The sequence below is a fragment of the Lemur catta genome, chromosome 1 (genome assembly GCF_020740605.2).
Source record: "Lemur catta isolate mLemCat1 chromosome 1, mLemCat1.pri, whole genome shotgun sequence".
In the NCBI taxonomy this organism is placed as follows: Eukaryota; Metazoa; Chordata; class Mammalia; order Primates; family Lemuridae; genus Lemur; species Lemur catta.
The window spans coordinates 90,647,146-90,719,234 of NC_059128.1; the positions used below are offsets into that span (position 1 = coordinate 90,647,146).

A 72,089-nucleotide genomic window follows, 5' to 3' on the forward strand; every position below is an offset into this window, starting at 1 on the left:
ATAACCAGCACGAAGAAGGATCCTCCCCCTAATAATTTAACCATGTTCACAGGGAATGCCTATATGGTAGCTTCCCGAGACTTTGTCCAACATGTCTTAAAGAACCCCAAATCCCAACAACTGATTGAATGGGTAAAAGACACCTATAGTCCCGATGAACACCTCTGGGCCACCCTTCACCGTGCACAGTGGATGCCTGGCTCTGTTCCCTACCACCCCAAGTATGACATCTCAGACATGACTTCCATTGCCAGGCTAGTTAAGTGGGCGGATCATGAGGGAGACGTTAATAAGGGGGCACCATATGGACCTTGCTCTGGAATCCACCAGCGGGCTGTCTGTATTTATGGAGCTGGGGACTTGCACTGGATGCTTCAAACCCATCACCTGTTGGCCAACAAGTTTGACCCAAAGGTAGATGATAATGTTCTTCAGTGCTTAGAAGAGTACTTACGTTATAAGGCCATCTACGGGACTGAACTCTGAGACATACTGTGAGAGAATTGCTACTTGCGGGGCAAGAGACTGTGCAAACATGCCCAGAACTTCCTGGGACATTGTAGGCTGGGAGACCAGAGCTTTGGAATCCATGACACCCCCTAGGTTGAGGGCACTGCTATTGGGGTGTAAGTAGATCTGTTGCTGCTGGTGATGCCGACTTGCGCTCACACTGTGGCCCCAGGAGTTCCTGCACCGCCGTTCTCACAGAGAATGGGAGCCGCTGTTATTTGGAACAGTAAGGGAGGGATGTGTGGCAGAGGACCCTGGGTTTCAGATGAATGCCTAGTGGCAGCTTTTCTGCTCTGTGGGGAGGCTGTTCGTAATAACTCTATGCTTGGTAGTGGATGTGCCCTGTAAGGTCTGTTGCCGCCGGTAGTGATCACAGACCTTCTCCTTACCTGCCAACGTGACTGTCCTCAGCCCTTCTCTGAGGGCGATAGAAGGGGGTGCACTGCCACTGTGGGAAAGAGGCAGAAAAGCTTCCCTGAGTGTATGTGTTCTGAGAAAAGAACCCAGGTCTTTGGCCTCATATTTAACTTATTCTAAGAGCTTTCATGTGAAATAAGTTATAATTTTTCATATAAATAAATGAAAAAGATTAAAATGTGAACTTGTCATTTTTGGGGGGAACAAGTTGCTGAAATTTTCCAAGCATTGAAATTTTCTCGAGAAATATATTCAGGTGAACAGGAAGTACTCTATATTATTAAATAATAATAAATATTAAATAATAATTATATTATATTAAATAATTATATTATTTAAGAATATAAGGTCTTCGTATCAGAAGGGTCAAATTTCTCCTTCATTTGTGTAGTGTATTTTAGGAATCATACAATTAAACCAACACATCTGTTGATTTTTTCCTTCTGTCTGAGTCATATCTGTTTCTTTAACCTTTCTCTGGAAAGGAAAAATCTTATAAATGAATTGAGCAACTATGTTTGTATTGCCTCTCAAGGTTTGAATTTCCTCCTTATTTTTCATTTGTGGACTATTGGTGAGCATTGTTTTAAGAACTATTTTTTTGTTGCACACTCTACTTATTGTAATTTATTTTGAAGGTGGATATAAATTTTATTTATAGGCTAGATATGTTCCAAATACATAAAATCTTTATTTTCAATAGCATAACTTCTATTCCTGCCTAGAGTACAAGTACACTTTCCTGGGTGATCCAGGGTCCTTCGCAGAGAGGTTTCCAAGGCAGAGGCTTCTGCAGTGTCACCCTTGCAGTATTTACAGGGCTCTGGCACTTGGTGGAAGCTGACTAACGGTGGCATGCCAAGTGGCACTGAGAACACTGCTGCTGGCCCCTAAATCATCCTCTCCAAGTCCATGCTTTGTGGGCCTTTCCCCTCCCTTCCTGGCCTGGACCACAGGAGACAGGACGCTTCCCTTTGGTTTTGGGCAGACATGGCCAGGGTCCCCCACAAACCCTGTTTGGGCGAAGGAGATGGGGAAGCAATGCTTGCCATGAACCAGGCCCTTGAACCCCAGGGCCTTAAACCCTTTGAACTGACCGGGAGGGAGGCAATTGTCCTCCCTGGCTCGAACTGGAAGAAAACGAGACACAGAGGTTATATTCCTCTCCGAGCTAGACCACTGATACCTGGCTAATAGAGGCCTGGTATATCTGACTCAATGCCCTGCCTTGTCCCCAGCACTCTTCACTGCTGTTCAGTTAATGCAGTTAATGCCACTTCCTTTTCTTTACCCTGCTTCACTTTCAGTAGGCAGCGTGATCTGAGTGCAGGGAGGAAGCAGGAAGTGCTCCCAGGACCAGGGCTAGAGCCGTGGCTGGAGCAGAGCCCGCGGGCCCCACCCTGTCTGTGGGAGACGTTACCCTCCCTCAACCTCCCTTTCCGTTTCCTAGCTGGTAAAGTGAGGACCTTAGGACCGAGTCTCCCAGGCTGCCATGAGGGATCGATGGGACAGCTCAGGAAAGGGCTGGCCCCTGCCTGGCATGTACGAAATGTCTGGGTGCTGGCCCTACCACTGCCTCTTAGAAGTTCTCTCATCTTGGACAGGTCACTTCATCTCGCTGAGCCTCAGTTTCCTTGTCAGTGAGGTGAGAATCGCATCTTCCCATGACTGAAGTTCCTGGAGCAATCAAATGCTTCTCTGGAGGGACTAGAGCCAGTCACAGGACCCAAAAACAACATTGCAGCTTGTTCCTTCCAGCAAGCGCCACCTACTGACCTCATTGTAATTTTGTTCTCTTGAGTGAGTGCAATTTTTTTAAGAAAGGAAGAAAAGACAATTGATAACCTTGTTTAGAAACATATGACATAATTTATTTGGGAAGTTCAAGTATTTTGATTAAAAATGGAAAGAATGATTAAATACCTTACCTACTTGGCTGCTTTAAGTATCTTAATTGACCCAAAGATCTGGTCTTACTTCTTGTATTTAGTCCGTCATTTATTTATTACAGAGATGAATAAGATGTGCTTCTTGACTCTATGAAACCTGAGTGTACTTCCAGGCAATGAAATACCTTATTCATTGATTCCACACATACTGTTTGTTTATTTATTTATTTAATTAAAAAAATTTTTTTTTCCTTTGAGACAGGGTCTTGCTCTGTCACCCAGGCTAGAGTGCAGTGACATCATCACAGCTCACTGAAACTTCAAACTTCAGGGCTTAAACGATCCTCCTACCTTAGCCTCCCAAGATGCTAGGATTATAGGCATGAGCCACCATGCCCGGCCTTGATTCCACACATGTTAATTATGGAATTGACCAGGCATTTTTCTTGACCCTGGGGATACAGCAGTCAACACAACAGATAAAAGTCCCTACACCCATGTTGTTCACACACTGTGGGAAACAGACTATAAATACATTAGTAATTATTCGAAGAAGGCAAGTGCTAGAGAGAGATCATAGGAAGTGATAGAGACCTTGGGAAGGTGAGGTGGGGAGGGAAGATGCTTTAAATTTTAAATGGGGTGGTCAGGGAAACAATCAATGAAAAGGCGACGTTTGAGAGAAGATCTGAAGGAGACGAGAGAATGATCCATGAGGATTAACGGGGGAAGAGCATTCTAGGCCAAGAGGAAAGACTTGCAAGGCTGTAAAGCAGAAACATAGCTGCCATGTTTCTGGAATGGCAAGGAAGCTAGTGTAAATGGAACAGAGTAAAGGAGGGGAAGAAGCAGTATGAAGAGGGGAATACAGATGAGACTGTGGGACTTTGTACATCGTTACATGGACTTTGTCTTCTCCCGAGTGAAATAGGAGGCCACTGGGGGCTTTCGGGCAGAAGACTGAAATGACCTAACATTTTAACAGGATGACTGGTTGCTGCAGCGACAACAGACTAGTTGGGAGGCCAGTGTGGATGCAGAGAGGCCTGTTGGGAGGCTGTGGCAATAATCCAGGCACTATTAAATACTGGCTTGGACCAGGGTAGTAGTAGTAGAAATGGTGACAGTGGTCAGATTCTGGAAATATTTATGAAGGTTTAGTTTGAGGATTTGCTGATAGGTTGAGTTTGTTTATAAGAAAAACAGAGGAGTCAAGAATGACTCTAAAGGTTTTGTCCCGTTAGAAGGATGGAGTTGTCATTAACCAAGAAGGGAAGCCCACGAAAGTGTTTTTTTAGGGGAAGATCAGGAGTTTGATTCGGAACATAAAAAATTGGAGATGCCTATTAGACAGCCAAGTAGAGCTGTTAAAGAGATGGATGTGTACAGAAGTCTGAATTCAGGAGACAGGTCTGGGTAGGAGACACTTAGCTGGTGTTTATCAGCTATGGATGATGTCAAGTCAGGAAACGGGATGAGAACCTTAAAGAAGTGAAGATAGCATAGAGGCCCCCAAATGAGTCGTGGGGCTCTCCAAAATGCAGAGGGCAGGGAGATCAGGAGGAACCAACAACAGAAAGTCAGAAAGGAGCAGCTAGCGTGGTAGAAGGAAAACGGGCTGAGTGTGGTGGTATTCTGGAAGCCGGCAGCAGACAGTGTTGACGACTGCACCAAAAGCTGCTGAGAATCACCTGTGATGAGGATGAAGAAGTGGCTGTTACATTTAACAATGTGGAGGTGACCTTGATAATATCAGTGTTTGTGGAGTGTGGAGGTGAGAACCTGATTGGAGGTGGTTCAAAGAGAATGTTACATAAAAACTGGATTTAGTGAGTATAGATAAATCTTTTGAGGCATTTTACTTTAAGCCAAGAGATGGAGAAAAAAATAGTACCGTAACTGGTTAAGAGAAGGTTGTCTGAAAAGTTAAAGAAGTGATAACATGTTTGTATTTTTTTTTTCTTTGAGATAGAGTCTTGCTCTGTTGCTGGGGCTAGAGTGCAATGGCGTCATCATAGCTCACTGCAACCTCTAACTCCTGGGCTCAGGCATCTTCCTGCCTCAGTCTCCTGAGTAGGAGGGACTACAGGTGCGCACCACCACACCCAGCTAATTTTTCCTATCTTTTGTAGAGATGGGGCCTTGCTCTTGCTCAGGCTGGTGTTGAACTCCTGGCCTCAAGCGATCCTCCTGTCTTGGCCTCCTAGAGTACTAGGATTACAGGTGTGAGCCACCGCTCCTGGCCTTTTCTTCTCTTTTTTAAGTAACATCTTATCTGAGGTATAATATACATATGGAAAAGTACAAAAATCCCAAATATATAGCTCAACAATTTTACAAAGTGAACACACCTGTGTAACTAGAATCCTGATGAAGAAGTAGAACAGTAGTAGCAACTCAAAGTGATCCTTGTGGTCTCTTCCACGAATTTGCGTGTCATCCTTGTGCAGGGGCCATTCTAATCTTCTCTGTATCATTGCAATTTTAGTATATATGCTGCCGAAGTGAGCACTGGGCTCTCTTCCAATTACTACCCAAGCTGCTTGCAAAGGTAACCATGTCCTAACTTCTAACATCACAGATTATTTTGCCTATTTTTATTTTATTTTATTTTATTTATTTATTTATTTTTGAGACAGAGTCTTGCTCTGTTGCCCAGGCTAGAGTGCCGTGGCGTCAGCCTAGCTCACAGCAACCTCAAACTCCTGGGCTCAAGCGATCCTACTGCCTCAGCCTCCTGAGTAGCTGGGACTACAGGGATGTGCCACCATGGCCGGTTAACTTTTTTTTTCTGTTTTTAGTTGTCTGGCTAATTTCTTTTTATTTTATTTTATTTTTTTTGGGACAGAGTCTTGCTTTGTTGCCCAGGCTAGAGTGAGTGCCGTGGCGTCAGCCTAGCTCACAGCAACCTCAAACTCCTGGGCTCAAGCGATCCTACTGCCTCAGCCTCCCGAGTAGCTGGGACTACAGGCATGTGCCACCATGCCCGGCTAATTTTTTTCTATGTATATTTTTAGTTGGCCAGATAATTTATTTCTATTTTTAGTAGAGACGGGGTCTCGCTCAGGCTGGTCTCGAACTCCTGACCTCGAGCGATCCACCCGCCTCGGCCTCCCAGAGCTAGGATTACAGGCGTGAGCCACCACGCCCGGCCGGCTGTTTCTTTCTTTCTTTTTCTTTTTTTTTTTTTTTTTTTTACCACCACGATGAATTGGCTAAGGAAAGCTGTTTCATTTATGTGTAAAATCTGTGTGGTCACCTTCATTAATGATCTTAGCTAGGTCTTCTGGATAACTTGCTGCAGCTTCTACATCAGCACTTGTTGTTCCACCTTGCACTTTTTTTCCCCCTCAGACCTCTTAGGGATGAAACCTTGCACTTGCACGATCTGGAGACTTCATCTTTCCTTAAACCTCATGAACCAACCTCCGCTAGCTTCATACTGTTTTTCTGCAGCTTCCTCACTTCTCTCAGCCTTCGCAGTATTGAAGAGATAGGGCCTTGCTCTGGATTAAACTTCAGTTTAAGGGAATGTCATGGCTCGTTTGATCTTCCATCCAGAGCCCTCAAATTTTCTCCATATCAGCAATAAGACTGTTCTATTTTTTTTAAATTCATATGTTTACTGGATAGTACTTTTAATTTCCTTCAATAACTTTTCCTTTACATTCACAACTTGGCTAATTGTTTGGTGCAAAAAGCCTAGCTTTCATGTGTTCCCCACTAAGCTTAATCGTTTCTAGCTTTTGATTTAAAGTGAAAGGTGTGCAACTCTTTCACTTGAACACTTAGAGGCCACTGTAGGGTTATTAATTTGCCTAATTTCAATATTGTTGTTTCTCAGGGAATAGGGAGGCCTGAGGAGAGGAAGTAGAGATGGTGGAATGGCTGGTTGGTGGAACAGTCAGAACATACACATTTATGGATTAAATTTGCCCTTTTATATGGGAACGATTCTTGGCACCCAAAACAATTACAATAGTAACATCAAAGATTACAGTCTAGTCATGGTGGCTCATGCCTGTAATCCCAGCACTTTGGGAGGCTGAGGAGGGAATATTGCTTGAGACCAGAAGTTCGAGACTAGCCTGGGCAACACAGCAAGATCCCATCTCTACAAAACATAACAACAACAACAAAAAATTAGCCTGGCATGGTGGCGTGCACCTGTAGTCCCAGCTGCTCAGGAGGCTAAGACAGGATCACTGGGGCCCAGGAGTTGGAGGTTGCAGTGAGCTGTGATAGCACCACTGCACTCCAGCTTAGGTGACAGAGAGAGACCCTGTCTAAAAAAAAAAATCGTCAATCATAGATCACCATAACAGAATGAGAAAGTTTGAAATATTGTGAGAATTACCAAAATGTAACACAGAGACATGAAGGAGCACATGCTGTTGGCAAAATGGTGCCAATAGACTTGCTCAATGCAGAGTTGCCACATATGTTCAGTTTGTAAAAAACACAATATCTGTGAAGCACAGAAAAGCAAAGAGCAATAAAATGAGGTATGCACGCACATTTCAGTCGGGTATGTATCCAGGTATCTAGGAGTGAGATTGCTGGACCATAAGGTGTACTTATGTTTATCTTTAGCGACTAGCTTTACAAAGTGATCTACTAATTTAAACTCCCACTAGCATATGTGAGAGTTCCATTTCTCCACTACCTTGCTACTATCTGTCTTGGTCATTTTAACCATTCTGGTGGGTGTTGGTGGTAGCAGATTGTGGTTTTAATTTGTATTTCCCTGATTGCTAATGATGTCGAGTGGCTTTTCATGTGCTTATCAGCTATTTGGATATCCTAAAAGTTCTCTTTCCATTACCTTTATTTATTTTTTTTCAGTAAAATAAAGAACAAGATGGGCCGGACACAGTGGTTCACGCCTATAATCCTAGCACTCTGGGAGGCCGAGGCGGGAGGATCTCTCCAAGATCAGAAGTTCGAGACCAGCCTGAGCAAGAGCGAGACTCCGTCTCTACTAAAAAAAAAAAAAAAATAGAAAGAAATTAGCTGGACAACTAAAAATATATAGAAAAAATTATCCAGGCATGGTGGCACATGCCTGTAGTCCCAGCTACTTGGGAGGCTGAAGCAGAAGGATTGCTTGAGCACAGGAGTTTGAGGTTGCTGTGAGCTAGGCTGACGCCATGGCACTCTAGCCCGGGCAACAGAGTGAGACTGTCTCAAAAAAGAACAAGATGATTGTATGAGACCAGTGATGGGGGAGGAGATTTTAGAGGTATGGGAAGAGAGGAAGGTGTAAATAGTTGTTTCAAGTTGAAAACTGGAAGAGAAGCCAGACCAAGGCAGTATGATGCTAGGCAGCATTTAGGACCCATTGATAATAGGGAAAGTGAGTTTAAAAAGAGATCAGGCACCCAGAAACATTCAGCTGCATTGTGCAGACAGAGAGTAGTATTTACCCTGGGTTGTGGTTTATTCAAGCAAGCATGAGAGCGAAGCAAGGGAGGTGCGGTTTTGTGCAAGACAGTGATCATGATGATGGACTATGGAATTTAATCCAGGCAAGAGAGGAGGGGAGGGGATGATGCGGTGATGAAAGAAGGGATATAGTGGGATGTTGTGTCCATGATGTGCTGGAATTGCTTTGAAGTGAGGGATTAATTCTATTTCAAGGAGTCTATTAGAAGTTTACAGAAACAGTGACATTGGAACTGGGCCATGAGGCGTTCACCAAACAATGAAGATGATAAAGGGTTTTCCAGGTAGGCAAATGGGATTACCAAATGGGTGAAAACACAAGATATGTTCAGAGAACTTACAGCTCCCTGTTGCTAAGGGGGAGACATCTGGGAATGAAGGCAGGTGAGGATGACCCTGGAAGATGGCCAGACTGCAGAAACCCTTATGTTCTGCTTCTGTCAAGGAGTTTGGACTTCATCTGTAAGCAATGAGGATCTATAGAAGATATTTAAAAAAAAACCCCTTTAATATGAAAATCTTCACACATATACAAAAGTGAAGAGAATGGCATAATAACTCCCCATGGACCCATCATCCAGTTCTAACAATTATCAACTCCTGAACAATCTTTTTTAATCTACACTCTTATTAGCCTACCAACACCAGCTGGGTTATTTTGAAGTAAATGCCCAATGTCATGCTGTTTCATTGTTACCCTGACGTACAGTTATTTCCCTTTGTCAGTTTTCAGAATAATGAATTGTTACCTAGTGACAAATGAATTTGTGTGTGTGTGTGTAGAGGAGGAGTTCATTTTGAACTCATGGTTTAAAAATATAACTTACGTGCTGTGATTCATCGCAATTATTTTAATGATGGCTTAATATGCTCCATCTTTGGTGAGCGTGTTTTTTTCCTATGGCTGCTGTACCAAATTATCACAAACTCTATGGCTTAAAACAACAGAAATTTATTCCTTCATAGTTCTAGTGGCCAGAAGTCCAAAAATAAGTTTCACTGGGCTAAAATCAAGGTGTTGGCAGGGCTCTTCTTCTTCTTTTTTTTTTTTTGAGATAGGGGCTCAATCTGTAGTACACTGGTGTCATCATAGCTCACTGCAACCTCAAACTCCTGGTCTCAAGGGATCCTCTTACTTCAGAGCACCACCACGCCCAGATAATTTTTTAATTTTTTGTAGAGATGGGGTCTATTTTTCTCAGGCTGGTCTTGAACCCCAACTCCTGGCCTCAAGAAATCCTCCCACCTCAGCCTCCCAAAGTGCTAGGATCACAGGCATGAGCCACTGTGCCCAGCCCTCTTCCTTGCTTCTAGCTTCTGGTGGTTGCCAGCATTCCTTGGCTTGTAGCTGCCTCACTCCAATCTCTACCTCCATGGTCATGTTGTGTTCTCCTCTATAAAATTTGCCTCTGGATCCCTCTTATAAAAATATACATGATTACATTTGGGGCCCACACTGATTATCCAATACTCTCCCCATCTCAAGATCCTTAATCATGTTTGCAAAATCTTTGCCATATAAGGAAACATTTACAGATTCCACAGATTAGGATCCGATAGGTTTGGGGGTCATTATTCAGTCTACTACAGCTAGTGAGAGCCCTGTAAAGTTGGCTCCAGTGTCCTTTTGACATGACTCCCTTAATCTTTAATAATTTCCTTATTTTCTGATATAAGAAGGCTTGGTATTATTGTATAATATCTTCCATTACTTACCTCTAATCAGTCATTCTACAAGAAGCCTTTTTTTTTCTTTTTAGTGTGAATGGTATTTATAAACCACAGTTTGGGCATTAGGGTGCTCTTTTTTAATGGTTGGCCATTGTATCAAAGGGCTCAGGAATCAAGGGAGGAAGTGAGTGTGACTTTTTAATATTGTATCTAATAACTCAGTAACAGAAATTTTTGCTTCTGTACCTGCAACACTGAACCCTGCTGGTTTATAGGTTTTAGGTCCCAGGGGAGGATGTTTCCACCAGGAAACCAACACTGTTCCCACCAAACTGGAAATTGAGACTCCCATTTGGGCATTTATGGTTCTTATGCCACTGGCATATTGTATTGACTGGGGTGCGTGATCCCCATTATCAGGGCAAATACAGCTACTGCTAAACAATAACGGGGACAGAGCCTTTTATTGCCTGCATGTTTAGTAGTAAAAGTCAGTGGGAGGCTACAGCAACCCACTGAAGGCAGAATCACTAAACAAGGACTCAGATACTTCAGAAATAAAGTTTAAGGTGCCCTAACCAGTAAAGAACCCCAGTCAACTAAGGTGCTGACTGAGGGCAATGGGAAAATAATATTGGCTCTGAAGGGAGTTAGAGCAGTGGTGGCCATTTGATTTATGGGAGGTTGAGACCAGCCTGAGCAAGAGCAAGACTGTCTCCACTCAAAATAGAAAAAGTTAGCTGGGCGTAGTAGCAGGCCTGTAGTCCCTGCTGCTTGGGAGGCTGAGGCAGGAGGGTCACTTGAGCCCAGGACTTTGAGCTTGCAGTGAGCTATGATGGTGCCACTGCACTCTAGCCCGGTGAGATACTGTCTCAAAAAACAAAACAAAACAAAAAAAACCCTGTGGAAATTTTTACCTTTGTTTTTGTGGGTATAAAGTGTCTTTTACCTCCTATTGCTTTAAAATTTTGTCTTTATCACTGTTTTTCAGCAATTAGATTATGATGTACTGTGGTTATCCTGCTTGGAGTTAAGGTTCTTGCTGTTGGCTTATAGTTTTCATAAAATTTGAAAAAATTTGGCCATTATTTCCTCAATATTTTTTCTGTTCCCCCTTCCTTCTGGAACTACAAATATATAGACACAGCCACTTGATATTATTCCACTTGTCTCTGAAGCTCATTTTTTCCCCCTGGTCATATTCTGTCTGTGCTGTATTTTGGACTAAGTTTCTTGCTATTTTTTCAATTTCACTGATTTTTTTTCTTCTGTGGTATCTAACAGTAATTAAAATTAATTACTGTTAATTATCCAGATAAATTTTCACTTCATATATTGTATTTTTCATCTCTAGAAGTTCTGCTTGGTTATTTTAAAAACTATTTTTCATTTTTCTCATTATGTTTTAAGTACCTGTACAAAAATAGCTGTTTCAACATACTTGTCCGCTAGCTGCATCATCCCTGTCATTTCTGCATCTGTTCATATTCATACTTTTTGTCCCAGTTATGGTCACATTTTTCTGCTTCTTAGCATGCCTAGTAATTTTTTATTAGATGTAGGATAATGTGACTGTTCAGTTGTCAAGGAACTGGATTTTGTTGACTTGTGTTGGGCTTTGTTTTGGCAGTTATTTTTGCAACAGTTTGATCCCCTCGAGTCCTGTCTTTGAACTTTGCTATTGAGGCTCGACCCCACTGAGGGCTATACTTAGTGCCTTGGTGATTACTGTGGACTCTTTTCACTCTGGCTCCCCACCCTATGCGAACTTTGGGAATTGCTCGGTTTACAACTCCCCACTCTCTGCTTGGCCTTGTGGAGTGGCCTTCTGCTTGCTGTAGCCAAGTACTCGGTAGAGACTCTAGAGGAGCACTGTATACATTCCTGAAGTTTTTTTTTTTCCTCCATAGTGTTCTCCTTTCTGGAAATCTGCTCTGCAACTTTCAACCACTCAGCCAGGCAGCCGGGCTCTGTTTGGGTTTCCTTTCCCTGTGCCAACAGTTTGGATATTGCCTCCCTGCAGAGAACTGGGATGCTTACAGGGTTCATCCTTCTCAGGGATTACAGTCCGGTGTTGCCTGTGGTCCAATATCTGAAAACCATTTCTATCACATCTTTGATCTACTTTTCTAGCTATTTATGGAAGGAAGTTAAGTCCCATCCTTTTTACTCTGGCACGACTAGATGTGGACATCTGCAGACAGTATCTTCATATTGGGGAATAGAAAGAGTAGAAGAGGAAGAAATGTGCAGAGCATCTGTCCCTGTCCCTTCACTTGGCCAAAGGATCAGTGCTGCCTATGTGTCTCCGGAAGTAGAACAACCTCACATCTCTGCCTATAGGCAAAAAAAAACCAGTTTAGAAGCCTAATGCTCTTGGAACAGAATTTCAGGAGGTTCACAGGATCAGAGAATAAGAGTGGGGACCACACAAGAGGGAATACTTTGACCATCTTTCTACACAATTAGCTCTTTTGAGCTAATCCCTCCAAATACTTTGCTGCAGGTTGCCGAGTTCCTGTACCTCTTGTAAGGTGAATTTCCCTGCCCTAAACCCCATACAGATTCTGTCTACCTATGTACTAGAAAAATAAGATTCTATTATTACTAGAGCATGCAAAAAATATACGAATTTTCATCAAATTAGAGTATTTTTAGGATGGACTGACAAAACAGAAGCTACCAATTCATTCTGGAGGCTCTCAGAAGGCACCATAAAGAGATGGCAAGTAATTGTCCTGAGCAGCTGAAACTAGTTATGAGAGTGCTGTGTGGGATTCACATGCCACGATATTAAGATAACACGAGCAGAGAAAGCAAGCCTCAAATATAACATTTTAGGCCAAATGTTGCACATTGCAGGCCTCGATTCTTTTAAAAAAAATCTTTCACGAAATTTTTAAACATATATTCTTTTTTTTTCTTAGAACAACTTATGACATGTGGTAAACATATATTCAAATAATGAGATGGGTATATAATGAATCCCATTTACCTATTACTGAGCTGCAACAACTATCAATGCGTAGTCAACTTTATTTTTTCAATATCCACCCCCTACCCCCAATTATTTTTTCAGTACTAGACATCATTTTATTTCAAAATATTTTAATATTAAGCACTGATTTTAATCTAGTGTGTTCTCACTTAGCTGCATCTAGTGTACTTCTAGGTGAGTGGTAGCAGGGACTTATTTAAAGATGCTTATATAATTATTAATAACAACGGGACATAAAGGACAGCTTGTGTTTTCATGTATTATAGGTTTTGTAGCTTTTGGGGTTTTAGACTAAGCTTTCCTCCTGACTAGAATTTTGGTCTTGGAAATGTGAACCCCTATCTGGCTCTCAATTTTCTTGTGCACTGAATGAGGGAGGTTGGATTCACAGGATCATTTCTGAGGTTCCATTCAGCTTTGAAAGTGTCTGTGAACCTCATCGTGTGACCATGAGTTGGCATCTTGGCCAGCAGGTCCTGGAAATGTTCCTATGTATGTTAACAAACTGAACTCCCTGGTCTGCTGATTTCTCAGCGAAATCTCCCTAATCTGGGCTTTCTCACTTCCACAATTACTCCTCTACACCAGACTAATTTTAACTCCTGCCTGGATACTCTTTCATCTTTCCTGCATATTTTAGCTTTTTTTCATGTGTCTCCCATCCTCAAAGACCATTAAAGGCCCCATAAGTATTTCTCTACCCAGCTTTCAAGGCCTCCTATAATCTGCTCTCATTTCATAAAATCAACTATATTTTTCACTTGAATCCAAATTTCATAACTATCGTACAAATAATTGCTTCCCCAGTGGAATCATATATAAATAACCATACGCATAAACATATATGTGTATATAATTTCAAATATATGTATGTATTTAAAAATTTCAAAAAATTAGTAGCAATTTGTGACTCACTCAAAACCTGAAGGTAACACATCAGCATGTTATGACACTATGATTGATACCTATCAAGAGAGATGAAATGAATTCCCCTGCCCCTGCAGTTGGCTGAAGGTAGATCACAATAAACAAGCTAATCAATCACCAGTCTGGCATTAAACCCAAGGGAGAGGCTATTCTTTGTCCACTGGGCGTTAGAACAGTGTGTAGCTGTGCATCTAGAGAGGAATGACTGTACACTACCACAAAAAGCCCAGATTTCTTTCACTCTCAGTCATGACAGTGGATGAATTAATGGATTTTTTCTTCTTCCACATGAATAGTCAAGTAAGCTTACATCACTGGAACCTGTGGTCAACCAAAACTCGAGGTGATATAAGCTTTTGGTGTGACCCTTTTCTGTAATCCCAGTAGTCTTAATAATACTACGGTAAAATTAGAAGACACACACCAAACAGTGCAAGTGTCAGTCATATGATGTGTATGCAAGTAATTAGAATTAACAGGAGGAAATGTCAGGCTTTGACTTCTGCAGCCCTGCCCCGACAAAAGCAGAGGTGCGTATGTATGGTGGCTAAGCTAAATATGAAAACTGGTTTTGACTGATGGAATGTAATAAAAATCCTAGGCATTCCATGCCAGTTATCTGTATGAATACTCTAGTATCTGAGTATTAGAACAGACCCAAGGTTAATCAGCCTTAAATAAAGACCTGTTCTGTCACAGGATGGCCTCCCACTCAATATGCTGAGCAAAGCCCTTAGTACAGATCACTTAGTAGTACATAACTATATTTAAAGGAAAAGTCTGGGTTGAACTACACCTTACAGATCTCTTGCAGTTTTTTCTAGTCTGTGTGCCTGGCATGACAAGAGTTTAATAAGCATTTGTGAATGAATGTTTTCCTTGGATAATACTATTCAAAGGTTGGCTTTAATACAAAATAAAAATCTAATACATTATCTGATTGATCGTCCTACCCTCCTTTGGGAGAATTATGTATTACTACCTCTGTTCTCAAAAGGGTTTATATTACTTGTCTTCTATTGTGTTTTCTTCATGTATTTAATGTGACTCCTGGTCAGGTGCGGTGGCTCATGTCTGTAATCCTAGCACTTTGGGAGTACAAAGTAGGAGGATCACTTGAGGCCAGGAGTCCAAGACCAGCCTGGGCAACATAGCAAGACTCTGTCTCTACAAAAAATTTAAAAATTAGCCAGGCATGGTGGCATGCACCTGTAGTCTCAGCTACTCAGGAGGCTGAGGCTGGAGGATCACTTCAGCCCAGGAGTTGGAAGTTGCAGTGAGCTATGTGCCACTGCACACCAGCCCAAGCAAAAGCACAAGACCCTGTCACATAAAAGAAAAATGAAACTCCTTTGTGAGAGCTCAGAAGAAATCAGTATAGGTCACACTCAGAGATACAACTGGGTTTGACTGCCAGACTAGAAAAAAAATTTTTTTCCCTTGGGGCTTTGGTGTTTTATTAAAACAAAACGATCCTTTCGAATTTGCTATTTTTATTGTTTTCTGTGCATGAGTTATATGCAATGCAATCCACGTTTTTAGAATTAAATTGTCAATATTCATTGTAATAAGATCAGTAAGTAAGATTTTCACGAACCAACCACAGGGTTTTGCTTCATGAGGCCCCAGGCTCAAAACTAGCCTGAGTTAAATACAACTCACGTGCCAGTTAATGGGTTAAGTTTTGAAGGATGGGTAGGGTTTTGATTCTGACGAGAAAGGCATGAAAAATGGAGGAATCAGCATAATGAAACATAAAAGATCTTAGATTTTTTTTTTTTTCTTTCTTAAGCTTAACTGGAGCAGGCTATGTAATGGTTGCTAGTTAAGGTTAGGAAAGGAACATGTAAATAAATTACACAGAATGGGTTGCATGGATGAGAAAGTTTTATGTGAGAGTCAAGGGCTACTATGACATGATGCAGTAACAACTGCAGGTGCATCCAGAGAATGGCATAAACTATTATTCCAATTAGTAGGCCAAGCCAGTTAGCCATGTAAGAAACTCACCTACGGCATGCTACTTCTGTATCTCTTGCAAGCACAATCCATTGACATCATTTATAGGATGTCAAATTCCCAAACAGGTATATGATAACTTCAGCCTTATCCTTCCTTCTGTTAAGATTTCAGTGACTAACAGGAGAAAAGTTTAACACATTTTGAGCCCAGGGCCTAGTGAGGCATATATAACTCGTTCATCTCTTTACCTTGGGAGCCGCGTGGTGGGCAGGCAACTCATGCTGCCATGCTGTAGCATACATGTTATGTGATGGGTGGTCCCCTGGGCAAATTGGTTTATGAAAATCTTACTTGTTGATATTCTTTATTGTTACAGTTAATACTGACAATTCTAAAAATGTGGATTGCATTACATATAACTCACGGAGACAAAAAATAAACTTTTCATTAAGTTAGAAAGGATCATTTCGTTTTTGAAGTTTTTATTCTATTTTCATAATAAAATATCATGGCCTCAAGAAAAAAAATTTTTTTTCTAGTGTGGCAGTATGTTTAAACCGTGACTTGCTCCTTAGGTGATATTGATTTCTGTAATGACCAAGTTCACTATTAACGTACTTGTCTCTCAACCACTATGTTGAACCTCTAAAGGCTTAATTTTGACTAATTGCAAGTAAGAAAATCCTAATTATGTGAACTTTGGTAATCTGTTTCATGTTCTTAATCTGTAAAAAGGGAACAAACTTCTTTCCAGGGCTGCCGTGAGGACTAGCCAAAATAATATCCCTAGCACAACACTTAGTTTCACATGTAATAATGTTGGCTATTATCCTACAAACAAGTCTCATTTCTATGCTGTTTAGACTTCAGCCTTGCTTAAAAATGTTACCTAGTACATACTAACATCATGCTTCTCCTACTACGGAGAATAGGGGACCGTGTGCAACATAAAGAGCTATTTATCATTTTAATAGGTTTATGAAAAGCTATTTTGCTTAAGATTGTCTCCAACTCTTATCAGCAGGGAAAAAAAGGTGACCTTTCATCTCTATGTAGTAGCTTAAGAACACTGAACTAGGAGTGAACTGGGGTTGACCCAGGATGGGGCTGTCAAGAGCCTACTCTTACTAAATGATAAAAACAGCCAGGTCTTATTAAGTACACAAAGATACGGAATCACATGTCAGACATTTAGGACTTTTTATTGAAAGTCTAATAACTCGTCAAATGTAGATATGTGACCTGTCAAATAGGACTATTTTATGTTGTTTGGAATAGTTTTTTTGTTTTTGCTACTGAAACTGTTTAAAGATTGTTTAACTTTTCCTAATCAAGTTGTATTTAGGCTTTTCATACCAATGATTACCCTTGGTTTTGTATTTTTAAAAAGGTATTTTCTTAGTAAAATTCCATCCAGAATTTGGTTTTGCCCCTGCTGATGCTTTCATCAGATCAAGTCACAACTGACAAAAGTAACATGACTTTATTGAAATTAATGCATTTTCTAATTTCCTTTGCAAGGAACATGGTACTTTTTCAAAATGTTTACCTAATGTCTTCATGTTGCTAGCTTAACAGCTTCGCCAGTCATTACAAAGAGTTTTAAAATGAGTTTATTAAAGAATATTCTTAGGAAGGCAACAAGTTTTGATTTGTCATTAAAAAAAAGTTATGGTTTTTCATGCTGTAAGAGGCTGTAAAATAAGAGGCTACAGAGTTATAAGCATCTTTCTACTGGAATTTTCATATAACACAGTGTAGTCATTTCTGCAATGCTAGAATAAATTAAAAAAAAAGTCTCTTCTATGCTTCTCTTCAAAAAGTGATGAATAATAATAGAAGATAGCATAAAAAAGCCATTGTTTTCTATTCATTCTGTAGTATTGGAGCCAGTATCTAGGAAACAAAGGAGAGAGAGAGTAAATTCAAGGAGCAACTTAATTTTAAATTTAAATATTTAAGAATATCTTTAAAAAAAGAAAATAAGACTAATGGTGGTGGTGGTTTGAGGGGTGGGGAAGAATAGAGGCAAGTATGAAGAGGGAAGTTGACCAATGGAAATACTTTGAGAATTTCAATAACTTTTCTTTTAAGGTAGAGATAAAAAGACATATGGCTGTCCATGAGAAAAACCAGGTTAAACCACATTTGGTTCACGTAACTGCTATATAACCACATTTTTTTCAGGTCCTCTGTCCTTAAATTTTAAACCACAAAGGACCATAACATATAATCAGAAGAGAATTGTATTTAGAGCTATTTCCTGGTGAGAAATAGATCAAAATTAGGCAAATACTTTTTACCATCACAGGCCAATTCTAGCTATTATCACTTTTTTCTCTGCTTCTTTATTAGGAACTCAACTTTACTTCAGGAAGCTGACTTTTACAATAAAAGGGACTTACTTTATAGTAGTCCCTCACTTATCTGGCATCATTCAGGAATGTACTTTCTTAATCATTTAAACTTACCTATACCTGTAAATGGCAAACCATTTTTATTTTGGAAAGAAAAATTTCTATGATTGCATTCTTTTCTGTAGATATATAGTAAACAGAACACAGTCTAAGCTTTTCTTGAATTTTCAACAATTTTTTCATTGAAGATCAATTACTACACTGTGCTATAAATGGGGGAAGCTCCTCAGAAACTGCTGCAATTGGTAAGGCTGACTTGTTACTTATCCACCAAAGTTTGCAAGATGTTGTATCTTTAAGTAACACACTCTAAGGACCACCAGATAGGAGCTCCTATAAGTAAAATACATATCTTTACATGGACACTTTGATATTATTAAGTTTGTTCAGAGGCCTTCTTTACTGACTTTTTGCTTCTTAGCTACGGTTCAAATGGCTGAAATGGACTACTAATCTGTATCTGTGCTGTCCAGTATGGTAGTCACTGGCTAGGCACATGTGGCTATTTAAATTAATTCAAAGTAACTAATAAAACTAAATAAAATTAAAACATTAAGTTCCTCAGTTGCCCTACCCACATTTCAAGTACTCAGTAGCCATGCATGACTACTGAAAAATGTATACATGAAACATTGCCATCATTACAGAAAGTTCTACTAAACAGTGCTGGTGTATAATCATGAACTCATTTTCACATAGGTCCAGGAATTATAAATGCCCAAATTCTACAGTCTAATAAAAACTTAAAAACTGAAGAGCTATGAGAATGCTATTAGCTTCAATTACAGGAAAAATTATGAAAAAAACTTATACATTATCTCAAATATAGAATTGTTATCTTGTGATTCAAGAAACAGTACCACCTTCATGGGAATTAAAAAAAAAAAAAAAGACCTAAATATAAAATAAAATTGTTCCTTGCTATAACAACAAAAAAGATATAAGTATCTGATGACTATATTAAAAAGTCAACTATGCTTAAATTCTCAAAATGATTATTCCTAGTTAACTTTAACGATACAAGTCATTGTAATGTTGCTAGGTTTAGAGACTTTCTCATTTGGAAGAGACTATTCTTAAATAGCTGCTCTAAACACAAATGGTTCAGATTATAAAGCAAACATAAGCACATATTTAAAATATCATTAGGAAAATGGAAATAATGAATCGTGAAACAGAAAGCAGCGACGTATAGCTTCTGAAACATTTAAAGACCTAACAAGTTCCTGGGTCTGATATGGAAAATTCACCACACAGATGTAACAGATTAGAGGAATGGATATTTACCATTGTGACCTGCAAGGTTCTTATGGTTAAAATCTGCTTTAAAAGAATAAGTTTTTAAATATAAAATTTTATATTTCCAGCAACATAGAAACCATAGACTATATTGTCAAAATTAAACACTTCCTTAAAGAAAAAGGTGTCTATGAAAAGCCTGATAAAGACTTAAAATTTGCAACTAAAATAGGGAAGAAAAACTTTTAATTTGCTTATCTTCTTCTCCATACAAATTCAATCTGTGTTAGTGGTCTGTCATTTGAAATGTATATATACCTAAAGTCAGTTAAGAGGACAGTCTGAGATCTGGAATTCAGAATTTAGTTGAGATAGAAGCTAGGTCTCCATCAAGGGAGTTGATCATTTGGCCATTTTCCCCCTTGGGCTTTCGATATAGATGAAGATTTTTTAAAGACTCATAAAAACAAGATTTCACATAGTTTTGCTTTCACAGTAATTAGGCAAACACTTACTTTTACCATCACAGGCTACAATTTTCACTTTATCCACTTTAATAAGTTCTGTCACCTCTCTGAATTCAACATCATTCAATACAAAAGTCCACACATTATCGCAGAATCTGTACGTATTTAAAGAGCCCTTTAAAACAAAATATTTAGACATACCATGAAGTCATTTTTTCCTCTCACATTTTTCTCCAAAGCAATTTAAGAGAACTTTCTACTAAGTACATAACTGTTAAAACAGTATGTTTAATGCTTAAGATTTTCCTTCATTTTAATCTTATTTATTTAAAAAAAAAGGACAACCTTAGATAAATTTGCTAAGAGTTAAAAAACATTTCAGTTAGCAGACTATTTTCAGCACTGTTAAGAGTCTGCCAATTACTTACCTGAAATATGAAGAAAAGTGGAATGAAAACTTGAATTTGTATTTCTACTGCCCCCATGTGGCTAAATTATGAAAGTTCATTTGAATTTTTATGTAAATACTTTCAAAAAGCTATGTATTTTTTGTATGTTAATTCTCCATACTTATTAATTTTAATCCCATTACTTAGCTCAGATGCATTACTGTATTAGTCACTAACACTACAATATTCATTATCCTGTGCAACTTGCATTCTTCCAGTTAATAAAAAAGCTGTTAAGGAGCAGGAATATATATTTGAGCATTAAAAGGAAATTTTATTTTATTTTTAGAGATAGGGTCTCGCTCTGTCACCCAGGCTGGAGTGTGGCGACATGGTCATAGCTCACTGTAACCTGGAATGCCTGGGCTCAAGTGATCATCCTGCTTCAGTCTCCTGAGTAGCTGGAGGTGTACACCAACAACACACCCAGCTAATTTTTAAATTTTTTGTAAAGATGGGGTCTCACTATGTTCCCCAGGCTGGTCTTGAACTCTTGGCCTCAAGCAATCCTTGGCCTCCCAAAGTGCTGGGATTACAGGTGGGAGCCACCACACTGGCCTAAAAGGAAATTTAAAGAGTGTGGTGAAAGTCAAGGATAGATGCCAACCAACAGAATACAATCAAAACTCGAGATATACACATGCACACATATAGTCACATATGAAATTTAGCATTCGATAAAGCATTTAAATGCCTAAAATCTTCAATTCAGAAAAAAAGCATCAAATGTACAAATGCTCTCTGCAGTATTATAATAATATTAAAAATTGCTAGTAGTAGTAGATTCCAGAAAACAGAATGTGTCAGGAGGTCCTAAGGTGAAGGAGACCATGGACAACCTTGGAAAACTTTTGCCCTATCCTGTAATAGTACTGGGAGGTCAATGAAGGATTTTAAGCAGACGAGTCACGTGATCAAATCAGCATTTTTGGTGATGACATGAAGAATGGACTAGAGGGGAATACGACTGAAGGAAGGAAGACCATCCATGAAGATGATGCCTCTTAGCTGGGTGAATTAGAGAGGTAAAAGTGGCTTTACTATAGTAGTAGCAAGGAGATCAATAGAAATGAAGAGACTTAAAAAAACGGAAAAAAAAAAAAAATGAAGAGACTTTAACAGGTAGACCCAACAGGACTTGACAACTGTAAATATGGTGGCGTAGAGAGAGAGAAATCTAAGGTAATTCCCAAGTTTCTGGCTTGAGTGACAATGCATTCACAGAAAAAGTCAGTTTGGGAAGAGAGTTAAGTTTGGAACTTGTTGAGTTTCATATATATCTAAATTATGATGTCCAATAAGCAGTCAGAGTGTAGGAGAAAGCATGGGAACAAGAACTTATCCAGTACAATTAAGGACAGAGGGTTAGATGAGATCATTCAAGGAGAATATGTGGAGGATATATAACTCTAAGGAATACCAACAATTAAATTATAGGCAGAGACAGAAGAAAACTAAAAAGGAGCCTGACAGTAAGAGGCTAGGGAATAGAAGAAAAGCTAACAGTATGGTTTCAAGGAAAGTATGAGTTTTAAAAAAGAGGGAATAATCAACAGTATCACAAATTATGCATTAGATTTAGCAAAAGTAACTTGGCAAGAGCATTTTCAGTGGAGTAGTAATTAATGCATGGTATATCACTTATGATATGTTAAGTCAAGATAGAGAATTGTATTATTACTATTTTTGAGACAGAGTCTTGCTTTGTTGCCCGAGCTAGAGTGAGTGCTGTGGCGTCAGCCTAGCTCACAGCAACCTCAAACTCCTGGCTCAAGTGATCCTACTGCCTCAGCCTCCCAAGTAGCTGGGACTACAGGCGTGAGCCACCAAGCCCGGCTAATTTTTTGTTTCTATTTTTAGTTGATTGGCTAATTTTTTTTCTATTTTTAGTAGAGATGGGGTCGCGCTCTTGCTCAGGCTGGTCCTGAACTCCTGATCTCAAGTGATTCTCCTGCCTCGGCCTCCCAGAGTATTAGGATTACAGGCGTGAGCCACCACGCCCGGCTAAAGAACTGTAAATGTAAAAAAATATTTAAAAATTATCTGCTCCTTTGCTACAATCTGACACTTTGGAAACCTAAACAGCCAAATACAATCTTTATGTTCATTTCTGGCACCCTGAATTTGTAAGTAATCCATGACCGTGTAAGTATGTTGGCTACTCTCACTGGATAATTGATGTTAGCTGTGTCAACAATCTGAACAAAGCACACTGTTGAGATTTATGGTCAGTATGTGAATATTCACTTTCAAATATAAATAAAGCATTTTAGATGTAGCTTGGACTGAAAAATATATAATCATAACAGATTAGTTGTAGTATAAATGTATACACTTCATTTGTTTTATTGAGAAAGTAAAATGCTATAAAACTTGATTGTGAAAACATTAATTTTATACATGAAACAGTTATTAAATGCTTTCCAATTTTAGATTAAAATAAATTGATGATTAACATAATTAAAGAGTACATCAGCTAGATAATTACTGAGCCAACAATGTTAAAAAAAAAACTTAAACATAAGAAAATACATGTGAATCTAACCTTTAGAATAATTTGGTGAATTAAAATCCCCAACATGAAATAAGATAATTTTTAGTTATATAAATTTTATATAAATTATATATAATTTTTAGTTATTTAAATATCTTGCTTTTTCATTGTCTTTATTTGAACGTCAGGATCTACTAAGCATCTCAAGTGCAGAATAAGTAATGAAAGAAGAATTATATTTTTAAGTAAAATTTTAGATGTATTCTTTTAAAAAATCTTTTATAATGACAGGGTCTTACAATGTTGTCCAGGCTGGTCTTGAACTCCTGGCCTCAAGTGGTCCTCCCGCTTCAGCCTTCCAAAGTGCTGGGATTACAGGTGTGAACTACCTAGCCTAGATTTATTTTTTATGTTCAAAAAATTCCTTCTAAAAGATTATATTTGGCTTTGGTCAGATATTGACTTTAACATAGTCATTTGGCCTAAGTGTACCTTCAATACACCTCATATATATTTTATATATATGCATATATGTATGCATATGTGTACATGCATGTGCACGTGCACATACAAGGCTGACCGGAAAGTATCCAGACATTGTTAATGTAATAAATGTCTCTACTTACATGTATTTACATGTGTCATAACTGGGCAGCACTTTTTTTAAGTTAAAAAACACCTGAAAAGTTATATAATAACATGTTCAGTATAGAACCATCAAAAACAGAGAAAAGGAAAATGTCATTGTTAGAAAGGCTTTTTCTTGACCATTACATCTTTTTTTTTTGACCATTAAATCTCTTAATGCTTGCTTAATTAGTTTGAAGCTCAATATTATGTTTAAATAATCATTACTTTTATCTGTGAGCATACATTCTCTCAAAAACATACAATGGCTTTTTTTTTTTTTTTTTTTTTGAGACAGAGTCTCGCTCTGTTGCCTGGGCTAGAGTGAGTGCCATGGCGTCAGCCCAGCTCACAGCAACCTCAAACTCCTGGGCTTAAGTGATCCTACTGCCTCAGCCTCCTGAGTAGCTGGGACTACAAGCATGCGCCACCATGCCCGGCTAATTTTTTGTATATATATTTTTAGTTGTCCAGATAATTTATTTCTATTTTTAGTAGAGACAGGGTCTCACTCTTGCTCAGGCTGGTCTCGAACTCCTGACCTCGAGCGATCCACCCGCCTCGGCCTCCCAGAGTGCTAGGATTACAGGCGTGAGCCACCGCGCATGGCCACAATGGCTTTTTTAATTTTAATTTTTTTTTTTAAGAGATGGGTTCTCGCTATGTTGCTCAGGATAGTCTCAAACCCCTGGGCTCAAGTGATCTTCCCGTCTCAGTCTCCGGAGTAGCTGGGATTATAGGTGCATGCCACTGTGCCCGGCAACAATGGCTCTTTAAAAGCTCAGTTATACTTACTAGTTCAATCTGCATTTTCTCCCTAAAAATTAATTCAGATCAAGGTTCTTGGTACATAGATTTTTACTTTTTTACTAATACATTTCAACTATAAATAATTAAAACCTTACCTTTCATAGGCAGGGAGATTTTTTTCCTATAATCTACTAAATAATTTCACTTACATAGAATTCATATAAGGACTTAAAACAAAAAGCAATTTAACATGTTATATTATTCTTTTAATGGGTACTTAACCTAATTGCTAGGACAGCAAAAATTGTTATAAATAAAAATATTTATTAAGTGTAGTTTTGAAAATAAGATTACCAATGTATTATCTCTTTTGTCTTGGCCATGTGCTTCACCAAGCTAAACAGAATGTTATTTGCAAACATTCTGGACTTAAAATTGATCAAGTTGGCTGTAACCCAGGAGGGAGCAGAGTGATGAAAGCCTGAGCTAGAACAGTAACAGCAGGAAAAGAAAAGCAAGATTGGAAAAGTCCTGGTAAAGACTGAGTATTTATAGCTTTCGGAAAATAGAAAAACTTACAAAACACTAGGCAAGAGAAATTCAAACGTCAAATTACTGTTAACTTTAGCTAGAGAGATCCAAACTAGAAACCTGTAATAACACAACTAGAAGACTATTCACACCTTGTGAACTTTATACCGTCTAGTAAGTAGTCCACCAAATTTTCTACATGGGCAAAGTTTATATATTAACATGAATCAACTGGGCAAGTTTTTACATATGGTTATACAAATACACAAACTAATTTTGTCAGAATTGTTGCTGTTAAAAATTCAAGAATCAACTCGTCAAATTTTATAGTCTTAAAGACATATTTTACTCCAGAAAATTTTTTGTCCCATGAAACTGATAAGAAACTTATTTATATGAATATAAAATACACACAGACTTTATCCCTTCATTAAAATGTAAGTCAAATAGTCTTGTCTATCTTGTATTCACAATATCTAGAACAATGTCTGGTATGTAACAGCACTCAAATGTTTGTTGAATAAATAATAAACTTTTCCTTTGTGTTTTTCATCACCAACAAAACCCAAAATAAAACAACCTAAAATACTAAGGTTCTTTTAAATGCAAGGTAACCTCTAAGTTCTTTTCATATATTCATTGTCATATATTTTATTTATTTTTAGTTTTTTTCCTTTGCTCCTTGGAGTATGAAAGATTTTCATATATTTTAACCTTTTAATTTATACATTTTGGTTATGCCTTGTAATACAACATAAATTAGATAAATTGGACAATAACCAAACATTATAAATCATGTTGTATGACTCCTTCAATATCATAATGTCATATCATCATAATATGGTAAAATTATTTCTATTCTACCATGATTTTTTCAATGGGCCCTTAATCTGAATTTACTATGAAATTGGAACATAATTTTGTTCGGCTTTGAATGGATGACTTTTCAAAGCATAAATGACTCAAATGAGATTAAGCTATCAAAATAGACTATTATCTACCACGAGATCAAGTTTTTATAAGCCATGTTATCAAGGAGTGGGTGGGAGATAACATGAAGTTTCTAGAAATAACAGTGTACTTTCCTGGTATGGGTGAAAGCCAGAGTTTGAAACCTAACTGTGAACCTAGAGGGTTACTTTGCCACTTACCTTCAATCCTGCAGATAATGTTTCAGGTGTTTGAAATCTCAGTAAGTCCTCAGGGAAGGTAGCCAAACATACACAGGCTGATTTGTGAAACAATGGAATAAAAATCTAAAAGCAACTCTATCTCACATTAAGTGGATGAACTTAGTAGTATACAGTTGATTGAAAAGTATAATTTAGTTATTACAAAACAAATTCCAAAACTTGACTAAACCATCTCTTCCTCTTATGATTAATAAATATGTAGGGGTCCTAAAAAACACTATTGTTAACAACCACTGATGCAGGCTTCTGAATTTAGGAAAATATCCTTACCCTGAAATTGACTCTGTTCCTGACCCTCTGAGCCAATGCTGAATTTATAGCCTTATCAAACTGAAGTAGAACTTGAAGGGCAAGTTGGGGGGTGATCTGTTGAGACTGAGAAAAAGTAAAGGTCATAAATCCTCTTAGGGAAGAACATCAAAGTAAGTAAAAATACACAAATTTTCACCTAAAATTTAACTGAGGTTAACCAGAGCCTCCAAACTGGAATTCTTTATTCTCCTTTGTCATAATGGACAATGAAGAAGCAAAGCTTGAAACCTGAAAGTATCTTTTGCACTATTTTGACACAAAAATAATTTTAAAAAGAAAACATGCTGTGATATTACAAAGCCAGAACAAAACTTTGTCTATCTTCCTTTCACAGTGTCTGGAAAGAGGTTTTCAATAACTCGAAGGAACCATTTCTTTTAAATAAAATACACAGGGCCTATATTAAAAAAACACCTATTAAATCTTATTAAAGCCCATAAAATATATCAACAAATGGAAATACTTAATTTGTTCTTGGTTGGGAGGTTTATATTAAAAAGTTAATTCTCTTAAAATTGAAATATAAATTCAAAATTCTAATTTAAATCTAAAAATACTTTACTGAATTGGATAAAATTATCTTAAAGGTATATAAAATATGAGTCTAAAACCAACAATCTTCTAAATCTTCTTTTTCTTCTAAATATGAGTCTAAAACCAACAATCTCAATTTTTATGTTTAACAAAAAATTTTGAAGATTTAGCTATATTCAACTGTATCATTCAATCATCATATTTTGTGTCCCGTTGTCAGGATGGTACAATAAACAGGAATCTCAGGTTATTCATTGATGAGTGATACTGACTTGCTAGGTCAAATGGTCTAAGCGATTTTACCTCATATTTCTTTGCATGGGATAAAGGATATGATGAGAATTATTGCAGGCCCATTGAAATAGAAATGTTTGATTTTCCGTCTCACCTGTATGAGCTCATCTAGGCTCTCCTGAAGACTATTTCCCAAAGTGGTATTTCTGTATAACTGATATGCCATGGCTTTAGGAGGAAGAAATTGTTATTCTTATTCAGGCTTGCATTGATGTCCTAAAAATTTAATATAAAATTGTTAAAAAAAAATCATACTGTAACATAAATTATATAATACAGTCTACTTCATATAGTCTAAGACAGTTTTAATACTAGTAGGATTCTTAGTAATTGCAAGTTACTATATAATAATTTTATAATTACAATAGTTAATGATTTTTCTCTTTTCTGTAATTTTGACATAGGCATTTATACTCCTTTATACAGTTTAGATGTTATATTTATAAAAATGTATATCTTTACCACTTTTCAAAAGTCTGCCTTCTAAAGCAAGAATTTTCCATGTACCATCCTTTCTATTTGCTGTCAAGTCACTGATGCAGACAATCTTCAGCTCACATTTGCATGCCTGCCCCTTTATTTTCCTGTTCTCTTAAAATTCAGTATTTACAGAGTGCCTACCAAAAGGATGGCACTGTGATAGGCACCAGCGAGAGGAAGAGGACTAAAGATATACTCCCAATCCTAAATTTATATCCTGGAGAGGGTAATGGACATATAAAAAGGTTAAATTCAGTATAAAATAAGACCTGTGATAGAGGTACACAGCATACTATGGAGGCTGCCTGTGGGCTAAGAGAAGTGGCTCAGAAAAGCTTCCTGATTCTTCAAACTGATTCTTCAGTTTGAGAAACAAACTATTTCACATTATTAGGGCATTAAGTATTAACAGGGAGTGGCTGAAAGAGATGGCATGGATGAACTTACTCTGCAGGAGAGGTTCGGGCAATGGGATGCCACTGAAGCATTTTGGGCAAAAAAGGTCAAATGGATTTGAGTGTGAGATTAGAAACAGATGGGTACAAATATCCAGCCAGAAGAAATAAGACTGGGTGTTTGATAGATCAGTAACATGACCATAGTTAACATTAATGTATTGTACATTTAAAATAGCTAGAAAGAATAATTCAAATGTTCCTAGCATAAAGATGAATATTTAAGATGATGGATATCCCAATTATCCTGATTTAATTATATGAATGTATATTATCTCATGTACCCCTAAACATAAATCTATTATGTATCAATTAAAAAAAAAAGAAATAGAAGAGGGATGAAGGCTTAAAAAGGGTAGCAGTAGTACAGATTCAACAAATACTAACTGAGCTACTACTTGTCAGGTATAAGATCCCTGACCTCACGGCACTTTCAGTCTAGAGATGGACAGGAGATACAGGTAAAATTCAGCAAAATTAATGGTCAGCCATCAGTCTTCACATTACATGCCTTGTCTGCATTTGCTACGACAGATCATTTCTGCCTTTTCGTAATATTTCTTTGGCTACGGGACACCACTCTCAGTTTTCTACTATCACCTCACTAGATACTACTACATTTCTTGTTTTTTTCTTGCTGGTTCCTCCTCAGTTCCCTGACTTCTAACTACTGAACTGCCCTAAGGCTTCTTAGTTCTTTTCTTTTTCATATGCTTTATTCCCTTAGTTACCTCATCCAGGCTTAGACTCCCAAATGTGTACCTCCACCCTTGAATTCTCCCTTTGTACACATATACCAGGGCTGTACGGAAAGTATCCAGTCATTCTTAATATAATTTTTCATACCACATGGCTGGATACCTTCCAGACAACCCACGTATAAAACTGCCTACTTGACATTGGATAAAAATATCAAGTGGGTAGCTCAAATTAATCTAAAAGCAAATTCCTGATACTACCCTCCCAAATTTGCTGTTCTCAGTTTTATCCACCTGAATAAACAGAAAATCTAGTCATCCAGTAACACAGCCCCAAAACTGCAGAGTCAACATTAATGTCTTTCTTTTTTTCTTACCTGACATTCAATCTGTCAGCCAATCCTTTCAGCTCTTCCTTCTAAATAGAGCCAGAATCTGACAACTTCTACCATCTTCAATGCTATCACTCTAAGTCACCATCATCTGTGACTAAAATTAATGTGACAGACCATTAAGTGGTCTCCCTCTTTCCACCCTTCCCTATCCCAACCCCCCCCTCATAGCAGCCAGGCTGAGATTTTAAAACATACGGCAAATCGCATCACTGGTCTATTCAGAACCACCAATGGCAGCATCCCATCTCACTTCGAGTAAAAATCACAAAGTCCTTCCCATGGTTAGCAAAGCCTATGGGATTTGGCCCCCAACTGTCTCCTACCCCTATCTTTATCTACTTACCCTGCCCCCCCCCACTCACTCTGCTCCAGTCATACTGGTCCCCTGCTGCCTTCGTCATGGAAAGCATGTTCCTGCTTGAGGGGCTTTGTGCTGGCTGCTCTTTTTGCTGTAAGTGTGTTCTTCCCAGATCCCTGCATAGTTCACTTACTCATTTGGTTTGCTCAAATCTCACCTCATCAGAAAGGCTTTCTGTGACCAAGCTATAAAAAAGAACTACCCCTCTTCCTTCTCACAATGCTTTATTTTCATTCATACCAATAACTGAAGTTGAGATACATATGCTTATTCTATAGTGGTATATCAAAGCACTAATATCAATATTAGAAATGTATCTAAGTGTGATACAAAATTTTCTGCTTTACTGAGGAAACTGAAGCAATGAAAACTTCCAGACTCACAACCACATCTAACCACCTACCAATATCCATGTAGGTTGAACATCGCTTATCTGAAATGCTTGGGACCAGAAGTGTTTTGGATTTTAGGATATTTGCATCTTATTTACTTATGGGTTGAGCATCCCAAATCCAAAAATCTGAAATCCAAAATTCTTCAAAAAGCATTCCCTTTGAGTGTCACGTTGGTGCTCAAATAGTTTTGGTCTTTGGAGCATTTTGGATTTGGGATGTTCAACCTGTACCCATATACTCTGCCTCCCTGTTTGTCACCATAGTTGAATTCTACATGCTTTTATCTAAATCCAATCCTTTTACCTTTGTTTCAGGTGTTATCCCCTCTAGTGCACTGGAAGAGATTGTTCTAACAATTCAATTGTTCCTTCTCTCCCTCACCATCAAATTTCCTCTCTCTACAGATCATTACCATCAGCAAACAGGTGGCTACTTACCTTAAAAGAAACAAAAAACAAAAATACTCCCTCAACCCACTTCCCCCGCCAGCTACACTCTGTTTCTCTTGTTCCCCTTTCCAGAATGACTTTACTTAGAGTTGCCTGTACTCACTCTCTCCCATTCTTTTTTCCCCCATTTTCTCTTAAACTGACTTTTGCCTCAGTACTCTACTGAAACAGGTGAAGGTCACCAACGGCACTGCTAAAGCTAATCCTCAATCCTCACCAGGCCAGAGCATTTCACACAGCTGATTAGTTCCTCCTCTTTGTTAAAGGATCTTTGCTTGGCTTCTGCGACACTACACTTTTTGGGCTGTCCTTTTAACTTTAACTTGCTGGTTCATTCTTTATACTGTTTGTTGGTTGATCCTCTTCTCCCTAAACTCTTAATGTCAGAGGACACAGTCCTTGGTCCTCTGCTACTTTCTGTCTACACCCACTCCTTAGTGATAACATTCATTCTCATAAGCTTTATGTACCATTGCTGATGAATCACAAATTCACACACTGTATTAGAACTTCTCATTCCTAGATCTAGCTGCCTACTCAGTCTCTCTACTTGTTATCTTTTGTGTTTCAGCTGAAATAATTCCATACTTCTGTAGGCTTAGGAAAAACCTTTGAAGTCACATTCCACATCCAACTCCTAGCAAATCCTGTAAGGTATACTTTGAAAATGCATTCAGAATCCAACCATTTCTCACCATCTCCTCTGCTATCACCCTGGACTTGTCCACTATCACCATGATTTGGATTATTATAATAGCCTCCTAACTGATTTCCCTACTTCTACACTTGCCCCCTACACTCTAATCACAACTCACAGCCAGGGTGATCTTCTAAAACATAGGTTGGAGCATGTTTCCTTCTCTACTCAAAATCTTCCATGGGCCGGGCACAGTGGCTCATGCCTGTAATCCTAGCACTCTGCGAGGCTGAGGCGAGAGGATCGCTTGAGACTGAGAGTTTGAGACCAGCCTGGGCAAAAGTGAGACTCTGTCTCTACAAAAAATAGAAAAATTTAGCCAGGTGTGGTGGTGTGCCTGTAGTCCCAGCTCCTTGGGAGGCTGAGGCAGGATTGGTTGAACCCAGGAGTTTGAGGTTGTAGTGAGCTATGACGATGCCACTGCACTCTAGCCTGGGCAACAGTTCCAGACCCTGTCTCAAAAACAAACAAAAAACCTCCTATGGCTTTCATCAGTCCTTACAATCATCTGGCTACTCCTGATCTCACCTACTTTATCTACTATTTAACCCTCCCCTCTCCTCCCTTTGCTCATTCCTCTCCAGACATACTGGCTTCCTTGCTAGTCCTCAAACATGACAGGCTTAAGAGCCTTTGTAATGGCTGCTCTTCCTGCCTGGAAGGCTCTCCTCAGCTATTCACTTGGCTAACTCTCTTAATTCCTTCAAGTTTTTGCTCAAATAGCACCTACTAAATGAGGCCTAAACAGACCAACATATTTAAAATACCAATTCCCGCCTCCTCTCTGGAACTTCCTCATACCCCTTATCTTCTTGCTCAATTTCTTTGATGGTACCATCGCCTTCTAAAACATTATACATATAATGTACTTCTTTTATGTTTATTTTATGCATCCTCCAATAGAACATAAGTTCCATGAGGGCACAGATTTTTGTCTGTTTTATTCACTGAAGTAAACTGGGCGTCTAGAACAGTACCTGACACACACAATAAAACATTTGTTCGATAAATGAATGAAGGCAAACAGCGCGCGCGTGTGTGTGTGTGTGTGTGTGTGTGTGTGTGTGTGTGTGTGTGTAGGGAGTGTCAAAAGGGGCAAGGAGGTCTCAATAGGGAGATAAAAACTTTAAAAAGTAGATTAAAACTTTACAGAATTTTGTGCCCCATTTGACAAAAGTCTAAGAGTTATCCAGAAAATAGCTAAAGTTATTTAAATGTTAAAATTACTCGCTTTAATGATCTTAAATGTGGTATCAGCTACAGAAATTTATTACTCCCTTCTCATTTTGCAGTCTAGAAAATTAGCTCCAAATTCGGAAGTAACTAGTCCTAGTCTTTCTTGATTAAACAATCCAGTTTAAATTCGTTCCTTTGTCGGAGTTCGCACGAAGAAAGTTGAAAGCAGACTTCAAACAAGCGACGAAACACAGGAAAGAGATTCTTAAGAAATGCTCCCCGAAATGCGGCAGAAACACAATGCTTTAAGACATTCACCTGGCTGAAAATACGGTGCTCAGCTGAGGACCTCCCCCCTGCCAGTTCTGCTGGCGCAGGGTGGACAGCAAGCCTCCCGCCACAGGACGTAACCGTCCCCTGCCGCCGTGCCTCCCTTCCCCGGTACCGGCCGCAGGGCCTTCCCGGCAACGAAGTCGGTAACGGGCTGGCCGTGGGAGGGAAAAACCCTCCGAGTCGCCCTCGGAGACGACCCACCCAACCGCAGCCCCAGCTCCGGGGGCCGGCAGGGAGCGCGGGCCCGACTTCCCCTCCCTACCCTGCCCGGCTCACCCATGCACCACCTGTGGCAAAGGCGCCTCCCGCCGCAGAGCGGACAGAAGCTGCCAGGAGCCCAGCACGACGTTCCTACACCCCGACCACTGGCTTCCCTCGCCGCAGAAACCGCAGAGCTGGGCCGACGACCCGGAAGTGCTAGCGGAACCTGGAAGTGACACCCTGTCCGTGGGCCGAGAGGCCCCGCCCAGCCCGCTCTCGCACGCCACTCACGCCGGGCGAGGGAAGGGCGGGGGTGCGCAGGGGGGGGGGGGGTGCGCAGAGGGGAGGGGCGGGCGGGCTTCCTATGCGCGTTCACCAGGTTTACCGAATGGTAAGGGCATTTTAATTTTTAGAAACTCATCTTCTCCACTGTTAGATGCACAATGAAAGAAAGGTAGGGCATTCACATTTTATGCCTGAAATGTGTTCAGGGTAATACCCTTGAAGACCTTGCAATACTAAATTAAAGTCAAATTCTGAAAAGATTACAGCAGGGCATCGTTTTTTACCATTCAAACTAGGGCGGCAATTAATTTAGACTGGCAAGTTTTTATAATAGTTTGTGATTGATTCATGAAGAATTTTAATTTGGAAGAATTTGTATTTAAAATTTGTACCTAATATGCAAGACAGATACTTCAATATATATTTCGAGCTTGTACAATCCCAAATTCCTTTAGGTGCCAGGATGCATTAGGTATCCTAACTGGATTAAAGCAGCTGTAATGTGTACAGCAGTGCAAAAACAAGCGCTACCAACTGGGATCTCGGAGCAAGACCTTAAACTATCTTTACTCTTACAAGGAATAGGAAGCACTCAGACTTATAGAAAGAGAAGCGAGAGTAAAGGTCTGAAATTACTTGAAAAGGCTTGTAAGGTAATTCAGAGCAAAAAATCTAGTAGCATAACGGAAGACAGAAATATCCGATAAAATGAGGCAAAAACAAGTTTTCCAATTTATTTATTTAAATTCATTAACGTTGCAAAACTTTGTGCAACAAATCAAGACAAGTTATTGTATTCCTAACAGGTCAAAGGAAAAGAAAATATATTACATCTCCTTAGTAAATCACGACCAACCCTAGTATTTCTTACAGGGACCACATCAACATCTTGCACACACACACATCAGAACTAAATTTCTAACACTGTAAAATGACAGTACTAGACTAGGCAGCATCATCCTAATAATAGTAGTAAAATGATCACAGTACAGTAATTTTGTTTTAACTGACAGCATGTGAATTTGTGGTAACAAAAATATTTTTGAAATGCATACCAAAGTGCATTAGTGTCAACAAACTTTGAATTGTGTTCTATGTGACTAGTGCCCCAAGGGCTGTGCAAGTCAGTGGCCCTGAACACCACCAATATGTACTAGCTAGGTTTATGTAAATAAACAATGAACCAACTGTTCAAGGAACATTAAACTTTAGAAGGTCTGTATGCAAACAGTGGAGTAGCTGATAATGTTATTTTCCAAGTTCCTCCATAGCCAAACTGAATGGAAAAATGCATAAAAATTTCAAAATGCAAATGTTTTCCCCTCTTGTAGACTGTCTTAAAATCCACTATTTGAAACAAAAAATCTTAATATCATTCTTTAATGAAAGCACTAAACTCTTGATCTTCATCTGGTGCTTGATTTATTAAGTGCTTTATGTGAATTTTTAATAGCACATTTTATTTAGTTCTCAAAACATAAGAAATTAAATAGAAGATCTATTACAGTCACAACTGTTCTATCCAAATTTTAGTGTCACTCTTTACTGTTCAACATACTATACTAATTTTCAATTACCATTTAGAACTTTAAGGGAAAGTTACATTACTGGGTCTCACTATTGATCTGATTCAGAATCTCAGGAAGGGGAGAGGGAGATGAAGAGCTCATCATGTAATTCTTTTGTACATTTAGAACATTGAGTAGATAGTATCACACTTCCCTTACCAGTTGGCCTTCTCATGTAAGTCTAAGTTCTTGACTTTCTCCCAGCAACTCCAACTACACAATTTCTATTCCCTGTGACAAGATAAACTACTTAAACAGCAAAATAGGTCTACTCATAAGTACATTTATTCCTCTTTTTACTCCATCCCTCTGATATCTGTTTGTGATCCATTTCTCAAACATCCATAGGATAGGGGAAAAATCAGGCACAAAACAACATAGAATGGTGTATCAATCTCTATTTTCAGCCTATTGCCTCCTCCCATCTTACTGAACAATCTTAATAATTTTCCTCAAACCACAGAGGAAAAGAAGGATGAAGCTACTGTCATCTTACATACAAACCTACTAACCTCATCAAGAAACTGGCCTGTTCTACGTGATATATCATAATACCAATTTATCCATCAATTGAAAAAATCTAAAAAGCCACTTTTGTATTAAATCAAACACTTTCCCAAATTCCCTGAGCATTCACATAAACCGCCAAATAGAAATGCCTATAGAGTCATTTTAAAAAGTCTCCATCTAAAAGCAGATCCCTTACCTTTTTCAATTTTGGAATTGCATTTGAAGAAATTCTACTTATAGATATATACCAGTCAATCAGCAGATTTCAGTATTCAGTGCAGTTACTAAATAGTGATGTCTGTTTTGGAAGACTACATTAATGTTTACTAACTGTGAAATATGAACTAACTGAATCCTAAACTTAAATCTAAGCACTGTAATTGCTAACCCCCTCTGTTCAAACTTGCTTCAGTATGAAGAGACAAAGAAAGCAGAGGAAAGTAGGACTTCTCAGCAAAGGTATGTATTAACAGCCTTTTCCCCTTTGATCCATGGTCTCCTTATTCATATATTCTGTAGGTAGCCTGTAGGTTTTCCTCCTGGATACAAGAAATGGTGTTACCAGCTGCCACATATAGTACTTCCCTTAAGAGGGACATACATATTCAGTGGCATCTTAGATAACAGCTAAGTCTTTATCCCCTTTTAAAGGTTTTCTTTCTCTTTCTAGTTTTATCTTTCTTTCTAACTACCCTGCTAGACCCTACTTAGAATCCTATTTCTTCATACCCATCCCTCTGGGTTAAAGACTATTAAGCTTAAACTGTGGGGTCAATATAACATCTTCTCTTGGTGCTTTCTTAGAAATATGATCAAGCAGAACATAGAATCAAATCACTTCATATGAAAAACTGAGTAAAAAAGGCACCCAGAGCCTATGTGTAACAAAAAATAGTGACAAATTAAACAAGTCAGATCGATGACCACAGCAGAAAGATAAAATAGTACAATTATATGTAGTTTCACCTCAAACAGCAAGTTGAATAATATGAGAAAATATTACATAGCTACAAATTATAAATAAACTTAAATGCTTTTCTTTTAACCTACTAGTTATGACCTTAACTGTCATGGTTATGAAACACTGTTGGGCACATCCCTGTACCAGATTCCATTAAAGTGTAGGTTAAAGCAGATATGTTTTTAATCTAGTGATTCACAGCACATCCCAAGTGTTACCACTGTTCCCTCTGAATTTTAATGTTTAACAGAATATAGGCCACTTTTATCTTAAAAAGATACTTAGAAAAGCATCACTTTTGCAATAAGTTGTCTCTATAATTAGGAACAATGACTGCAAAAGCAAAAACCAATAAACACACAAAAAAGCTGAAATTATTCTTTGTATTTTTCAAACTGAAGAAGCAAGTATATGGTGGAAAACTACCTATTAAAAAAATCCTTATATGGTAAATTCAAAAGGAATGCCTGAATTGTTATTGTTAGTTTGCTTCTTCAACACAAAGTGTTTCTAAGATGTGAATAAGCACTAATGGTTTTGGCTTAATTCACTGTTAACGACATTAGTGCAGGATCTGCTGAGGAATCCTGGGAACCCTCCAGCATCTCCCATAATTGGATTACGGAGTTAGTATACCAAGTTTATGGCTGAGGACAAAAAGCAAGGGAAAATTCCCTTTTGTAACAGAAACCTACTAAAAAATGGCAATGGTAAAAGCCACGTGTGTGTTCAGTTTATAATAGAAAAAAAATCTTAAAAGCTTAGCTCACATCCCACTTCAATTTTGCTACTCCAGGCCAAAATACCTTACAGAAAGGGTTGGAGAGTAGTGTGACCCTGAAATTTGGAGAGTATTAAGTTTACTAAATGTGTAAGAATCTCTCACATATGTAACATAATATTACACCAGTCTGTTGTTTTAGAATGATTTTGTGGGTAATAAGCTCTGTTTGGAGGCACAAGCAATTTATTTCAATGTAAAGCTATTTAACAAAGGAAACAGTTTATATGCTTCACACAGTATAATGACATAAAGACTTACAAAATTAACCTAATTTGCAGTATTGTGAAACATGATTCAGTACAAACTTGAAAACACACCATATCTGACTAGATCAAACAACTCGAGTTCAAATAACTGATATGGAAATAATTTGGTAAAGTGCCCACAGTGAGAACAGTTTAAAAAGCAGCCCCTGTTTTCTACAGAAAAAGTTGTGATAGTGAAGAACTCATCACATTCTCTGCACTACTACATAGCACTCGCCTTCAGGGGAGCAATACCCTGGACACACAGCTTATTTCACATTAGTGAACAAACTCAAGATTTTTATAAAAGTTCTGGCTTCGGGCCAGAAGATAAAATGTCCCATATATACATATATAAAAACCCCAATTTCTAGCCTCTTAAATTCTCTAGTTCTAAAAATGGCTTTTGACTTGTCTTTAAGTTTAAAAAGGAAAAAGCGTGCAATGCGCTTCTGAATTAATAATATATAAGTGAGAAAGAAGCTTGTGATGGTACTAATCTACTTAGATTATGTACATGATCTTTGGGTATTATGAGAATCAGTTTAACTGTCCCTCACATTATGAGCAACTTAATTTTCGAAGTTACCCGGGAAATGTATTTAACCATTTACAAAAACAAAAATCCTAATACACACTTTACAAAATCATGGTCTTATTTACCTGCACATTTTTCCACAAGACAGGTACATATTCAAAAATATTGCTCAAAAACATAAAAATATATATTATTTTTTTCCTTTACCTTTATGCATATAAATATTTTACTGAGGAAGATGCATCATTCAATAAACAAATGCAAAAACTGCTTTATATAAAGTGTGGTTCTCTGCTATTTAGCAATATAAAATATAAAATGATTACAATGTAGTTAGCTATTAACGAGCTAAATTCAAGATAACTTGCAAACCAGTACAGCAGTGAACAGTCCCTTGAGTCCATTAGGAAAAGTCAAGTCAATTTTCTAACAGATTACATAAAAATATGGGCCAATAAGTGCATTATAAATGCAAAAGAAGCATTGCTTCATCAGCACATTCTTCAGTCTTGTTTGGGCTAGATGCCAAACTTACTGTTCACTTTTCGGTTCATCTTGTTTTCCATTAAGCTCTTGATCGACTCTGTTTAAAGAAAAATATATGATAATAAGACACAAGCAACTGAACAATTTTCTTTATAAAAATAATGACTACTTTTAGCATAGAATATTATTCTGTTAAAAACAAAGCTTTGCAAAGAAGCAGACATAGTAAAAAAGTTGCCCAACATTATTTCCCCAACAAGAAAAGAGAATTTTAAAAGGCAGAGGACACTGGCAAGAAATGTGGCTGTTGTTTCTTTAAAGAGTATAAAATACTTTACATACAAATGCGCATAAACTTTCTTAAAAGTTCAAATTACAAAAGCATATTAAAATGGTGACTTGTAGCTTGGCTTCGGCAGGGATTCAAGCGGTAAGATTGTCAGGAAAAACAATTCCCTCAAAAATGATTTTGTTAACTAAAATATGGAAATGCCACTAAATGCCATCAATTGATCAATTACTATTTTTAAAATTCATTGAAAAAAATGCATATTTATAAAAACCACAGTTGTTCTCCAAAATCTACTGGTACACTTAGTCTGTGAATGCATTTTATTTATTTTGATAGTAAGAAGCCATAAAAAATTAACATTTAGAACTATCTAAATGTAGATTAAAAATCTCATTCAATTGTGGTGTGGACAGAGTTCTTATCAAAATTTAGGCATGTGGGGATTAGGATTTCATAATTACCACACAATAATTACAGACAACCCTTCAAAGATAATACACAACAGTCTATTACTATTATCTTTGTAGTAGTTTGAACAACTGATGTGGGGATGTTTAAAACAATCTGGTATGGTACAGGAAGATACTTTTCACATTTGTTTCCATTACTGTGACCACCTGAGCATTAATGAATCAGACCTAAAAGCAAGCCCTGGTTTGTGGTAAAGCCAGATAGATGAACATTTTAAAATGGTTTTAATATTGGTATCAAAAATTTGCAAAGTATATATTCTTGATAAGGCAAGCAAAATATATCCAATCTTTTCAACATGTGAAATATCATTAAGCTCACAGCTTCTGAGGCTGTCCAAAAAAAAAAAAAAAAAAAAAGGAAAAGAAATGAAATAGCCTTAAGAACATCATAATTATTTTAAAATACCATTGCAACATTTTAACAATCTATATCTGCCTGGCCATACTTGCACTGAGTTGTTTGAAAGAAATATCTGAAACATTTAAAACTGCTCTATACTTTTCCCACAACTGTGAGGCTAGGCAAATCCTGGCTTGGCTGAAGACACTGGATCTCACTTTCCTTGGCATTTGTTTTGACCCTCTTCCCATAAGCCCCTCAATAAAATGGTTTGACACCCCCTCCTTCCCCAAACCGGCTATATTTCAATATTCATAGTTTTGTACTCTCCTTAGCACCAGTATTTATCATGGAGATGAAATCTTAAATAAGTTCCCTTGCACCTATCTTCCTGTAAGGTTTGGTTTTAAAAACATGCCTTTCTATTTAATTCAAAAAATTAAATCTCATCATTCTTTTATATTGACAAGGATTTATTATTTTTTAAGGCCAAAGAAACTGTTCAAAAGCTAAGTGCCTGAAAGATATGTGTAATGATCCTATTTAAGGTTAAACACAAAGGAAAAAAACTAAAATAGTAGTGATAGGTTTCAAACAATACATTTAAATAAATACAAATTCCACTTTTTTCCTGATGTCTGAATTACTTGACAGTACCTAAAAGTTTTTAAAAAGGCATAATACAGCACATTTCATCAACAAAGGCAATTCGTTTTGAAATGCATGAAGCAGATGGCTTCAAAATATTCTACAATTACAGATTATATTTTTAATTTTAGCCACTTGTTCGGCAAATGCACAGCAATGCCTAGAAAGGAATGAGAAATCAGCATGATCTAAAGTCACTGTCTACATCTCTATGTTAAAGTGTTGGTTAAACTGTGTCATACAGAAATGTAAAGCTATGATTCAATCACATGGCCTACTGAATTCTCACTCGTCAACAGAACCAAAATGTGCTCAAAGTTAAGAATGTTCCAGTACCAGCTAGTTAGAGCTGGTTCCTTAGAATGGTTAAATAACTACATATAAATCTCTCACCTTAACTCTTAAGAAAGAAAGATTGTGTTAAACTATGCTTTGCTAACTTAACTGTCAGTATTTTAAAAATCTACTAACAAATTAGATCCAAATTCTGCATTTTTCTAAATTACTATAAAAGATCATAGCTATTTTATATAACCCTTGCCTTTCATCTTTTATGCTAAGATATTAATAGATAATAGTTTGTTATGCTCAAAGCAGAAGTGTTCAAAATTAAATTTAAAATAGTAAGCAGAGTGTTTAACTGTTAAATGGTACATTGAACTTTTAGATATTTTATCACATGTAGAATTTGACTGGTTAGCAAGCCATTTAATTTAAGCATAAAAGGGAATCAATGTTGGTTAGCCAAAGAATATATGCTTTGCAAATATAATCATCAACCCCAGGGAAATAAACTGATTCCTTTAGAAAGTCTGCCTAAGTATTTCAAAAACACAAGTTGGAGATTTAAAGAAGATGGTGAAACAGGTAAAGTCTTAAAAGGATTTAGTGTTCCAAATAGTATTCTTAGTAATTTCTCTGGTTTCACCATTAGTATTTAGTACTTAGACCAAAAAGGAATAAGGGGCTATGGTCATTAATTCCTAATTGGCATTATATATGGTATTAAAACAAAGTGAATCCAGGTCATAGTCAGCATTAGAAATTTTGGATTCACTCTAAATTTGGAAGTTGGGGTATACTTATATTTACAAATGCTATTATCTTTGTTTAGAAGCTAACCAACCAATAAGGAAGAGTTAGTCTGTGCAATGCAAATGGACTAGTCTAGATGCAACCCATTCAAGGTGTGCATATACCTTTTTTGTTTCTTTTTTAACTTTTCTTCTTCATACCTTGGTAGGGAAGAGTTATTTCAGTAAATATACATGTTATGAAGATGAACACAAACTTGAAAAAAGGCACTAAAAATAAACTCATTTAAGTTTGCTGGCAAACCAAAAATATTTAATATATGGTGTAGAAAGTAAAAACTGACAATAAATCTGGCTTTGACACATTAAACAGACTAAAACCATAGGTTAACAGAACAAAGAAACGTTTTACATGCATTGTGATGCTCAGGTATTTATGTTAACGGCCTTCTACTAAATCCTTTCAGAAGTTAGATGGAAGTATGTGAATTTGATAAACAGAACAAATTCCAATCACTGGAAAATATTAAGGTTATGCTGATTTAAATAATATTTCTTTCCTTAGCAATATGATTATTCAATGCCATGATGAGTTCACTCAAATTTGGAGGGCATCATGTTCAAGTTTGGAGAATGTTCCTTAGTAACCAATCAGAAAATCATCTCTTAGATTGTAACCAGTCTATAAAAATATAAATGAATCACAACCAAAAATCATTTCTCCTAGTTCTTCAACTGATGGCCTGATGAAAATGGTGACTTAAGGGGACAACGTGGGGAAATGGTTTCTTCCTCTTTGTTACCAAAAAAAGAAGAGCAGTTACAAAATATTTATAATATATAAAGAATGAGTATTCAAAAACATTACCTCTTGCACATCAAAATATAAAGATCCAATACAATTAAATAAATAAAACAAAACATACTGTTTTATGCATTCTGGTATGCCAACATATTCCATGGGGACAAGTTCCGCTAGTTCTGCCAAATTAAAGACGTATCTAATTTTTTGGCTGAATTTTGAGCTATGAAAGAAAATAAAAATAATTACCTCAATATTTCTGACCAATAGAACTGACGAAATTTATACAAGGAATTTCTCTTTTAAAAGTCAGCGGCATTTTGAATGTTCACAACACAAATAAATGATAAAATTATTGAGGTGACAGATATGCTAATTATCCTGATTTCATCATTAAACACTGTATGCTTGTATTAAAATATCACTCTGTATTCCATAAATATATACAATTATTATGTGTCAACTGAAAATAAAAGGGGGGAGAGAAGAATAAAGTAAAAAATAAAACAGGAACAAAAGCACCAAAAGACAGTGAGTGGTTCTAGAAAATTACCTAATAAATGGTCTCGTAACAGCCAGAAGTGTTCTGATAAACCAAGAGGGATGTACAATGATTAGAGATTTTAGGTTTTTCCGTAACCTGGAGGTTAAAAAAAACGAACAGAAGAAAATTAAAAAATCTCTATAAATTCTAAGACTAGATGTTAAGACATCAGTATGTGCAAGTTTATACAAAATAATTGAAAAATCTCATGTGAGAGTTCTCATTTAGGTATGATACTCAGGAAAACAAGAAAATTCTCTCTTGAATTCCGATGGTCCCTCCTACTGCTATGAAATGAACATTACTTCATTTGGCCAAAGCCTGTATTAAATGTCCCCTAGTATTAACTCACTTGTCTTCAGGACTCTGTCAACTAGGGGAAAGAGGCCAATACTGAATACAAATGTAAACTATTTTCATTTTTCAAGACTGGGGAGAGGCTGGTACTAATTTCTTCAACACCCTGAAAGGCACTGTGTGCAGGCAGAGAGGTAGGACTAGAGATGACCACAGAGCAAACATGAATCAGATCTAAGTCCTATTCTTAAGTTAAGGAGTTTAAAATTTAGATTAAAAATTAAATGCATTATTCTAGACCTCATTTTAAATGATCAAATAAAACTATTGTTGTATCATTCATATTTCACACACAAAGTGATCATTAAGGAGATATTTATATGTATATATATATATTTTTAACCACAAGAGCTAGCCAACGTCAAGTTTAGACATGAAGAGAAACCTATTAATGGGTCTGATTTGGTTAAACTAGTTCAAATTAGCTATGGCTAAATCAAACCAATTGGAAGATCAGATTCCTTCCATTAAGTATTGATGACTAAATCCCAAGAGAATATACTTCTAGTTCTTGTTCCAAAGAAAGATTACAGCTAAACAAGCATCTTTAAGAAACATAAAACATGCTAGACACTAAAAATTATGCAAAACTCAGAATGTAATAAAATTACGGTCAAAATTAATTTCCTTCATAACATTCTAAAACACTATCTTTAGAAATAAACAGAAACCTGTTATGAAATTATTATTATTTTATTATTATTATTATTATTATTTTTTGAGACAGAGTCTCACTCTGTTGCCCAGGCTAGAGTGAGTGCCGTGGCGTCAGCCTAGCTCACAGCAACCTCAAACTCCTGGGCTTAAGCGATCCTACTGCCTCAGCCTCCCTGGTAGCTGGGACTACAGGCATGCGCCACCATGCCCAGCTAATTTTTTCTATATATATTTTTTAGTTGACCAGATAATTTCTTTCTATTTTTTTTAATAGAGACAGGGTCTCACTCTTGCTCAGGCTGGTCTCAAACTCCTGACCTCGAGCGATCCACCCGCCTTGGCCTCCCAGAGTGCTAGGATTACAGGCGTGAGCCACCTCGCCTGGCCTATTTTATTATTTTTTTTGAGACAGTCTTGATCTGTTGCCCTGGGTAGAGTGCCGTGGCATCAGCCTAGATGATAGCAACCTCAAACTCCTGGCTCAAGCAATCTTCCTGCCTCAGCCTCCTGAGTAGCTGGGACTACAGGCGTGTGCCACCATGCCCTGCTAATTTTTCTATTTTTAGTTGCCTGGCTAATTTTTTTTCTATTTTTACTAGAGACATGGTCTCACTCTTGCTCAGGCTGGTCTTGAACTCCTGACCTCAAGTGACCCTTCAGCCTCGGCCTCCCAGAGTGCTAGGATTATAGCCATGAGCCACTATGGCCAGCCCCTGTTATGAAATTAACAAATGTAATTTAAGAAGTGGATACGTGGCATCTTTAAGTGGCAACAGAAAATAAAATTTAATCTAATAAAGCTATTATAAAAATTATTCAGACTACCTTTCAACTTATATTTACATTACCTTCTATCAATTTGTTGATAACATTTCCTGAGCCATCCCAGGCTGGGCATTTTTCTTCGAGTTGTTGCACCATTTAAATAAACTATCATGTAGTTTTCTGCTACTAACAGCTCCAAAGTGCCAATAACATATCTGTAAAAACAAATTAAGTTTAACTTTTAAATATTATTGTGCAGAACTGAACTAGTTTTTCCAAATTATACAATTCCCTTTTCTCCTTGACAATGAGAGCAAATGCAATTAAAACTTTAAAACTGCATTAGTTAGTTGGCATTATGATTATTTTAAAAAGAGCATTATTTTTTATAGATACATATTGAAATGTTTGTAGATGAAATGATAATGATGTCTGGGATTTGAGGGAGAAGTGGGAATAATGTATAAATTGTTAATTGTTGAAGTGAGTAACCGATACATAAAGATTCAACATATTTCTCTTTACCTTTATGTGTTTGAAACTTTCCATAATAAAGTTTCTAAGAGCTGCACTAACCTGAGAAATGGAATGACTGTGGAAACAGAACTGAGTCGGCTCAGATACATTGGGCTTCTAGATGTAAATGTAATTTAGTCACATGATTTTGAGATAAAAGTCACTTTACACTTAATGTGTCCTTAAATGTAAAATAAAAAAGTTGGAACAGATAATCTGAGATATATCTTCCAGTTTTAAAATGACAATCTTTTTCTTTTGAGTTGGAAAACTACCTTTTCATAATGCCAAAGAATAAAGACTTAAAAGAATCAGAACTGGGATATTTATAATTTTTACACAGCTGAAGCTCACTTACTTAAGATGGAGATCTAATTGGCTCAGAATTTTGTCCAAACATTTTTGTTAAAATATACTTACTTAAAGAGATTGTCCATCAGGTATCTATAGTTAGGTTGACCACTTTCAGGCATAAAACAGACAGCAAACACAACAATGGCATTTAGTCCATCCCCATAATATCCTGAAAAAGAAACCAAAAATTATTTCACCAGCATGATTTTACTCGAAGAGTTTTTAGACGACATCTGTATGACTGCTAGATCACAGTAGTTTAATTTTCACAAATTTCTGGATCAAAAAGTATGTTTTTCTAAACCTTACATGGTCTTATACAGATCTTTAAATCTCTTCTTCCTAAAAAGAGAACAATAAAATTTAAAGAGGAAAGGGTGGGTATAAAACCAAGAAAACCACTGAAGCTAGCATAATTATTATTTATTTTTTTTTTTGGAGACAGAGTCTTACTCTGTTGCCCAGGCTAGAGTGCCATGGCATCAGCCTACCTCACAGCAACCTCAAACTCCTGTGGCTCAAGGGATCCTCCTGCCTCATCCTTCCAAGTAGCTGGGACTACAGGCTCATGCCACCATGCCTAGCTAATTTTTCTATTTTTAGTAGAAATGAGGTCTTGCTCTTGCTCAGGCTGGTCTCAAACTTCTTAGCTCAAGCAATCCTTCTGCCTCGGGCTCCTAGAGTGCTAGGATTATAGATGTGAGCCACCTAGCCTGGCCGAAGCTAGTATAATTAAAAAGCCAGCCCTATTTCAGTAACTAGACAAATACAGTGATGTAATCCAAGCAGACAAAATACAACATCTGAAATAAAGCATTCTTATGCTTATGGTAAAAGTGCGTGCTTTTTAAAAGATAGTTTTCAATTCAACAATGCTTAGCATTTTCCAGAATTTAGGACATTAAAACTAAAAGATTATATCCGACAAAATTTTCAGTGAAGAAAAACAGTGCTAAAATAATATGTATGTTTCAATTGCAATCTTTTTATTTTTTACTTTTTTTTGAGACAGAGTCTCCCTTTGTTGCCTAGGCTAATGTACAGTGCCATTATCATAGCTCACTGCAACCTCAAACTCCTGGGCTCAAGTGATCCTCCTGCCTCAGCCTCCTGAGTAGCTGGGACTACAGGTACCTGCCACCATGCCTGGCTAATTTTTCTACTTTTTGTAGAGATGGGTCTTGCTTTTGCTCAGGCTGGTCGAACTCCTGACCTCAAGCAATCGTCCCACGTTGGCCTTGGAGAATGCTAGAATTATGGGTGTGAACCACTACGCCTGGCCTCAGTTGCAATCTTTAGATATTAAACTTGTATTCAGAAACAAATATTTTTGATTTAACCTTCATTTCTATTGTTTACAAATTTGCACTGAAAAGATCTGAACATTTCAAGAACATTAGACTCTTCACTACCTTTCTTAATCCTTTAGTCACAAAACATATTAAGTGAGATAAGATTATTTTCCCCTAAGAAAAATAAAATGCTATTTCTGAAAGACATTAGGTTTAAACTAAGGTAGGTCACAATTTGATTCCTATGAACTAGCTGAATTCATGTTGTCTGTGGACTTCCTGATCCAGATTATCCTGTTTTCGTCATCTCAATAAGATTAAATTAAGCAGAAGAATGTAACTACAAATATTCAAGTGGATTGCTTTCAGATGAATGAAGACTGTAGAAATAAGCAGAGGAATGCATCTGGCAGAGAGTAAATTAAGTGGAAATGGCTCTCTCAAAAAAAAAAAAATCAATCTGCTTGACCCATGTGCCCCTCTGTCCTGTGTTTGGAGGATTTAAGTTAATATGATGTGTTCTACAGAGTGAGTTTTGTTTTGACTCACCAGTAACATTCTAGCACTGTTTACTCAGTGCCTAGGTAAACTTCTATATATACTGCAGTCAGACTGAAAGGAGTTAATAAATTGTATTTTCATGGCTTTTCCCATTTGACTTGTAAATATTTTTTACAAGGGAAGGGACTAAAACCCTGTTTTTTGTATATCCATAAATATGCAAAGTGGGTACTCCATAAAAATGTTCATTGAACTAGTTTTCTACTAAAGCTAAATGACTTACTCAGAGTTTTAAGGTAAATTAAGAGTTACAGTTTAAAAAGTCCAAGTTTTTGCTGGGCACCATGGCTCACGCCTGTAATCCCAGCACTCTAGGAGGCCAAGGTGGGAGGATCGCTTGAGGCCAGGATTCTGAGACCAGCCTGAGCAACAGAGTGACACCCAATCGCTACAAAAAACTGAAAAATTAGCTGGGTGTGGTGGCACATGTCTATAGTTCCAGTTACTTGGGATGCTGAGGCATACAGATTGCTTGAGCCTAGGAGTTTGAAGTTACAGTGGGCTTTGATAACACCACTGCACTGCAACTCAGGTGACAGTGTGAGACCTTGTTTCAAAAAAAAAAAGTCCAAGTTTTACTTGTATCCACAAAAAGACTTGTATAAGAATGTTCAAAGCAGTTTCATTCATAATAGCCCTAACTGGAAACAACTCACTCGCCCCTCAAAAGGAGAACAGATACGCAAATTATGGTTTATTCATTGCAATGGACTACTACTCAGTAATAGGAAACAATGAACTATGGATACATGCAACAACATGGATAAACCTCAATTATATAATATTTCTAGGGAGATCATCTAAAAGCATTTAGATTTCTAATATCACATTTAAAAATATGAACAATCTTTAGTAACTCTTACCTCCATGGCTGATAACTTTTTTATAGGGTTCGATTGCTTTCATATCAACCCTGTGGTCCTGTTCTCCAATCCTGAACATACGCCAGCGTCGTCCATCTTCTTTTTCCTCTGCTGCTGTGTATTCAGTAATTGAGCCTTTCCTAATAACTTCAGTAGTTTTTGGTTTTGGAAGATCATCTGTCAAAATAAAAGGTTTTTGAATCACAAATCTGTATACAATAAAAATCAAATTATATGTTAACCACTTTACTATCTGGATTGTTCAGAGAATTTTCATTATTATCTGCAGAATTTTCAATCTCTTCCATAATGGAGAAAAGGCTTGCTCTTAATACAAGGCCATTTTATGTCTTTGGAGATCACAATTCTTTAACTTTTTTTATTGCCCAATTCAGCAAAGTACCTAATCACAGTGCAGTGTATATCCACAAGTTCAGAAAAGAAAATTCATGCAGCCATCAAAATCTTAGTACATTAGCCCTACAATGCCTTTCCAGATTCAACTTGTGACAACACTGTCCTTGGTAGTTACTATTATAGGTTACTTCAAATAGCTATCTGGAGACAACTTTTTCTTGTTGTTGAGCACATAAATTAATTCCCAAACACTGTAATACCAGATAGAAAAGTGGTTAACTACTAAATGATCATTCCTCATTTGATCACTTTTATAAAGCAGAAATATATTTATAATATTCTGAAGTATACATGCAAAAGTCTATTTAAATTAACATTAGCCAAAGCATAAGCATCAATGATTAGGTATAATTTATGTTTCAAGATTGCAGTTTAGCTGATTTTTAATGAAGTAATGATTTTCAAAATTTTTGTATCACAGTCCTTACCAAAAGATGGGGGAAGGGGGAACCTACTGCATGTTAGTTGTTTGTTTCCAAGACATAGCTGTTAACGGAAAATATCCTTCCAGGAAATGACTACAGCAGCATTAAAGAAAGAAGAGACAAAACACATAGGCAGAAAACTATTTCAGTATCTTTACAAATTATTGTTTATTACTGGACTGCTTATTGAACCAGCAAAATAGGGAAGAAAAAAGGAACCAAAGATACAGCCATATCACTCTCTACTGCAGATAAAATACCTAATGCTAACCTCTGCTTTGAAGAAAAAATTATTTTGAAGATGGAAAATATATATCTAAAAATTTCTAACAACTATATAAAGATACTGCAGGCAGCAATTATCTAATTAAAGAGAACATGCAAAGTAAAACACATGCTAATTCCTTTGAATTTCAAGTAATTAATAAGGAATGTAAGTTTGGGGGCTAAGAGTATACATTAATTCAAGTTGGTTGTTTCACACAGTGGAGCACTATCAGGCAAACCCATTTAAAAAAATCACCCTCCAAAACTTCCCTTTCCACAAACTGTAAATTATTTTTAGCACATTTCCTAAATTATGTCTCTTCAAAACTATTTTTCTTAGCTGATCAACTGAGAAAGAACATGTCTTAATTGTCAAATAATATTTTTGGAGCAACTATGAAAAAAAATAACTTTACAGCATTGGGCAAATAAGAAAAAAAAGGCACTGGTATAATCTATTATAAAGAGTTTTGAAAATCCTGGGAATATTCAAGTGCTAGCAGAATTTCATACCATAGAAACAAATATATGAAATATATGAACTTTAGAAAGAAAACATTTCAAACAAAATCTCTTAATATATTGATTTTAGTCAGCTCATGATCAAGTTTTAAGGTCTTCCTATTATCCTAATTTTCTTAATGAGAATGCCATCATAAAAACATGCATGTACATAAAGACAAACATTCATTAATAACAATCAGATAAAAACAGTAAAACATTTACCTTCCCACTCAAACTCATTACTGTTCTCTGATGGGGTGTCTAAGCCGTCTAAGTCAATCTCCCCACTTTCATCCAAATCATCTGACAAAACAGAGCCATCACTAGGATCCAGTGTCAGGCTAATGTCTGGAGCCATTAGTTTCTTTCTCACTTTATTTCCATTAACTTCTAGTGAGTCTGGAATGGGAAAATAAAGAAAAAGATACTCAAGTAAGAAAAAAATTTTAGCCACTTCATTCTTTTTTTTTTCTTTCCTATTTTTATTTTTTTTAGTCGAGACGGGGTCTCGCTCTTGCTCAGGCTGCTCTCGAACTCTTGGGCTCAAGCAATCTTCCCACCTCCACCTCCTAGAGTAGTAAGTTTACAGACATGAACCACCACGCCTGGCCCTAGCCATTTCATTCTTGAGAAAAACAACATTCAACACAATTCCAAAGCACTAATTTACAAAATTTAGATTCTGATCACCATTGCTTCTACATCATTGGGAAGAGATCAATGAGGTAGAAACATCTTTTAAATAATATAGGCAGACCTTATAGTCACCTCTTACTACTAAAAAATTATTTCCTCCCATGAATTCTTTGTAAAAATTCTCCAAAACCAAGACTATGTTTTTGGAAAGTTAATTTTCTCAAGCATTCTAAAAATGCTTTCCTCAATGTTCAACTTATACTTTGGCAGTGTTTATTATTTATTTATTTATTTATTTATTTATTTTTTGAGACAGAGTCTCGTTGTGTTGCCCGGGCTAGGGTGAGTGCCATGGCGTCAGCCTAGCTCACAGCAACCTCAAACTCCTGGGCTTAAGCGATCCTACTGCCTCAGCCTCCCCAGTAGCTGGGACTACAGGCATGCGCCACTATGCCCGGCTAATTTTTTCTATATATATATTTTAGTTGGCCAGATGATTTCTTTCTATTTTCAGTAGAGACAGGGTCTTGCTCTTGCTCAGGCTGGTCTCGAACTCCTGACCTCGAGCAATCCACCCGCCTCGGCCTCCCAGAGTGCTAGGATTACAGGCGTGAGCCACAGCGCCCGGCCTATTATTATTTTTTGTACAAAGAAATATGTTAAAAAACAACACAAAGTCCATCATTTCATTAAAACCGTTAATTTCTTACCAGGCTGGCTCTCTGGTCCAGTTACAGATAGTATATCTGCTTCAATACTATCATCTTCCGGTAAAGGTCTAGAAGACATAGACATACTTTTTAACCCAGAAATTTTAGAAAACAATTTTTTTGAAGTTCAATCTATTAAAAATACAGCTTACAGAAACAATTATGTGGAAAATGGAATAAAACGTTTAAGCTTAGTAATTTACAAACCACTTTTAAAGAAAACATTCTCAGACCGTCAGAGTTGACTTACACACGTATATAAGTAACACCTAAAAGTAGATGTAAATCTCTTATGTAACAGCTCTTATACAATTATAAAACATACTTTAAAATTTTAAGCAAAATACAAAACAAATATAACTGAAATGCATGAATATAATGTGATGATGGAATGTATGACAAAGCTCAATTTTATTCAATGGGAATATGGCAATGATGGCTACAACTTTCTTGAGTTCAGCATTCCTACATTACTATCATCATCATATGCTGCTGTGACTCACTTCTCCCACCAGCTGTCCATCTTCCAACTGCTAAGGCACCTGACTGTGCACTGGGATGACTTCTGATGGTGATGGCACGAAAGCATCATTTAAACATAAAGTCTGCCTTTGCTCTTTTTTCATTAGCCCACCTCGTGTCAATACAATTATAAATACAAATGCAAACGTACCAAGGTGGTTGGCCAGATGATCTAGAAAATCCTTGTTTATTTATTTAACAAGTTTTTTCTTAGAAAAAACCCACAAAATTTAAAAATTCTTGCAGACAACCAAAGACTCCCTTCACCAAGAAACTCTCAGACCTTAGATTTAAAAATACTGCATTCAAGTACTGTTTATAAAAACAAAAATTTGGAAACTTAAATGATCAAAACAAAAATGAAAGATTACTGAAGATTACATATATATGTGGGTGGAAAGCAAGATGGGATTTTATTCTAACTAATGGAGAGGACTTTCTAAATGATCATCTTGTAATACTGGGTTTCTTTAAGAAGCCTAATATTCATTTAATAAGTGACATCTCAATAAGGAAATCCTGAAGCTTTGTTCTGAATTAGTTTTCATTTGAAAGTATTACTCACATTGGAAAGTCTTCATCTTGCCATTCTTCTTTAAGTTCCACACCTTCCATCCTCAGCCTGGATTCAATGTCAACTACAGACTCCTGATAATCCAGAGAGCCAATGTCCTGTGATAAAGAGAAAGTTTAGAACAACTTAATTTACACTGTACTTTTTAATCTACTGAAAAGGTGCAATAACCTCACACCTTTGTTCACACCTCCACTCTATTAACTATAGGCTTTAGTTCAGTGGTCTGGTCATGAAATCAGTTTATTGAGTTGCAACTTTTTTTTTAAAGAATTAGAATAGAAAACATTCCGGTATATATATTTTAGCACATATAATACACATATTCTAGTAAAGTAAGTATTGTTTGTAGTAAAGATATTGTTCAGTGAAAATATTTGTTTTCAGTTATATATATAGTATTTCAGGTTGTGATTTAAAATACATTTCATACTATGGATTATATAAAAAAATTTGAGGTAGGAATAAGAAATAAAGGTAAATAAACATATTCTCTACTATAGATTCATAATAAAATTTACTGTCCTTTGGATACAGGTTGATTCTAGAAAGTGAACACTAGTAAATAACATTTACCACTCTTCATGATTCAGCAGAACCAAGTGGTGTGCTATCGTTTATATTTCCTACTCTATAGTTTTGATGCAGTAACTAGTCCAGTAAATGAATTAGTCTACCTTTTGATTTGTTTCCTACCTACACCATGCCTTTCTCATTTGGCTTGGCATAAGTTTTCAGACACTAAACTTGTTGCATGTCTTTGTTTATGCAACTACTTATTTTAACTTATGCCAGGAACTTTAGTTATATTAATAGTTTTTCCAAGGAAGGGTATGAGTGCCAATATCCTCCTTTTACAAAGGGAAGAGAAAGGGAAGAGTCTAATCCCTTCGGTTGATGGAATAAGTAATATAAGTTTAGATATGGTATTTAAGAAGTCATGAAGATCAACTGGTTAACAGTGTAACGGAATAGTGAAAACTATAGAGGGCGAGAGGTATAAATGAGTATTTTGTTCATTTACATTAAAGTCAGTCAACAGATATCTGAAGTTATTCAAAAACAACAGTAATACATTTCTTAAGAGATGTTAAAAGTGGTTGGCACCAGTAGATGAGGAAAGAGAGTGAGATGGGGAGAATGACTGATGCTTTCCTAGTAAGTCCTTCTACACTATTTTATTTTTGAGACAGTCTTGCTCTGTTGCCAAGGCTGGAGTGCAGAGGCACAATCACAGTACACTGCAACCTCAAACTCTTGGGCTCAAGTGACCCTCCTACTTAGGCTCCCAAAGTGTTGGGATTACAGGTGTGAACCACTGCAACTAGCTGATTTTTAAAACTATATATAACTTTAAAAAAATACTTGTCAAATAAAACAAATCATGCTAGCCATTCACATTCATATCAACTAGTTTTCTAAAACAAAAATGTGGTCATGTTTTATGGGTGCCTTACCTGCTATGTCATTACAACACTCAAAAAAGGCACAAAGTTATATAGAAAAAAGCATTATATTCCAGAATAACAAAAAAATTACAATGGAAATTTCCTAAAGTGCTAGATTTCACATGGTAAACTAAATTTGTATCTCCACCAAGACTGGAAGGCTCTCCTCTCAGTTTGAATTTTTACTTATACTCAAGAGAAGGTTTCAAACATTCCCAAAAGCTTTAAATTTTTTAAGATCCACTTGTTAGCATAGAAAAAAATGACAGATGCTGACTTTTCCTCACTAACATATTTGACTGGAAAAGTTAGTTTATTTATATATACTAGTAAGACATTTTTAATTCTCTGGGAAAACTCCGAGCCAGATAATTTTGAGAATTGAAAAACAGTTAAAATATAATAACTGACTTATTTAGTAGTTTGTGATTCTAATAAGTAACCTATACCTTAAAGCAATTAACACAGGTCTGCAATGATTACTTTATAGACTGCTTTCTGACAGCAACTCTTCCTTTCTATAGAGGGGAAAATAAAAGAGGAACACCTACCTTACCAAACAATTCCTATTCAGAACATAGAACCAGGAAAAAAGAAAGAAAAAAAAAAGCCCAGAATTATAGCCAAGAAGCCCAAATAGTTAATACTTATTACTTCAGAATCATGCTCAAGTGAGACCAAAGCATTCTATCAGTAAAGGCTGAAAACCCAATCTCTTCTAGATTTTTACTTCACTATCCTTCTCAATGTTAAGTTTTCTCAAGCCTTTGGTACTCACTTTAAAGTGAACAAATATATTTTCCTAAAATCAATAACCAGAAAAACTTTACATTATCTCGTTTCACCTTTTTACTGGGTATTGGAAAAAATATCAGGATGTTCTCTGGGTATCTTTTTCAGATCTCTCAAATACTTAGAAAAATATTTAATATTTCAAAAATAAAAGCAGTGACTGAAAGTTGCAACCAATATATTCCCAACACCTAGCTCAGTGCCTGACACATAATAGGCCTGTAAAAATTAGTTGGATAAATATTTAACTGTAAAGTATGACATTGGATAGCAAGCCTTTGTTCAACTTCTTAGGTTTATTTTGCTTATTAAACTGCTTAAATAGGATTTCTATTATGTTTTACCTCATAAAAATGTAATGAAAATATTCTGTGGGAACCTACATACATGCATTATAAATTTCTGTTGGTAAAATTATTCCTTAAGTTTGCAAGAGGAAATATCTATCTTGGGAAATTCTAGAAGATAACCCATGCATTTTAGCTGCTGAAATCACTTGAACAAGTTATCACTTGAAAATAGCTCCTCTAAACAATTCTTTCAAGAACTCTTTTAGCCTCTTTATTCCATTTTTACTTTAATACACCTTAGCATATGGACATGGATATTTGATTTGGAGATAATCAAGCTTGTTAAACAGAACATAGGGGAGATAAAGATGGATTCACTTGAGCATTTCATTATGAATTTTAGGGGAAAAGCACACTAGGTAGATAAAGACAATTTAAACAATTGGGAGAGTACTGTTCTTGGAAGCACTTTATCATCAAGCAGCTGTAAGAACAGGAAACAAACAAGAAAGGAATTAATATAAGCACAACCACTTTGAAGGAAATCAGGATATCGCTGACTCACAAGTTAGCTGTGGTTGCTTCCCATTTTTTGCTTATTGATTTTTTTTTTATTACAATGGGGAAACAACACTAAGATGTTATCTGTTAAAATAACCTAATGCAACAGGAATAACCCGATTTCTCAAAAGGCTGGTGGTAGTGGTGGCATGTCAGTACTTATGCCAGTTATCTGTGGAGGTAATAAAGATGAATTCAAAACACTCCTTGACCTCAGTAGGTTAAAAATCAAGGAAATAATGGATTTCCTTCTGACACAGCTTCAGAGGGGAGGTGTGGTGGTAGATGCAACCAAGATGAAAAAGGGGATTCCCCTTGGAGCTTAGCAACATAGGCAAAAATTAAATGTTAAGATCATATTTAGAACTGTCTAGACCATAACATAATTTTACGTGGGAATTCTACTATAATGTAGTTTAACACTGCTGCTGGAATAGGTGCCAGTAACAGCCATTTATGCTGAAAATCAATTATGGTTGGCAGAAGGAAGTGCCCAGACAAGCCTTTTACTTCCCCATTTAAGCCAAAAGAATTCAATTTAAATATTTATGTTCACTTTATAATGAACAGCCTATATATTTACAAAGATCACCAAAACAGTCCTATATGCTTGCTTGTCTGTCATTGCTCCCTTAGGGTAGGGTCATGTAGGTTTTTAAGAATGAAATAAGATGCTCTATCAGAAATGTTAACACAAAAGTTAGATAAAAACTAGAATGGTGTTGACTTCTCTCAAAATTATAAAAATAAAGCAAAGGATAATTATGTCACTGATAAAAGGTACACTTGTTAAATTATCAGAATGCAGAACATACTGGAGATGCTCTGAAACCTTTAAAAAGATTGAAGTCTAATAACTGCTCTCTAACACTGTTGTAGAGTTATAAATATTAGTTGTAATATAAAATTATAATTTTGGAATATTACAATCACCATATTGTACTAGAATTCTGCTTTATGGGATGTAAGCTTAACAAGACATTTTTTGATCTACTGCCAGCCCATGTTAATTTATTGGATTTGGTTATTCACATAGTTACTTTCTCAGAAGCCTTCCTTATCACTCCCTTCTACCATCATTACTCCAGATAGAATGAACAGAACCACTTCCCCAAATAGTGCTTTTCATATTTATTAATCACTTTTACATCCATCCTCTCCTATGTTCCAACCAACAACTTTGTGAGGTATAAAACACTTGTGTTGAGGTGGGTGGATTGCTCGAGGTCAGGAGTTCGAGACCAGCCTGAGCAAGAGCGAGACCCCGTCTCTACTAAAAATAGAAAGAAATTATCTGGCCAACTAAAATATATATATAGAAAAAATTAGCCGGGCATGGTGGCGTATGCCTGTAGTCCCAGCTATTGGGGAGGCTGAGGCAGTAGGATCGCTTAAGCCCAGGAGTTTGAGGTTGCTGTGAGCTAGGCTGACGCCACGGTACTCACTCTAGCCCGGGCATCACAGTGAGACTGTCTCAAAAAAAAAAAACCAAAAAACAAAACAAAAAACCAAAAACAAAAAACACTTGTGTTATTATCCCCATCTTATATCCGAGGCAAGGACACCACATCACGCCACATCCTGATCCTCAGATCTCCTCCATAACTGTTTCTAATACAGCACACTGTCTTCACTTCACTGGCAACTTCATTACACTTAGCTTCAAAGGTCCTGTAATGCCTAAAGATCATAATAGCACTGACTTACAATAATAATCTAGTTCAAGTTCTGTGTTTGCAGAAGTGGATCTGTCATACTTCCTAAGTCCAAGAATATCAGGCTGCAGTAGAGATTATGAATAGGAATTGATTTTACAGAAAATGTAAAATGACAAGAACTAAGGAGAAAATGTACAAGATGATCAAGAAACTAGTCTGCAGGTTAACTTTAATTGGGTAACTTCAGTTATAATAATTTTGAGGTAATTTATCCATTTACAAATGACAGAATTTCTTCTGTACAATCAGAGATTCCTATAAAATGTTAGAAAAGGAATATATTTAATTAAAAATAAGAAATCAAGCATTAGGAGAATAAGAGATTCTAATCAATAAAAAGGTGAGAATGAAAAAAGCAATACTAAAATGCAATCACACCTACTTCATTCAACTAACTAAACGGGAGCCACTGTAGCTACCTTGAACGTGGCAAAAGCTGTGTGTTCAGAGCTTCCAGGACAGACAAGGTTAAATTTCAAAGAAATGTAATAAAGGCCTAAATAAATTTCTGATTTAACTTTAGTTGACCTAGTAGCTCTCCAGTGGCCTCAGATGCACCCAGAAAATCCAAACCATATGGCAGGTACTTAAACAGAAAAGCCAGTTCCTGAATTCACGCAGGGACTCAGCTTTTGATGTACACACTCTATATCTGGTTTAGCTTGCTCAGTAAGATCTGTTAAACCTCTGATTATTTATCCTGCTTCCGTGTCTATTCCCCGAGGGCACGAGGGACACCAGAAGTTCAAGTTTCTTTGTTCTGCACCAGGACAGACGCTGGTCCTAAATAGGAACCATCGTGGCCCAGTCACCGCACCCAGGCCAGGGCAGAGGTGTGGAGCAGAGAAGGGGGCAGCTTCCATCCCAAGTACAACTATACCAAACGGAAAAGGGGTGCGGTGGGGGGCAAAGCCGGCAGAGACAAACAGGAGCCAAGCCAAGGGCGGGGACCGAAGCTGGGCGGGGATCCAGGAAGCGCGTCCCGAGCAGATTCTGCGGCGCCCGTGGGACAGATAACGCCCTGGGCTTGCACTCCCCGGCCCGCCGGGGGCCCGCGCCAGTCAGACGTGCGCCCCCGGCCGGTTCCCAGCCCAGAGCGGCCGCGCCGAGTGCCCCCAGGCAGCACTCACCCCGGAGGAAGCCTTGGCCCCCTCGTCCTCTGCGTCCCTCCAGGCCGGCGACGTCGGGCTGACGGCCAGGTCGCGGAAAGCGGTGCCGAGTGGAGCCCGCTCCCCTCGGTCGGCGGTGGACAGTCACGCCCGGTCCCCGGGCCGCAGCGGCGCCGCCGCGGTAGCAGCAGCTGACCCGGACGCAGTGAACCGCCCCGCCGGACGTGACAACATCCCGACCTGCCCCAGGCGCTGCAGCGGGCGGAGGCGGAGGCGGAGGCAGAGGCGGAGGCGCGGCATCTTGTTGGAACCCGCAGCGCCCCCCGCCCCTTCGGCTGTCGCGGGAAAACTCCCGCGCATGCGCGCGCGGGACCCGCCTTTTCCCCCTCCCGGCAGGCGGGTCGCGCCGACCCCTCGTTGGCGCCGTCTCTGAGGCTCGAGACGCATCTTCACCCTTTCCTTTTAGCTGGGAGGTGGCCGTCGGGTCTCAAAGAGTTATTTTTATTTTCTGTCAGCTTGTCTTTATTGATCTTTACAGTAGATGTAATGATCAATACATAATGATCAGTGATAATGTGTGTTATAAAATGGATGAAATGAGCGGAGGAAAAATATCCAAAGCCTCATTTTGGGGAACTAGACTACAGAAGAATTCTTAGAGTTTGGTAAAAGTCCTCAGTGCGAACAGCTTTATAGCAGTGCTTCTCAAAAGATCTGTGGGCAGTGATCAGTTTATTATTTTTTAAAAATTTTCAATTAGTTATGGGCCATCCTTTGATAAAATAACATAGAAAAATGAAATAAAAAAAGACATCGAAATCCAAGTCAAAACATTTCATCATTAGAGTCAACAGCCATAAAATTACCTGTAAAATTGCCATAAAGGTTTCTAAAGGCAAAATCTCCACTTCTGTGCTTGTCTTGCTGGTAGCAAACAGTTCTGCGAAGGGTCCAGGTCTATGGACCATACTATTATATACATTTTTAATTTTTTAAGAGACAAGGTCTTGCTCTGTTGCCCAGGCTGGTCTCCAACTCCTGACCTGAAGTGATCTTCCTGCCACTGGGCCTCCCAAAGCCCTGGTGTTACAGGCCTGAGCCACAGGCTGGCAATTCTGCTCCACAGCTTTAAGGAAATGAGATTAGTTTGGAGAACATGATAATCCTTCTCAGAAATTTTATCTACTAAATCCATACAAAGGCCCGGCAGTCAATTATTTGGGTAATTCCACTAGGGAATGATTGGGCCTGAGGTATATGGAAAAGCTCAAAAGTTTTAATCATAACTAAAAAATGCATCATTCTGGAGAAGCTGCCTACATTCACATTACTTTGGAAACATTTACTCACTGTTGGTAGAGAGTTAAACTCTATACCTCATCTACAAAATGGAGAAAAAAATAATACCTTTGTGAGATAAAATCATATGTATGTTACAGTGTTTCTTATATTACAATCACATATAAGTGTTAAATTTTATTATTTTTATCCTATTCTACCAATCCTACCCTAAATAGCTGGCAGAGAAAACAAAACTGATGAACGGTTTTAGCTAAACAAATTCTTGGGCCATGCTCCTGTACAAAATTTCATCTTCGGCCGGGCGCGATGGCTCACGCCTGTAATCCTAGCACTCTGGGAGGCCAAGGTGGGTGGATCGCTCGAGGTCAGGAGTTCGAGACCAGCCTGAGCAAGAGCGAGACCCCCGTCTCTACTAAAAATAGAAACAAATTATCTGGCCAACTAAAAATATATATAGAAAAAATTAGCCGGGCATGGTGGCGCATGCTTGTAGTCCCAGCTACTTGGGAGGCTGAGGCAGGAGGATCGCTTGAGCCTGAGAGTTTGAGGTTGCTGTGAGCTAGGCTGATGCCACGGCACTCACTCTAGCCCAGGCAACAAAGCGATACTCTGTCTCAAAAAAAAAAAAAAAAAAAAAAAATTTCATCTTCAGTTACAGATTTTTCATAGTTCCAAATTTTGCTTATTTCAGTTCTGCAATGTGTAGAATTGCCCACAGGGTGGCAGAAAATCATTGGAAATCACACAGTTTGTATCTGTTCTTCATTTTAGCAACTTTATCATTTAATAAGCTTGATCAATGTTTGCTTTGGTTTTGAGTAAGCCATTCCACTATTTATCTTTTTATCCCCATCTCATGAATTATTCATACTTATTGTTGAGACATTATAAACTACAGACAAACCAAAAAAGATAATCACTATTAATACGTTTATGTGCATCCTTTCAGATTCGTGTGTGTATGTATATACATATGTACATGTATATAAAACTATAAATTGCACATATATGGCTTTATAAAAATGAGATAATGATAACAGTTTACAATTTCCTTTTCATTTAAAATCTGTAATGAACTCCTTTTCAAGTCAATGTCATCATTTTTATTATGGATAATTTATTTAGTAGCAGTCCTTTTATTGAACTTTTAGATTGCTCAATTTTTTTATAGTTAAAAAAACACTTCATAGAGAGTCCAAAAAGTCAGAAACATAGGACTAACTTATTTCCAAACTATATATTAGTTACATTTTAAAATAATACGCTCAACATATTTTCCTTCAACTTCCATGCACCTTCTTCCATGAATTGTTTCTAAAGGTACAGATCCAACTGTTAATCTCAAAAGTATTAAAAATACACTGTTTTCCCTGTGTTTCCAGACTTTTTGGCCGTTTAGTATATTTTTACAATGACTTATTGTTTCTGTCTGCCACATTGAATGGGCAGTTATTTAAACTCTTAAAAATTGGAAAAAAATTCAGAGGAAAAGAAAGTACGGCTTCCAGACCATACGTAGAAGGTAATCACTTGGAAAGTGGATCCCTGCACTGTTACCCCAGATCCAGGGCTTATACACACATCATAGCGAAAGGGAATACTGCTTCAAAAAGGATGTGTAGGGTAGTTGAAGTCGACCTTTCAGGGAAAGGCAAGAATGCTATGTACGTCACAGTCTATAATTTACTTAAAGGCAGGATTTATGGTAAGTACATGTTTATGATAACATCAAGGGTGTTTTGACATAAGGGCAGGATTTAAGGTAAATAAGTATTAACAGTAGATAAAATTGGAATCGTAGGGGCATTCCCAGAACTGGGGTTAATCAGAAGTCAACATTGCAGATTAGCATCCAAAATGGAGTTACTTTAGCCTCCACAGGCCCTCTGCCACCTTCTTGAAAGTCAGAATGACAACAGCGTCTCAGGGTGAGTGATAAAGTGGCTTTTCTCTGGGAAGCTCTGTCTGTTATTAGGCATATGGTTTCCACAGAGAAGGACCATTTGTAGCCTGGAAATTACTAATTACTCCTCCTACCCCCTCCCCGATTTCCTTATTTTGTTGTTATTTATTTTTTTATTTTTATAGAGCTAACAGCTAGAGGTTGTCATGTAAATGTTTATTATTATTTTGTATTGGCAGGTTTCCCATATGGAAACTATGGTCTTGGTACATGTCTTATGTCCTATTTCCCTTCTCCACCTGGCCCACTCTGCCATGAAAGCATGAGAGTCTTGTGCTAACTTCACTTCAGCGCACAGATTCTTGGGTAGCCCTTTTCTGCTTCTTTGTGCTTCGCTGTTCCCATTGCTAGTCCTTCATCCCCTCGTCAAACCAGTCTCATGGCATCTCCCAACAGATGGAGAATTTTGTGCAAGCTATTACTCTACTAACAGAGCATATTGCACTCCTTCAGATGGTTTTTGTAAATAAAAGAGCATCTCCTTACACAGTTTTTGCCTGAATGTTTCTCATAATTCCTCCCTTACAGATGGCAAAATCAAGGTATCTATTAGAATGAGAAAGTACCTCACAGAGGTGCTGCTAGCCCATGTGAGAGTTGTCTGCAAAGTAGCCAAGGGAATCCCCTGTGGCTGGATAAAGCTCCCTGGGGCAAGGTTGACAAACTGAACACTACCTTTTCTAATTATCATATAGGTGCCTTTGTGCTAAGTTTCAAAAGAAAACCCTCCCTCCTGGGCCAGTAGAGCCTTGCTCTTGAGCATGTGTCTTAATAAATGGAGTGCTCCCTCAGCTGAGTGCTGTGTGTAGTACACAATCTGCTCAACTGTACAGATGGGCCGTAGTTCCCCACCAAGATCTTGGAATTGAATCTAATTATTTTATTTATGATAAGAAGACCCCCTTATTGTTCTATTAAGAAAGAATTTCTGGAGGACTGGCTCTGACCATGAAAATGCAATTTCTAGTTACATTCACATATGCTACTTAATGATGTTTTCTAGGACAACTCCCCAACTCCCAACCCAACTTTGGACCAGAGGTAAGATGAGAGAGTATGAAGAACAAGACATTGGAGACAATGCTAAGAAAATGCTTGTGTAAGTTCAGATTTCAGAATGCATAAGATACATTGAATAAAACTCTTGCATGCTGCTTCACTCCCCATTGTATGATTTTATAGACAGCTTGTTATTCTTGCTTACAACCATATAAATTCAGTGATGTTTGGCAGCTCACTCGTAGTTTTCGGAAAAAAACATGAAGTACCCTTTTTACGTGGACTGAAGATGTCTTTGCTGGTTAGGCTTGAGGGTAAAAATGGATACAATTATATATTCATTTAATTATTCATAACTTGAGTTGAAATGAATGTGTATATATTTTTCCCTTATTCACTTTATAAAATTCAAAACTAAACCCAGCAGCAGTTTTGTCTTTGGCATGGTGACAAGTTTCTTTACTACAGTGAGCCAGTCAAAGAAATTGTTCCAGAGAGAATTTGTGCTTCCCTATTTCAGAAAATCAAATTGGACTGTACACATATATTACACATCACCCTGTGTGATGCTTCCCCATCTCAGAAAGTACTAGAAGGAAGTAGCAGCATACATTTCGAATAAATACTTCCACATACAGAATTATATTATAGCCATTTTAGGGAAAAACTAGGCTTATTTGTGAGAAGATTTTAGTGCACAGGACTTTAGGGATTTGACTCATTCAGGGAGATAGCTAGGTTGTGATTTGAAGTTAAGCAAGAGTGAGTGAGAGTTCAGATGTGGACGTAGTCATGTTTGTTGAGGTTAATGGGATGTGCATTTCATCCAACAGAATTTAGGAAAGACTAATACTAGTTTAGGTTATTCGTGAAAACCAGTAGTGTGAAAAAATCTTAGAGTCCATGTGCAAGTCCCCTGTGAAGATATTTCCGTGACATCATAAAAAATGACAAATATGAATTTTAAACTATCTGAGGATATACATTTTATAATATAAAATAAAATTTGGAAAAATCATAGTAACCATTTGGTTGCTATCACGGTTGTCACTTGGAAAGATGATGGACAGGGTCCACCTATATTGAATCCTCTACATTGAATAGTATATAACATCTTTTATCCTGAATAGAGGTTGTTAAAAAAGACACTCTAAAAAAAAAAAAAAAGCCAAACCAACCAACAAACAAAAAAAAGACACTCCACTTAATAATTAATGCTCTTGCAAAAGTATCCAGACATAGTATCACCATGCTTGGTTTATAATTAGAATAAAGATTAATCTTGAAGAGGGAAGATTTCATTCTTCCTTCTCTCTTTTAAGATATGAAACGTTAGCAGCACTATGACCATCTATATTTAGAAAAATATGAATAGTAGCCTCTGATTAGAAAAAAGCAGAGTTTGATTGATTGATGATGATGATGATGATTTTACCAGTGATAATGCTTTTTCAATTCTTTCTGGGCTGGGTACATACAAATGAGAATTGATCAATGGAAGGGAACTGTTCTGCAGTCAATTTTAGTCTTCTCATCAAGATTAACACAAAGTTAGATATAACACTGTCATTCACCAAAGCACTAACTATTCATTCTTCATCTTTACAGTTAAAACACAATCTTACTTGTTTTGAGAAAACAAGTGCATTTCAAAATACAAAAGTAATTGTTGGGTCAATTGGAAATCTAATATTTGACAAAACAAAGCACTAATATGGCTCTATATAAGGCCAATGCATTTTTATTGAATACAAATATGAAAATTAAAAGATGGTATCATCTAATTCATTGTTGCAATAGATAAATGTCCTACAAATGTATTTCCAAAAATACTTTATATCCTAAAAGTAACTTATTCAACTGAGAGAATCTAGGTGATTATTTGTATTTTAAAACATGGGAGTCTATGGTCGGGTGCCGTGGCTCACGCCTGTAATCCTAGCACTCTGGGAGGCCAAGGCGGGAGGATCGCTCAAGGTCAGGAGTTCAAGACCACCCTTCGCAAGAGCAAGACTCCGTCTCTACTAAAAAATAGAAAGAAATTAACCGGACAACTAAAAATATATAGAAAAAATTAGCCGGGCATGGTGGCACATCTCTGTAGTCCCAGCTACTCAGGAGGCTGAGGCAGGAGGATCGCTTGAGCCCAGGAGTTTGAGGTTGCTGTGAGCTAGGCTGACGCCACGGCACTCACTTGGGCAACAGAGTGAGACTCTGTCTCAAAAAAAAAAAAAAAACCAAAAACAAGAAAACAAATAAAACCAAAACATGGGAGTCTATAAATAGGCAAAATGTATTAACTCAATTCTTTTTAATGAATTTCAGTATAATTGAGAAGAAAATATTAAAATTGAAACATTATTTTTCATTTACATGGATTCCTTTATGATGAAGGAGAAATGCTTTCTCCTAGTGTAATTGCTAAAGCATCAAATTCTGCTTACTAGGAAAAAGAAGAAAGCTTTCCAATTTCAGGTATATATGTAGTAGGGAGAGATGAAATGACAGCAGTCTAGTAGGAAATATCACCTTCAAAAGATCCTTAATCTGTAAAATTCTAGATTTTTTTTTGGAGTACTAGCTTTTTAGCAGGTCACTCATTAATATGAATGATTTTATATGTAAAACATATATATGTGTGTGTGTGTGTGTGTGTATATATATATATATGAATGAGATACCATTCCGTCTAACAATGACCTGACCCAGGCACTATTTATAAAAATTGTATCTAATATGCCTGTGCTTAATGTATGGGGGTGGGGGCTGGGGATTTGAATCGATAAGATGATTAATGCCTGAAATTACATTGTTAGTCTTTCCTTAATTAGCTTATAGACTGATCCTTGTTAAAATGCAATTATTTTTCATAGAAGGGCTTAACACATAAACCTTATGCTAAAATGGAAGGCGTTCTGACTGGGTTGGGGTTAGGAGAAGCATTCTAGTCTTTATTTTGCTACACTCTCTGTGACCTTGGGCGAGTTACCTAATTTCCCCTGACCTTCAGTTTCCTTGTCAAATTTTGAGGTACCTAAGACTCACTTTATCTAATTTAGCATTTTCCTAAAGCTGGGATTATCATTTCCTTAATTTTTAGAAATTCACCAAAATGTTATATGGATAAATACAAACATCTGAAAATTATATCTTATTTGCCTATAGTCTATCTTTTGAAAAAATGACATAAAACAAGAAGACAATCCAAGTACATACATAATTCCACACCAGGTGATAGGAAAGATATTTTATTTATTATTTTTTAAAACTTTTTTTTTTTTTGGTAGAAACGGGGTCTCTTTATGTTGCTCAGGCTGGTCTCAAACTCCTGGCCTCAAGCTATCTGCCCTCTTCAGCTTCCCAAACTGTTGGGATTACAGGTGTGAACCACCACACTTGGCTGTTATTTATTTATTTATTCATTAATTTTTTAGGAAAGATATTTCAAAAATCTGAATATTTATAAGGGACATTGGTATTTACAGTTAGCAGGTTTTGCACAATGTAGTTGATAGAGCCGTGAACTCAGAATCAGCAAATTTCCTTTAAAACATCAATCTGACATTTGTATTTGTAGATTCCTCCGACCACCCCTCCACCTGCTTTTTCCCAAAAGCGTTCTATAAGACTAGGAAACAGGCAACATCAAATGAAAAAACCAATGGCAGTCTCAGGGACTCTCCAGCATTGCCTTGAATTGATAATTTTTGTTTAGGACCATTCTGAAAATGGGAATTCAGTTTCATTTATAAGACTGCTGCTTCTTATGGTAGTTTTGCCTCAGTTCCTTATCCAACCTCGAGGTATATAGGAAACGTGCTAAAATGCAATCACTTGAAGCTTGTTCCTTTTTTCATTTTAATAATTCTTTTTGTGTTTTGACTATTAAAAAAATACATTCTCTAGCAATGAATCCCTTGGCTTAGCCACATATTTTAAGTGTTAATAAAAATGCATATGTTTTTAGGTTCTTTTAGCTAGGGTATATTTCAAAGGTGTCCCAGGGGCCTCCTAAATAAGAGATCTTTTGTTAAATTAATAAGTCTATCCAAAATTAAGCTTCTTATTTCAATTTATTTTCAGAAAAAAATAGTCACAGGTTGTGGTCTTCACTGCCTTTCTTCTCCCACACCATCATAAATTGGGTTTGGTGTTTAATTTTTGATCTGGGAAAGAATAATTCATTTTTATCTTCATTTAATTTTAATAGTCAAGGAGTAGTCTATAAAGATTGAATAAATTTAATCCTCTGCAATTAGTGTCAAATTAATTCATTCTGGATGTGGATAACTGAAGAAATACAGACCCTCCTACACACTGACAGACACCTTTATCAGGTTTAATGTTTTATGTAAATGATTCTACTTGAAAGGAAGTTATCTTGTTTCTCCCTCCTCCCTTTCTGTCCTTGTTAATTGTTTGTTTTTAAACCTAAACTTCCTCTCAGTATTCTGTCAGGACCGTAGTACTATTCTCTGGATCAACTGTGTGATTCTACAGAGATACATTCTGCTGCTAATTTGGCTCCTTTGGGCAGCAAAATTCAATTTTCTCCCTCTCATAAAAGTTCACAACCACGTAACTTCTGTGAGTTGCTCCAGAGAGGAGGATATGATCAGCCCTCCTGAGGATTAAAATGATCTGGATATGTCTTGTGTGCAGCGAGCAGACAGGATTATTGTAAGTAGGCGTTTGTCTCACACAACACGATCCATCTGGATCATCCCAGATTTGTTACCCAGAGATGATTTTTCAGAGCAGGAATATTTTCCCTCCTAGGGAGAAGCCAAGATACAAAAAGCTACCAAGCAGGTCAGCGCTCAAGTCATTCCAAATACCCTTTCTTCTTTCTTTCCTTTAAAATCAACACTTGGGGTTATATAGTTGATATCTGTGTAGGTTTTATAGTTAACCATTTTAATACAAGAAGACTACAATAATCTAAAATACTTCTCTTAATTTCTAGTACAGCCATAAATGCATACTGGCTGTTACTAAGCATGACTCATCAAAATTTTTAAAAAAGATAATTTAGTTACCTCTTGTCAAGTCACTATTTAATGTTACTTTCTCTATTTGCTGTGATAAGCATTAAAATCTGTATATTGGTTGATAAATCACTGTTTAGGAGTGTCTAAAGGGTTCAGTAAATGGTATGAAATTGCCATAGTGTAATAAATGGTTATTTGATAATGAATGAAATTGTTTGAAAATACTGTTAAAATGTCAAGTTTAAACATATAGATCATTACTCAAAAGGAAGGCAAACATGGAAACCACAGTGACATCATAAATATACTGCAATAAACACATTTATTTATACCAGGCAAGTTGTAGGTACTTTGTACAAATGTGTACAAATTGATATATGAAGTTAATTTCAATCTGTAAAAGTAATTGCATTGGTTTAACTTATTTAACTCTCCTTACAGTAATATTTATTGCAGAAAAAGAAGGTAAAGAAATAAATGATGATAAATAGATAAAAATACATAGGAAATGGGAATTGTTTTACAACTTAATTACACTGTCACATAAAATTATCACACAAATACACCAATCCGACAGGAGAAATACATTAAAACTCTATTATCCAATGCAGAGAACACTTTTTTGTTGGCCTTTATTTCATTTGCACATTTAAAATAATTTTACTTTTTTTGACCAGCATAAAATGTCTAGGCAATGTCAAAAGCAAAAAAAGAGTAAGTTGGGAACAAAAATTGTTTTCTAAAAGAAATGTTCTGCTTTGCTCAATATTGTGAAGATGGACATACAATCTAAGAAAAGGGCAACAACCCTCATTCCTCCATGACTAATATATTGAAGAAATGTAAACTCAGGAACTCGCAATAGAAAATGAAGTTAATTGATTTGCTAGACTGTGCAGAGCTCATAAGATGTGCAAATAACTTAGCAGCTATACATCTTAAGTGACATAACATTTCAGTCTGGGATAAATAGATCTATACTGCAAAGATTCATTGGTTTTACGAAGTCAAGTAACATTTATTTCGTAACATTAATGAGGCATATGCTAGGTGCTGCAAGTGTTATTTAGGCTGTGTCCTGGAGAGGCTGATCATTTAACAGGAAAGATGAGATATGTTCATAAGAAATTAGGGCATTTATGTCAGACTTGGCTACTTATTTGCTGATCTGTATATTGGGTTATTTTGCACTAAGTTTTTCAACCAACCATAAATTTAGGCCAGAGTATAGTGTCACAAAACCTTCCAGTAAAATTCTTAAAACTTAGAATCAATTTCTGTCCTTGGTGTTTACATTTTGTAACACATTTAATAATGTCTATACTAGTAACACATTTAGATTATTAGAGCAAGGATGATTTTATTCATTCTATAATGGAAAATACAACATTTAGTTTGGGAAAAGTGAACATGAGAATTAAAATAAACTAGTCAAAGGGAAAAACTAATTGGAGGGACGGGTGAGAACTGAAAATAATTATGGGAGTGAAAGCTCGAAGGTTTAATGCAATGAATAGTATCAAGTGATTCAAAAACATATCATATAATTTATGAGAATAAAATATTTAACCATAGACAATAAACTAATTTTTTAGATGATTTTTAGTCTTTATGAAGAAAAGCCATATTTCTTTCTCTCTCATTTTTTTCAATGTCCATTCAAACTTAAGGCAAATGTGTAGATCTTTTACCGTGTGGAGGTTATAAGACGTTATAAACACTTGCAATGCCTGGATCGTAACAAATTGGATTTATTCTTCTGATTTGTTATAAAATGCCTAGTGGGGAAACATAAATGATGAATGAAAAACGAGAAGAAAGTTTTCATGGACTTAGTTGACCAGAAAAGGTTCATCTGAAATTATTTAAGCTGTTCTCTAAAGAAATCTTTGATAATTTTCTGTTCTCTGGTATTTGAAGTATCTTTAATAGTATAGATTTTACAGAGTCATTTTACAGTATTATCTGCTGATATATATATTTATTTTATATATTTATGTATAGACTCTGTTACTTGTACATCTTTCTTTTGATGGGTAACTCATTTTTTTCTTAAGTAAAACAAGCAGCGGGAATGATGGAAATACAACAGTATTCAAATTGTTAAAAATTTAAAAATAATAAAATAAGAGCATGATCAATTTTTAGTATGTATTTCCATTTTTATTGCTGTTAAAAGATAATTTTTAATAAGTCCAATTTAATAATGAGGTAAATGTAAACATAATTCTTATCCGAGAGCTATATCTGATTTTTTTAATTGCATGATATATGGTGACTAAAGTGTGTTTTAAATCTTAAGCGTTTTTGGCTCATTTTGATTTCAAACGGTGAATTCATTTATAAAAGAAAAGAAGTAGACATTGAAATAGGTAAAATACAATAATAAAGGTAATTCAGACATGACAATGGAAAATGAAGATGCTTAAAACGAAAATTTAAAGTATCAGATATTGATGAGAGTAGAATCATAAAATGTTATTCCTAGAACAGTTTTCATATTCCCATAAATTAAATAAATTGACTCACTTCTGAATGTTAGGGTCTTCAAAGTGATATGTATATACTGAAAATATGATCTTTTTTATTGGCCATTGCTACAGAAAGGGTCGTAAGTAATGCCAGCCATTATTAGAATTTAGAAGACATCATTTATTATGCTTCAGAATGGCCTGTTATATACCATCGTTATTTAAGAAAATATTGAACATGGGATGTAGTTAACTTTTAACGTATTGAAAATACCCTTAATTTAAAATAAAAATTCCTCTATTCTCAAAGGGAGCAGCATTTAACCATTTAAAAAAAATTTGTACCCCTACCTTGAATTTAAAAGTAAAACTCAAGAAAGGTAATGAATATAGTAAAACAGAAATACCTACATCTTTCTGAACATACAAAATGCCATCATGCTAAAGCAGAACTCTTTTGCCTTTAATTTAGTCCTTTCAGTATTAATGGTTTCACTAATACTAGTACTATTGTTACTGTTCCTTCCTGCCCCACAGTGACATCACCTTCTCGTTTGACTTGTTTTCCTAAACTGTGTCATTGGGGTGTATAGGGAAGTTTTGTGTGCTGTGTATGAAGTTGCAAGAAAAAATAGGATAAAGCCTCCCCCTTTTCCCTAAGATTAGAGGTGGGTCTTGTAATAGTCTACTCTCTCTGTTCATATAGAAATTACACTCAAGCCAGGTCAAACATAAATAGGATATTAGCTATTGTATCTGCGTTTTGTATCAGTAGAAAGATGAACATGGGAATACTGCCACAGACCTTCTTAAGGCTTGACCTGTCATGGATACCTGTGAATTCCTATAGGCAGAGACCTCTCTAGGATACGGAAAATAGTGATGAAAACTGCCCAGAGTCCTGTGTTTGGAGTGGTTCTAAACTCTTTCACAGGATTTAGCAGCAGTTGCTACATGGTGCCAAAGAGAGTGAAGGAACGAAGAATGCTACCAGGTGGTGCCAGAAACAAATTGGAAGCACTGATACACATTTGCATAAACATGCTCTCTGAGCTTGGCAGGCCCTCCTTGTTCAGACCTCTTCATCACCCTGAACAGGGCCTTTTGAAACATTTTCTCCTCTTCTTTCCCTGTTTAGCACAATTGTTGTTGTTTTGTTAGATTTTTCTGTGTAAAAAGAAATTATTTTACACATGTATATGTATATACACACATTTCTTGCAGAAATTGGGAGGTGGGAGGTGAGAGAAGGGAGGGTATTACATATGATGCTTTGACCCCAGCCTTGAAAAGCCCTAAAGATCTGGATGGATGGAGGCCTATTTCACTAGACAGATAATAAAGATGCTATAGAATACCTCTCGGTGCATTATAATTTTTGTTCAAGTTTTGTTAAGCCAGACTTATCAAGGTATAATTTACATCTATTAAAATTTGCCCCATTTAGATGTACAGTTCCATGAATTTTGATAATTGTATACAGTCTTATAAGCACTATTAAAATCAAGATACAGACTATTTCTCTTATCCTAAGAAGTTCTCTTTTACCTGCCACCCACCCTCAGTCCTTGGCAACCATTGATCTATCTATTCTTTGTCCTTATAGTGTTGCCATTTGACAGTATGATATAAATGAAATCATATAGTATATAGTCTTTTCAGTTGGACTTTTTTTACTTAGCATAATGCTTTTTGCTATCATGGTTCTGTTGGTTCTGTTTTATTGCTGAATAGTATTCCATTGTGTGGATGTATCATAATTTATCAGTCACTTGATGGATATTTGGATTGTTTTAAGTTTTTGATGATTATGAATAAAGTTGCTATAAACATTGAAGTACAAGGTTTTGTGTGTATATATATATGTATATATATATATATACATATATATATATATATGTATATATATATATATACATATATATATATATATGTATATATATATATATGTCTGCTTTTTTTAGGTAAGTACCTAGGAGTAAAATTTCTGGATTATATGAGAAGTGTATGTTTAAATTTATAAGAAACTGCCAATGCGGTTTCCAAAGTGGCTATACCATTTTTAATCCCCCCTGAAAATACAGGACATTTCCAGTTGCTCTGTATCCTTCTCAGCACTTGATATTGTCAGCTTGTTTTGATTTAGCCAGTCTAATAGGTATGTAGTAGAGTAAGTTGTAATTTAATTAATTATTGAACATCTATAACATTTGATTGCATGGGGGAATTCAATGAAGTTTAAGTAATTCTTCCCAAAAGGAGCTTGTTTTTTAGGTAAGAAGCCAATACAAATACACACAAAAATCAAAGGAAATATTTCAATAGTAGTCCAGGATGGTAGCAGGAATGATATCAGAAGAAAGTACAGGATTGATTTTCATTGAATTATTAAGTTAATTATTGCTAAGTTAATCATTGTCTCTACATGCTTTTGTGGACACTAAGTCTAATGGACTCTTTCTTCATAATCTGTTACTAGTTTTTGTTCCTTCCTGTTTTCTGCTGTCATTACCTCAGTTCAGGTCTTTATCATTTCATCCTAAATTACTATGGCAATTTCTAACTGACTTGTGTCCTCTAGATCCTTTCTACTAAAGTGAGTCTTAATTATAGCCATTAAACTAATCTACTAAAAACAGTTTTCTGTTCCTGCATAACAAATTAGCACAAATTTAGTGGCCTAAAACAATACTCATTTATTTGTTCACAGTTCTTTAGTTCAGAAGTCTGGGCACAGTGTGGCTACATTCTC

At 36.8% G+C, this 72,089-nt stretch overlaps 3 protein-coding genes and 1 non-coding gene across 9 annotated transcripts in view; 1 reads left to right on the forward strand and 3 right to left on the reverse strand.

Moving 5' to 3' along the window:
* The window catches only part of GCNT3 (glucosaminyl (N-acetyl) transferase 3, mucin type), a 3,542-nt gene extending 2,469 nt beyond the window's left edge, over positions 1 to 1,073 (forward strand). Inside the window, exon 2 of the mRNA XM_045530463.1 lies at positions 1 to 1,073. This exon is cut by the window's left edge and continues 885 nt beyond it. Within this exon, the coding sequence (XP_045386419.1) occupies positions 1 to 486 (486 nt within the window). The 3' untranslated portion in view covers positions 487 to 1,073.
* Positions 1,074 to 5,221: 4,148 nt separating this feature from the next.
* On the reverse strand, positions 5,222 to 5,328 carry LOC123631141. Its single transcript, XR_006733014.1, has one exon. It is a non-coding gene; the product is annotated as a U6 spliceosomal RNA (small nuclear RNA).
* Positions 5,329 to 17,415: 12,087 nt separating this feature from the next.
* Positions 17,416 to 32,986, reverse strand: GTF2A2 (general transcription factor IIA subunit 2). Of its 5 annotated transcripts, none has more exons than XM_045530485.1 (6): positions 32,850 to 32,986; positions 29,137 to 29,248; positions 27,221 to 27,342; positions 26,257 to 26,361; positions 19,991 to 20,117; positions 17,416 to 17,715 (listed from the first exon to the last, which is right to left on the reverse strand). In XM_045530485.1, exons 3-6 carry the CDS (start codon positions 27,290 to 27,292, stop codon positions 17,690 to 17,692), a joined length of 330 nt encoding a protein of 109 aa, XP_045386441.1. In that variant the 5' UTR covers positions 27,293 to 27,342; positions 29,137 to 29,248; positions 32,850 to 32,986; the 3' UTR covers positions 17,416 to 17,689. The 5 variants fall into 5 exon arrangements, with proteins under 5 accessions (XP_045386441.1, XP_045386448.1, XP_045386424.1 ...); XM_045530492.1 differs by having other exon boundaries at positions 32,839 to 32,986; XM_045530468.1 differs by lacking the exon at positions 29,137 to 29,248.
* A 782-nt stretch (positions 32,987 to 33,768) lies between these two features.
* Positions 33,769 to 57,938, reverse strand: BNIP2 (BCL2 interacting protein 2). 2 transcript variants are annotated; one of them, XM_045530502.1, is made up of 11 exons: positions 57,633 to 57,938; positions 51,685 to 51,791; positions 50,598 to 50,665; positions 49,474 to 49,650; positions 47,639 to 47,815; positions 44,989 to 45,091; positions 44,136 to 44,267; positions 42,283 to 42,369; positions 41,854 to 41,952; positions 41,093 to 41,128; positions 33,769 to 38,237 (listed from the first exon to the last, which is right to left on the reverse strand). In XM_045530502.1, the coding sequence occupies exons 2-11, from the start codon at positions 51,732 to 51,734 to the stop codon at positions 38,186 to 38,188; spliced, it is 981 nt and encodes a 326-aa protein (XP_045386458.1). In that variant the 5' UTR covers positions 51,735 to 51,791; positions 57,633 to 57,938; the 3' UTR covers positions 33,769 to 38,185. The 2 variants fall into 2 exon arrangements, with proteins under 2 accessions (XP_045386458.1, XP_045386468.1); XM_045530512.1 differs by lacking the exon at positions 41,093 to 41,128 and having other exon boundaries at positions 57,633 to 57,837.
* Between the last annotated feature and the right edge of the window lie 14,151 nt (positions 57,939 to 72,089).

Bases quoted from the DNA above. Each gene is read 5' to 3' on its own strand.
- GTF2A2 (XM_045530468.1), bottom strand. From the start codon at position 27,292: ATGGCATATCAGTTATACAGAAATACCACTTTGGGAAATAGTCTTCAG. The intron at 20,118-26,256 runs GTAAGGATATTT...TTTGTTTTAAAG, and splicing joins GGAACAGAGTCAATTTCAGG to GGCTCTTTAAATACGTACAG. The intron at 17,716-19,990 runs GTAAGTGTTTGC...TTTGTTTCCTAG, and splicing joins TGTAGCCTGTGATGGTAAAA to ATACTGGCTCCAATACTACA.
- BNIP2 (XM_045530502.1), bottom strand. From the start codon at position 51,734: ATGGAAGGTGTGGAACTTAAAGAAGAATGGCAAGATGAAGACTTTCCA. The intron at 47,816-49,473 runs GTAAATGTTTTA...TTATTTTGACAG, and splicing joins TAATGAGTTTGAGTGGGAAG to ATGATCTTCCAAAACCAAAA. The intron at 42,370-44,135 runs GTAATGTAAATA...TTTAACCTCCAG, and splicing joins TATCAACAAATTGATAGAAG to GTTACGGAAAAACCTAAAAT.